The 71,273-nt window shown below is 44.4% G+C and overlaps 2 protein-coding genes across 5 annotated transcripts; one reads left to right on the top strand and one right to left on the bottom strand.

Annotated features, from left to right (window-relative positions):
* Positions 1-45,441: 45,441 nt before the first annotated feature.
* LOC124032403 lies at positions 45,442-51,514 on the bottom strand. Of its 4 annotated transcripts, XM_046344783.1 has the most exons (10): positions 51,269-51,514; positions 50,669-50,855; positions 50,143-50,316; positions 49,345-49,502; positions 49,037-49,235; positions 48,283-48,379; positions 47,776-47,947; positions 47,227-47,373; positions 46,812-46,978; positions 45,442-46,323 (listed from the first exon to the last, which is right to left on the bottom strand). In XM_046344783.1, the coding sequence occupies exons 3-10, from the start codon at positions 50,253-50,255 to the stop codon at positions 46,255-46,257; spliced, it is 1,122 nt and encodes a 373-aa protein (XP_046200739.1). In that variant the 5' UTR covers positions 50,256-50,316; positions 50,669-50,855; positions 51,269-51,514; the 3' UTR covers positions 45,442-46,254. The 4 variants fall into 4 exon arrangements, 3 of the variants coding, with proteins under 3 accessions (XP_046200739.1, XP_046200738.1, XP_046200740.1); XR_006838268.1 differs by lacking the exon at positions 51,269-51,514 and having other exon boundaries at positions 46,812-47,000; positions 50,669-51,109; XM_046344782.1 differs by lacking the exon at positions 51,269-51,514 and having other exon boundaries at positions 50,669-51,104.
* Positions 51,515-51,578: 64 nt separating this feature from the next.
* mecp2 (methyl CpG binding protein 2) lies at positions 51,579-59,245 on the top strand. The gene is made up of 4 exons (XM_046333407.1): positions 51,579-51,722; positions 53,136-53,534; positions 56,167-56,861; positions 57,216-59,245. Exons 1-4 carry the CDS (start codon positions 51,691-51,693, stop codon positions 58,193-58,195), a joined length of 2,106 nt encoding a protein of 701 aa, XP_046189363.1. The 5' UTR covers positions 51,579-51,690; the 3' UTR covers positions 58,196-59,245.
* Positions 59,246-71,273: the final 12,028 nt, after the last annotated feature.

Raw genomic sequence — 71,273 nt, 5'->3', positions numbered from 1 at the left:
GTCAGAAGTTTACAAACACTTAATTAGAATTTGGTAGCTGTCACACCCTGGCCTTAGTATTCTGTGTTTTCGTTAGTATTTTGGTGAGGCCAGGGTGTGACATGGGGATTTATGTGGTTTGTTTTGTCTGGGGTTGTTTGTAGTTATGGGATTGTGGTTAGAGTAGTACTCTAGGTAAGTCTATGGTTGCCTAGAGTGGTTCTCAATCAGAGGCAGGAGTTTATCATTGTCTCTGATTGGGAACCATATTTAGGCAGCCATATTCTTTAGGTCTCTTGTGGGTGTTCCTGTCTTTGTGGCACCAGATAGGACTGTTGCGGTTTTTTCACATTTTGTAGATTGTTGTATTTTTTATCTTTATTAAAGATGTACAAAACTAACCACGCTGCATTTTGGTCCGCCTCTCTTTCACCAGAAGAAAACCGGTACAGTTGCCTTGCCTTTAAATTGTTTAACTTGGGTCAAACGTTTTGGGTAGCCTTCCACAAGCTTCCCACAATAAGTTGGTGAATTTTGGCCCATTCCTCCTGATAGAGCTGGTGTAACTGGGTCAGGTGTGTAGGCCTCCTTGCTCGCACACGCTTTTTCAGTTCTGCCCACATATTTTTTTATAGGGTTGAGGTCGGGGCTTTGTGATGGTCACTCCAATACCTTGACATTGTCCTTAAGCCATTTTGCTACAACTTTGGAAGTATGCTTGCGGTCATTGTCCATTTGGAAGACCCATTGGTGACCAAGCTTTAACTTCCTGACTGTTGTATTGAGATGGTGCTTCAATATATCCACATAATTTTCTTGCCTCATGATGCCATCTATTTTGTGAAGTGCACCAGTCCCTCCTGCAGCGAAGCACCCCCACAACATGATACTGCCACCCTCGTGCTTCACGGTTGGGATGGTGTTCTTTGGCTTGCAAGCCTCTTCCTTTTTCCTCCAAACATAACGATGGTCATTATGGCCAAACAGTTCTATTTTTGTTTCATCAGACCAGAGGACATTTCTCCAAAAAGTATGATCTTTGTCCCCATGTGCAGTTGCAAACCGTAGTCTGGCTTTTTTATGGCGGTTTTGGAGCAGTGGCTTCTTCATTGCTGAGCGGCCTTTCAGGTTATGTCAATATAGGACTTGTTTTACTGTGGATATAGATACTTGTGTACCTTCTTCCTCCAGCATCTTCACAAGGTCCTTTGCTGTTGTTCTGGGATTGATTTGCACTTTTCGCACCAAAATACGTTCATCTCTAGGAGACAGAACACGTCTCCTTCCTGAGGGGTATGACGGCTGCGTGGTCCCATGTTGTTTATACTTGCCTACTATTGTTTGAACAGATGAACGTGGTACCTTCAGGCGTTTGGAAATTGCTCCCAAGGGTGAACTACACATTTTTTCCTGAGGTCTTGTCTGATTTCATTTGATTTTCCCATGATGTCAAGCAAAGAGGAACTGAGTTTGAAGGTCGGCCTTGAAATACAGTCACAGGTACACCTCCAATTGACTCAAATGATATCAGAAGCTTTTAAAGCTCATTTCCAGGAATTTTCCAAGCTGTTTAAAGGCACAGTCAACTTAGTGTACGTAAACTTCTGACCCACTGGAATTGTAATCCAGTGAATTATAAGTGAAATAATGTCTGTTAATAATTGTTGGAAAAATTACTTGTGTCCTGCACAAAGTAGATGTCCTAACCGACTTGCCAAAACTATAGTTTGTCAACAATAAATTGGTGGAGTGGTTAAAAAACGAGTTGTAATGACTCCAACCTAAGTGTACGTAAACTTCCGACTTCAACTGTATAATATCATATAAACTGTATATACATGTCAAATATTACTATCCACTATGTTGGTGTATGGAGAGAAGTAAAGAGGTCCAAGAACCTATCCCTGGGGGACACCAGTAGTGATAGTACTGGTGCAGACATAGATCCTCTCCACGTCACCTGGTAGGAGTGGCCTGTCAGGTACTGTAGGATGCAATACAATAGTGTGCAGAGCCTGAGATAATGGAGAGGAGGATCTGATAGAGCCTGAGACGCCCTGCCCTGACAGGGTGGAGAGGAGGATCTGATAGAGCCTGAGACGCCCAGCCTGAGAGGATGGAGAGGAGGATCTGATAGAGCCTGAGACGCCCAGCCCTGAGAGGGTGGAGAGGAGCATCTGATAGAGCCTGAGACGCCCAGCCCTGAGAGGATGGAGAGGAGGATCTGATAGAGCCTGAGACGCCCAGCCCTGAGATAATGGAGAGGAGGATCTGATAGAGCCTGAGACGCCCAGCCCTGAGAGGGTGGAGAGGAGCATCTGATAGAGCCTGAGACGCCCAGCCCTGAGAGGATGGAGAGGAGGATCTGATAAAGCCTGAGACGCCCAGCCCTGAGAGGGTGGAGAGGAGCATCTGATAGAGCCTGAGACGCCCAGCCCTGAGAGGATGGAGAGGAGGATCTGATAGAGCCTGAGACGCCCAGCCCTGAGAGGGTGGAGAGGAGCATCTGATAGAGCCTGAGACGCCCAGCCCTGAGAGGATGGAGAGGAGGATCTGATAGAGCCTGAGACGCCCAGCCCTGAGATAATGGAGAGGAGGATCTGATAGAGCCTGAGACGCCCAGCCCTGAGATAATGGAGAGGAGGATCTGATAGAGCCTGAGACGCCCAGCCTGAGAGAATGGAGAGGAGCATCTGATAGAGCCTGAGACGCCCTGCCCTGAGAGGATGGAGAGGAGGATCTGATAAAGCCTGAGACGCCCAGCCCTGAGAGGGTAGAGAGGAGGATCTGACAGAGCCTGAGACGCCCAGCCCTGAGAGGATGGAGAGGAGGATCTGATAAAGCCTGAGACGTTCAGCCCTGAGAGGATGGAAAGGAGGATCTGATAGAGCCTGAGACACCCCAGCCCTGAGAGGGTGGAGAGGAGGATCTGATAAAGCCTGAGACGCCCAGCCCTGAGAGGATGGAGAGGAGGATCTGATAGAGCCTGAGACTCCCAGCCCTGAGAGGGTGGAGAGGAGGCAGAGCCTGAGACGCCCAGCCCTGAGAGGGTGGAGAGGAGGATCTGATAAAGCCTGAGACGCCCAGCCCTGAGAGGATGGAGAGGAGGATCTGATAGAGCCTGAGACGCCCAGCCCTGAGAGGGTGGAGAGGAGGCAGAGCCTGAGACGCCCAGCCCTGAGAGGGTGGAGAGGAGGATCTGATAAAGCCTGAGACGCCCAGCCCTGAGAGGATGGAGAGGAGGATCTGATAGAGCCTGAGACACCCAGCCCTAAGAGGGTGGAGAGGAGGATCTGATAGAGGCTGAGACACCCAGCCCTGAGAGGGTGAAGAGGAGGGTCTGATGGTTCACAGTGTCAACAGCAGCAGATAGATCTAGGAGGATGAGAACAAGAGGAGAGAGAGTCAGCTTTGGCAGTGTGGAGATACTCTGTGACATAGAGAGGAGCAGTCTCGGTTGAGTGACCCGTCTTGATGCCTGACTGGTTAGGGTCAAGATGGAAATAGTTCTGAGAGAGGGGAGAGTGAGAGAGAGGGGAGAGAGAGAGGAGAGAGGAGAGAGGAGAGAGAGAGAGAGAGAGAGAGAGAGAGAGAGAGAGAGAGAGAGAGAGAGAGAGAGAGAGAGAGAAGGGGGAGGGAGAGAGAGAGAGAGAGAGAGAGAGAGAGAGAGAGAGAGAGAGAGAGAGAGGGGGAGAGAGAGAGGGAGAGAGAGAGAGAGAGAGAGAGAGAGAGAGAGAGAGAGAGAGAGAGAGAGAGAGGGGGAGAGAGAGAGAGAGAGAGAGAGAGAGAGAGAGAGAGAGAGAGAGAGAGAGAGAGAGAGAGAGGAGAGAGAGAGAGAAAGTTGATCAGAGACAGTTGATCAGAGACAGTTGATCAGAGACAGTTGATCAGAGACAGTTGATCAGAGACAGTTGATCAGAGACAGTTGATCAGAGACAGCACACTCAAGTATTTTGGAAAGAAAAGAAAGAAGGGATACTGATCTGTAGTTTTAGACATCAGAGGAGTCGAGTTTTGGTTTCTTGAGGAGGGGAGCGACTCGGCCATTTAGAAGTCAGAGAGGACGCAGCCAATGGTCAGGGATGAGTTGATGAGGATGGAACACAGCCAGTGGTCAGGGATGAGTTGATGAGGATGGAACACAGCCAGTGGTCAGGGATGAGTTGATGAGGATGGAACACAGCCAGTGGTCAGGGATGAGTTGATGAGGGAATTGAAGAATGGGAGAAGGTCTCCAGAGATGATCTGGAGTACGGAGGAGTGGATGGGGTCGACGAAGTTGACAAGACACTGATAGAGTTTGCAACAGATACTAAAAATAGACATATTTTTGCCTTTAAAATAAAACTTCAATACAAACATTTGTAAAATACAGAAAATTATTCATTTGAAAATCACAAATTAAAACAACCATTCTATCACATCTTTCAGCACTCTGACAGAGTTGACCTTAGAAAAAAAGTATGTTTTTCTACCTCATTCAAGTGGTAAGGTTATACAGATTAGCAATTTAGTTTTTCCTCAGTTGCTTCATGGCTCTAAAACCTAATTAAACATAACATATTTGAACCAATGTTCATATTCTATCTCAATCTATCAGGCAGTTGGAGTTTGCGGTTTGTGATTGCTACCATGGTGATTCCAATATTGATTAAGTAAGGGTGCGTTCGTAAATTCACTCTGGCTATCTACTCCGATTTCAGAGCACTCACGTCTGAGTGTGCCAGAGCGCAGAATAACTGATGAATTTACGAACTTTCAACACCCGTTAAATATGACCGGTGTCCGTAAACGTCGGCAAATAAACGTAATTAAATTGTTGCCAGCAGCACAGATACAGTCAGCAAAGGTAACATGAAAACAGCCTAACAAAGCTCTGCAAGGGCGAGTAAAAATGGTCGGAGTGAGGTGTTCTCTCATTTATGCCAGTCAGCTCTGGTGTTTGACTGCCGTGAGGTCAAAACGCTCAGATCAACCCGCGTCACCCGCCAGGGCGTCCAGTGTGCGCTCTGAATTTACGAACACCCAAAGCGTCTCTGTGCGTACTCTGGCACTTCAGATTGAATTTACGAACACAACCTAAATCTATCAAAACTAGAGAACTTTACAGACCAGAAGTGGTCTTGTTGCACTAAGACGTAATGAATACATGAAAAATGCGTCCTTATGGTATAGCTGACCCGACGAATACCTGATTAATATAGTATTTTAGACAAATCTGACCGAGTTGACGAAATCTCCAGAACACATCTCTTAGGAAATCACAGTTTTGAGGAAAATATTATTTTACGCCACAGAGGGCTATTGCAAGAAAGTACATACGATCGTTTTTTCAGTTAATATCCAATATTGTCAGTTTTAGAATTTCTAACACATTTTTGGACAATTAGAAATTAGGATATTTTACAAGGCCATTTACAGGCATAGAGTCAACATGAAAATGAATCATATTGAAAGTATTATACTATAATGCAATAAAAAATTAAATACTATAAAATAAAAGGTTTCCTTGCCGGACAAGGATTGTCCAGGACTTTCAAGAATCTCTGAGCTAATTTCTTGCTATTCAACACATTTTTCCATGAGGCTGAGAATTGTTTTTGTAGTTTTAAAGCAAATTTCCTGTAATTTACCCCCCTCCCCAAAAAAATAAATATTACATGGCTTATGAAGTGTTCATATGAAGTGTTCATATGCTATCTTGGGGGCTCTGACCTCAGAGGTGGATTTAAAAATATATACTGTATATTTTGGGGGTTGGACTGCGGATAGTGTCCTATGCCAGTGAGCCAATGAAGAGGGAGTATTGAGAGGAGGGCTGACTGTCTGCTCCAGTCTGACCCAGTTAGCTATAGTTACTTCATGTGGCCCAGTGGACAGGGACAGTGGTCTGAGCTCCTTCGCGCTGATGACTGGAGAAGAGAATTCATCTCTAGGATAGTTATTATTCACTAGTTTAAATGACAGTCAAATGAGACTGAATTTTAAAAAACAAATAGAGACCATCTCTTAAACCAGTGAATAAATAAATGTTACTTTGTTTTACAATTGTGTGACTGATGGGTTATAATGCAAGTTGACAATATATCATTTCACGGTGGCTATTAGCCTCCCTCTGCTCTGACTAACACACACATGGGAGTACTACTTAAAGCAGCACATATTCCATCACGACTATACCTCGTCAGGTGAAACTCAATGTCCCTCGTTGACACTTACCCGCCCCCCATCATCCCCATTAGTAATCATCGGTACATTTCAACTGTCATTGTTAGAGAAATACAACTGTATAGTTGTAGTAGCGTTGGGGAGGGAAAGGGATGTGAGAGAACACACAGACCAACAGACAGCGGTACTTGTCCTTTGGTATTTCCTGTAGGCCTAGACGTGTTTATTCTCACTAGGGTTTTACGCCAGTCATTCGCATTTCCAGCTGTAGTCTGGAGGAGTTTTATTTGTCCAGGATGAGGAGGAAGGTTCTGTGACGCATTGGGCTGCGTCCCAAATTTGACACTATTCCCTAAATAGTTCTATACTATTGACCAGGGCCCAACGTGCACTAGATAGGCGTCATTTGGGATGCAGTCCTGGGTTCTGCGATGCATGTTCTTGGTAGTAAATGTCATGGCAACGCAGGTCCAGGGAGTTTATTCTGTGGGTGAAAGATATGTTGTAGATATAATATATATATACACCTGAAAGTATATTCTATATGAAAGATCCATCTGACCAGTCTGAAGTTATCATTGATGTCCTGGATTAGGACAGCTTGTCAGAACATTTTAATATGACATACATTTTGACATTTAGATCCAAATCTAGATCAAACCCCCCCCCCCTCTCCCTGTAAGATTATTCCATTTTGCGTTCACTTTTTAAAGGAAACTGAAAGACGTGACAACAATAACATTTCTACCAGTTGTCATGCGATCCACCATGCCACCCATGCCACCCGTGCCACCCATGCCACCCGTGCCACCCATGCCACCCGTGCCACCCGTGCCACCCGTGCCACCCGTGCCACCCGTGCCACCAGTGCCACCCATGCCACCCATGCCACCCATGCCACCCATGCCACCCATGCCACCCATGCCACCCATGCCACCCGTGCCACCCATGCCGAGGTGGAAGACATCTTCTTGGACTTATTTATAACAGCAACACTAGTTGGTTTTCCATCCAATTGGAGACCGATTTTCATGCAAATATTCTAAAATCAGCATAAAGAAAATATACACATGTTCGCGTGTTCCCACCAGTCGTGTGGGAACACCTTATTTGCACTCACTGTATATAGACTTTTTGTTTTCTTTTTTTCTACTGTTTTATTAACTGTATGTTTTGTTTATTCCATGTGTAACTCTGTGTTGTTGTTTGTGTCGAACTGCTTTGCTTTATCTTGGCCACATCGCAGTTGCAAATGATAACTTGTTCTCAACTAGCCTACCTGGTTAAATAAAGGTGACATTTAAAAATAAAATATGTAACTAGTTGTTGAGCACTTTTGAAATATACAGTGACAGAATTCAGAACATGGGCCGTTCTTACATTGTTCTCCCTGTACACCAAGTCAGAACCGTAGGATAAATAAAGGGGGCATACAAGCAGACAATGAAAACTCTTAAAATATTCTATGATTTATCACAACTCAGGATATGACCCAGATGCAGACACAGGAGTTGGATAGTACAGTTCCCATAATATTTATTATACAAGGGGACAGGCCAGGGCAGATCGAGGGCAGGCAGAGGTCAGTAATCCATGGCAGAGTCAAAGAGGTACAGATTGGCATGCAGGATCAGGGTCAGGGCAGCAGAATGATCAGAACCGGGAAGACTAAAAACAGCAACTAGGAAGACTCGAAAAAACGCTTGTAAGACTTAACGGGACAAGACGAACTGGCAACAGACAAACAGAAAACACTGGTGTAAATGGGAGAGACCTTGTGGGGTTGGAGAGAAGCACAAGACAGATCAGGGTGTGACATGATTACAGGTCTCTAAAAGAGATTATAGGCTACATGTGCACCACCAAGTCAGAACAGTAGGTGAAATTAAGAGGTGAAAATAGACCAAATTATTCGGGTGAGGCACATGGGCTACTGACAGCTTACTACACAACATACACTTGGTATTACTTTCTTATCTACAGTATACACATCTCCCTGGCATATTACATCACTTATACAGCAGCATACAAGACATTTTTGGACTCACCTTGTTGTGTTCACTTGAACAGGAAAGTGGTGCAGTGGTCCTTCGTGGGCACATTGTGTCATCAAAGTCTGTCATTCTCTGGATTTATGGTGCTATTAAAACAACTGGGAACTCTGGGAAAAACCAAGGTTGAATCATGATGACATCATTGATCTTCAGGTCGTGGCTCTAGAAAGAGGCCAGAGTTCAGGTCGTGGCTCTAGAAAGAGGCCAGAGTTCAGGTCGTGGCTCTAGAAAGAGGCCTGAGTTCAGGTCGTGGCTCTAGAAAGAGGCCAGAGTTCAGGTCGTGGCTCTAGAAAGAGGCCAGAGTTCAGGTCGTGGCTCTAGAAAGAGGCCAGAGTTCAGGTCGTGGCTCTAGAAAGAGGCCAGAGTTTCAGGTCGTGGCTCTAGAAAGAGGCCAGAGTTTCAGGTCGTGGCTCTAGAAAGAGGCCACAGTTTCAGGTCGTGGCTCTAGAAAGAGGCCAGAGTTTCAGGTCGTGGCTCTAGAAAGAGGCCAGAGTTTCAGGTCGTGACTCTAGAAAGAGGCCAGAGTTCAGGTCGTGGCTCTAGAAAGAGGCCAGAGTTCAGGTCGTGGCTCTAGAAAGAGGCCAGAGTTCAGGTCGTGGCTCTAGAAAGAGGCCAGAGTTCAGGTCGTGGCTCTAGAAAGAGGCCAGAGTTCAGGTCGTGGCTCTAGAAAGAGGCCAGAGTTCAGGTCGTGGCTCTAGAAAGAGGCCAGAGTTCAGGTCGTGGCTCTAGAAAGAGGCCAGAGTTCAGGTCGTGGCTCTAGAAAGAGACCAGAGTTCAGGTCGTGTCTCTAGAAAGAGGCCAGAGTTCAGGTCGTGTCTCTAGAAAGAGGCCAGAGTTTCAGGCCGTGGCTCTAGAAAGAGGCCAGAGTTTCAGGCCGTGGCTCTAGAAAGAGGCCAGAGTTCAGGCCGTGGCTCTAGAAAGAGGCCAGAGTTCAGGCCGTGGCTCTAGAAAGAGGCCAGAGTTCAGGTCGTGGCTCTAGAAAGAGGCCAGAGTTCAGGTCGTGGCTCTAGAAAGAGGCCAGAGTTCAGGTCGTGGCTCTAGAAAGAGGCCAGAGTTCAGGTCGTGGCTCTAGAAAGAGGCCTGAGTTCAGGTCGTGGCTCTAGAAAGAGGCCAGAGTTCAGGTCGTGGCTCTAGAAAGAGGCCAGAGTTCAGGTCGTGGCTCTAGAAAGAGGCCAGAGTTCAGGTCGTGGCTCTAGAAAGAGGCCTGAGTTCAGGTCGTGGCTCTAGAAAGAGGCCAGAGTTCAGGTCGTGGCTCTAGAAAGAGACCAGAGTTCAGGTCGTGGCTCTAGAAAGAGACCAGAGTTCAGGTCGTGGCTCTAGAAAGAGGCCAGAGTTCAGGTCGTGGCTCTAGAAAGAGGCCAGAGTTCAGGTCGTGGCTCTAGAAAGAGGCCAGAGTTCAGGTCGTGTCTCTAGAAAGAGGCCAGAGTTTCAGGTCGTGGCTCTAGAAAGAGGCCAGAGTTTCAGGTCGTGGCTCTAGAAAGAGGCCAGAGTTCAGGCCGTGGCTCTAGAAAGAGGCCAGAGTTCAGGTCGTGGCTCTAGAAAGAGACCAGAGTTCAGGTCGTGGCTCTAGAAAGAGACCAGAGTTCAGGTCGTGGCTCTAGAAAGAGGCCAGAGTTCAGGTCGTGGCTCTAGAAAGAGGCCAGAGTTTCAGGTCGTGGCTCTAGAAAGAGGCCAGAGTTTCAGGTCGTGGCTCTAGAAAGAGGCCAGAGTTCAGGCCGTGGCTCTAGAAAGAGGCCAGAGTTCAGGCCGTGGCTCTAGAAAGAGGCCAGAGTTCAGGCCGTGGCTCTAGAAAGAGGCCAGAGTTCAGGCCGTGGCTCTAGAAAGAGGCCAGAGTTCAGGTCGTGGCTCTAGAAAGAGGACAGAGTTCAGGTCGTGGCTCTAGAAAGAGGCCAGAGTTCTGGTCGTGGCTCTAGAAAGAGGCCAGAATTCAGGTCGTGGCTCTAGAAAGAGGCCAGAGTTCAGGTCGTGGCTCTAGAAAGAGACCAGATTTACAATTCCCAGTTGGATGACTGTTCAACATGTATTTTCCCAGTCGGAGCTCGTTTATTCTTGACTTCCCAGTTAATTTGACTTCAGTGAATTCAAGACATCGCAGTTCCAAGTTAACTGTTGTTTTGACTGCGGCACAAATCATGCTTCATTGACAGCCTGGCCAATGTTGAATGTTTATCCTTTTAAGCTTGGAAAAAGAGACTCTTAACCCTAGACTAGACTTGGACCACACAGCCACTCCACTGAATAGCAGGCATGTGATTGCTTTGAAATGCTTTGCAGTTAGCCACTGTCACTGATTCTTTCCAAACCACTCATTGTTGAATTTGCGATTTCCAACGTGTTGTGTAATGTTTATGTCCAATGTTCCATGAGCACCGATATGTTTTATCTCTAATTTCCCTTCATTATTTATCTTCATATGACAAGAATTAATAAGGATTTGCCAGTAGATTGTCGACTTGATTCATGATGACTTCTAGCTAAGATTGTGAAAGTATGATGTTGACATGATCACTCCAATCAAAGTTACTGTACATATAACGTGATTTGACGTCATTTTATCTGTGGCCAATGACCTTGAGCCTTCTTGGATGGGCACTTCTCACGTAGCTGTATGGCAGCATCCAAGGGGCTTGAATTTTCTAGCTCTAGATCGTAGTGTCCCCATGAGTGACAGAACACTGAGCCAATCACGGCTCAATGTTCCGTATTTTCTGCTTGCTAGCCCCACCACCACTGAAAGCACTGAGCTAGGCTGAAACACCTGCAGTTTGGAGCTGCCCCACCACCACTGAAAGCACTGAGCTAGGCTGAAACACCTGCAGTTTGGAGCTGCCCCACCACCACTGAAAGCACTGAGCTAGGCTGAAACACCTGCAGTTTGGAGCTGCCCCACCACCACTGAAAGCACTGAGCTAGGCTGAAACACCTGCAGTTTGGAGCTGCCCCACCACCACTGAAAGCACTGAGCTAGGCTGAAACACCTGCAGTTTGGAGCTGCCCCACCACCACTGAAAGCACTGAGCAGGCTGAAAGTTTGGAGCACTGAAAGCACTGAGCTGAAACACCTGCAGTTTGGAGCTGCCCCACCACCACTGAAAGCACTGAGCTAGGCTGAAACACCTGCAGTTTGGAGCTGCCCCACCACCACTGAAAGCACTGAGCTAGGCTGAAACACCTGCAGTTTGGAGCTGCCCCACCACCACTGAAAGCACTGAGCTAGGCTGAAACACCTGCAGTTTGGAGCTGCCCCACCACCACTGAAAGCACTGAGCTAGGCTGAAACACCTGCAGTTTGGAGCTGCCCCACCACCACTGAAAGCACTGAGCTCGGCTGAAACACCTGCATTATGGAGCTGCCCCACCACCACTGAAAGCACTGAGCCAGGCTGAAACACCTGCAGTTTGGAGCTGCCCCACCACCACTGAAAGCACTGAGCTCGGCTGAAACACCTGCATTATGGAGCTGCCCCACCACCACAGAAAGCACTGAGCTAGGCTGAAACACCTGCAGTTTGGAGCTGCCCCACCACCACTGAAAGCACTGAGCTAGGCTGAAACACCTGCAGTTTGGAGCTGCCCCACCACCACTGAAAGCACTGAGCTAGGCTGAAACACCTGCAGTTTGGAGCTGCCCCACCACCACTGAAAGCACTGAGCTAGGCTGAAACACCTGCAGTTTGGAGCTGCCCCACCACCACTGAAAGCACTGAGCTAGGCTGAAACACCTGCAGTTTGGAGCTGCCCCACCACCACTGAAAGCACTGAGCTAGGCTGAAACACCTGCAGTTTGGAGCTGCCCCACCACCACTGAAAGCACTGAGCTAGGCTGAAACACCTGCAGTTTGGAGCTGCCCCACCACCACTGAAAGCACTGAGCTAGGCTGAAACACCTGCAGTTTGGAGCTGCCCCACCACCACTGAAAGCACTGAGCTAGGCTGAAACACCTGCAGTTTGGAGCTGCCCCACCACCACTGAAAGCACTGAGCTAGGCTGAAACACCTGCAGTTTGGAGCTGCCCCACCACCACTGAAAGCACTGAGCTAGGCTGAAACACCTGCAGTTTGGAGCTGCCCCACCACCACTGAAAGCACTGAGCTAGGCTGAAACACCTGCAGTTTGGAGCTGCCCCACCACCACTGAAAGCACTGAGCTAGGCTGAAACACCTGCAGTTTGGAGCTGCCCCACCACCACTGAAAGCACTGAGCTAGGCTGAAACACCTGCAGTTTGGAGCTGCCCCACCACCACTGAAAGCACTGAGCTAGGCTGAAACACCTGCAGTTTGGAGCTGCCCCACCACCACTGAAAGCACTGAGCTAGGCTGAAACACCTGCAGTTTGGAGCTGCCCCACCACCACTGAAAGCACTGAGCTAGGCTGAAACACCTGCAGTTTGGAGCTGCCCCACCACCACTGAAAGCACTGAGCTAGGCTGAAACACCTGCAGTTTGGAGCTGCCCCACCACCACAGAAAGCACTGAGCTGGGCTGAAACACCTGCAGTTTGGAGCTGCCCCACCACCACTGAAAGCACTGAGCTAGGCTGAAACACCTGCAGTTTGGAGCTGCCCCACCACCACTGAAAGCACTGAGCTAGGCTGAAACACCTGCAGTTTGGAGCTGCCCCACCACCACTGAAAGCACTGAGCTAGGCTGAAACACCTGCAGTTTGGAGCTGCCCCACCACCACTGAAAGCACTGAGCTAGGCTGAAACACCTGCAGTTTGGAGCTGCCCCACCACCACTGAAAGCACTGAGCTCGGCTGAAACACCTGCAGTTTGGAGCTGCCCCACCACCACTGAAAGCACTGAGCTAGGCTGAAACACCTGCAGTTTGGAGCTGCCCCACCACCACTGAAAGCACTGAGCTCGGCTGAAACACCTGCAGTTTGGAGCTGCCCCACCACCACTGAAAGCACTGAGCTCGGCTGAAACACCTGCAGTTTGGAGCTGCCCCACCACCACTGAAAGCACTGAGCTAGGCTGAAACACCTGCAGTTTGGAGCTGCCCCACCACCACTGAAAGCACTGAGCTAGGCTGAAACACCTGCAGTTTGGAGCTGCCCCACCACCACTGAAAGCACTGAGCTAGGCTGAAACACCTGCAGTTTGGAGCTGCCCCACCACCACTGAAAGCACTGAGCTGGGCTGAAACACCTGCAGTTTGGAGCTGCCCCGACCACCACTGAAAGCACTGAGCTAGGCTGAAACACCTGCAGTTTGGAGCTGCCCCACCACCACTGAAAGCACTGAGCTAGGCTGAAACACCTGCAGTTTGGAGCTGCTTTACTCAAGAAAACAAAAAAGAGATCAGGTTTGTATGCAGCTTTATTAAATCAATGATTTAAAAAAAAATAAAAAAACATTATTTGCAAACTAATATGTGACATGTATTAATACCAAAATAACATGCAAAACAGGCAAGCCCTATAAATGTGGGGTTCAAAAGTGGTGGGGCTGTCACCTGCCCTGACGGTGGCCACAGACACTGTCCAATGGAAGTCAAAAATGCTTTTGGGTTGATTGACTTCAAATTTCATCTCCCCTTCCCCTCACTTCTCCTTCCGCTGCCTCTTCCTTCTTTCTCTCTTTTTTATTTTTATTTTTTTAAACGTTTATTTAACGAGGCAAGTAAGTTAAGAACAAATTCTTATTTTCAACGACGGCCTAGGAACAGTGGGTTAACTGCCTGTTCAGGGGCAGAATGAAAGATTTGTACCTTGTCAGCTCAGGGATTCGAACTTGCAACCTTTCAGTTACTAGTCCAACACTCTAACCACTAGGCTACCCTGCCACCCCTCTCTCTCGCCCATCAGTCCTCCTTCCCTGCCTCTTCCTTCTTTCTCTCTCTCCCATCACTCCTTCAGCCTCTCCCCATTTTCTCTGTCTATTCGGTAACCGGTATGCCTTTATATAGCCTCGTTATTTAAAAAAATATTTTTTACTTTAGTTTATTTGGTAAATATTTGCTTAACTTTTCTTTATCTGCACTATTGGTTATGGGCTTGTAAGTAAAGCATTTCACGGTAAAGTCTACACTTGTTGTATTCGGCCACGTGACAATTAAAGTTGGCTTTTGATTTGATACTCTCCCCCCTCCTCTCTTCCACAGGCAGGCAGACAGAGACAGACAGGCAGACAGAGACAGGCAGGCAGGCAGACAGGGACAGGCAGGCAGAGACAGACAGGCAGACAGAGACAGGCAGGCAGAGACAGACAGGCAGGCAGACAGGCAGACAGAGACAGGCAGGCAGACAGAGACAGGCAGGCAGACAGAGACAGGCAGGCAGAGACAGACAGGCAGACAGAGACAGGCAGGCAGAGACAGACAGGCAGACAGAGAGACAGGCAGGCAGAGACAGGCAGGCAGACAGAGACAGGCAGGCAGACAGAGACAGGCAGGCAGAGACAGACAGGCAGACAGAGACAGGCAGGCAGAGACAGACAGGCAGACAGAGAGACAGGCAGGCAGAGACAGGCAGGCAGACAGGCAGGCAGACAGAGACAGACAGGCAGACAGAGTTGTGGGGACCTGCGTGGTTCTGGTACTGGTTCCGACCGACATTGTCGCTTACACATCGATCTGTGGACACCGTAGATCAAAAAAGCTTGCATTGAACGATAGCCCTGGTTCCCACGGACACCGTCGTATTTGTTCTACGCCTGTGTGACGTAGGATGTGAAGTCTGAAACCACTTAAAATGGGACGTCCCTCCTAACATTTCATTCGCTCTTTCGACTGTCCATCAACTCCTGCTAAACCGTACATCGTAGCTAGTGAGGATCACGCCTTCAATCTTACATCTTTTTTTATTTTTTAAATTTCACATGCCAAAGATGTTTTTAATTTAAAAAATAATAATAATTTAGAATAATCTGTATACATACAATAAGTATACAAATAGACAATGATAACATATGACAGATTATACAAAGACCTTAAAAGAAACACATTTATTGATTGTTTTAACAGCTTTCTTATTCGAAGAATGTAGAATGGTCTTAATGTACTGCTAGAATTCCTTATAGAAAACACAGAAGAGTGTTTTTATATTAGTGAATTTACATTTATGAATATGACATTTTGCCATTAGCACAATTAGATTTATGAGGTAAAATAGTTTTTCCTTATCTTTGTTATGGTTAAGGAAACCGAGAAGCACATTCTCTTATAAAAAATGTTTTAAAAGTCATCAAGAATGATAAAACTATGAATATCTTTCCATAATTGTTTTACATGTAGACAATGCCAAAATAAATGTGAAACTTTTTCTGGATGCTCTACACAAAAAGTACAGTTAATGTATTTTTTGAGTTTCTTCAGGTAATGATTCTCAGGGTAATACTCATGGATCATTCAGAAACAGACCTCTTTGACCTTGTTAACAAGCAAGTATTTGTGTCTTAATAACCATATTTTTTTCCCAACAGATATTAGTGACCAATGTATTCCAGTAAATTGTGACATTAGGAATGGATACAATCTCCCTTTGAAATAAAGCACGTTGTCACGACTTCGGCCGAAGTTGGTGCCTCTCCTTGTTCGGGCGGCGCTCGGCGCTCGTCGTCACCGGCTTTCCAGCTGCCATCGATCCATGTTTCTGTTTTCCATTTGTTATGTCTTGAGTGTACACACCTGGTTCCCATTACGTTATTATTATTATTTCCCTATTTAACGCTCTGGTTCCGAGTATGTTTTGTGCGTGATTGTTCCTGTTATGTGCTAGTTTTGCGTGCTACGGTTTGTTACGTATATCTTTCTCTAGTAAAGTACGTTATTTTGACTCAGTTCTGTTTCCTGCGCTTGACGCCGTCCTCACCAATACACCACTGACGCACGTATAGATCTGTTGTTTTGAGGGAGCGAGGAGAAACACAGTTTCCCTACTGGAGAGTCAACTGGATTAAGCGAGGGTAGATCAAGATGGTGATGTCTGGTTCCACCTCTAAATAACACGAGTTCCAGACGGAATAGCATCAAAGACTATGGCGAACTCTCTAGGTGTTACAGGGATGTAGCAACGAGATACAAATGCCTCATTATTGAGTAACAATCCTTCTGCATTAAACAGTTGACTCACCAGTAGGATATGATTATTGAACCAGTTCTTTAAAAAATAAAGACTTGTTTCTATACAAAATTCCCTTATTGTTCCAAATGAAATGCCTATGTGGAGAAAAATTGTTAATATATTTAACGACCAGGCTAAGAATACTTGTCTATGAAAAGCAGATCATTTAATTGGAATCTGATCAATGTTATAGTTACAAGGTAACAAAATTGAGGCCACCAAAACGGGAGAAGATATGAGGAAATTCCAAATTGAAGTTGGATTCTTTAAGAAATGTTTAGCTCAATTTATCTTAAGTATTATTCAAAGTAGGAAAATCCCCCAAAAATTGGGACCACCATATGTGTTCATAACGACATAAGTAAGTCTGGAAATACCTTCAACTTTAGAAAGCAATACTTGACCTTTCAAGGATAAATCCATCTGCAACCAATGGTTCATCTTCTTTTTGGATTTTTCAATCATAGCTATAAAGTTTAATGAGCATCTTTCCTGTTGATCCTTAGATATGGTAATCCCCAAGGTATGTTACATTTTCCTTGACTGGAACATTAAATATAGAGGATATCACACTGTATTTAACAGCAAACAATTCACACTTATTAAGATTTAGGCAAAGACCAGATGCTTTGGAAAATACATTTATCACATCGACTGCTCTAGGAATCTGGTCAGCATCTTTCAAAAAGAGGGTGGAGTCATCTGCAAGCTGACTGATGATAATATCTCTGTCAGCAATAGAGATCCCTTTTAATATCTCTGTCAGCAATAGAGACCCCTTTTAATATCTCTGTCAGCAATAGAGACCCCTTTTAATATCTCTGTCAGCAATAGAGATCCCTTTTAATATCTCTGTCAGCAATAGAGACCCTTTTAATATCTCTGTCAGCAATAGAGATCCCTTTTAATATCTCTGTCAGCAATAGAGATCCCTTTTAATATCTCTGTCAGCAATAGAGATCCCTTTTAATATCTCTGTCAGCAATAGACACCCCTTTTAATATCTCTGTCAGCAATAGAGACCCCTTTTAATATCTCTGTCAGCAATATAGATCCCTTCAGCAATAGAGATCCCTTTTAATATCTCTGTCAGCAATATAGATCCCTTCAGCAATAGAGATCCCTTTTAATATCTCTGTCAGCAATAGAGATCCCTTTTAATATCTCTGTCAGCAATAGAGATCCCTTTTAATATCTCTGTCAGCAATATAGATCCCTTTTAATATCTCTGTCAGCAATAGAGATCCCTTTTAATATCTCTGTCAGCAATAGAGATCCCTTTTAATATCTCTGTCAGCAATAGAGACCCCTTTTAACATCTCTGTCAGCAATAGAGATCCCTTTTAACATCTCTGTCAGCAATAGAGATCCCTTTTAATATCTCTGTCAGCAATAGAGATCCCTTTTAATATCTCTGTCAGCAATAGAGATCCCTTTTAATATCTCTGTCAGCAATAGAGATCCCTTTTAATATCTCTGGATTTAACAGAACTTGTAAGAAGTTGGGTTTCAACCTTGCCTAATTCCTCTTTTCAAATCAAATGTAGAAGTGCCATGCTTTAATTTAATTGATCTGTTCCCATTCATATAAAGAGTTTTAATAGTACTACAAAATATTTCCCCAAAACCAAATTTGTCTAAGAAGACAAAAACGATCTTTGAAGATTAAATCAGAATAGTCAGTAAGGTCTAAGACCAGTTGGATATTATTAGATATTTGTTTGTTCCTCATGAAGCCAGATTGGGTCTCTTCTATAATTGAGTTCAATACTGCCTTCATTCTTTTTGCAAATATACAGGCTAATATTTTGTAGTCACTATTGAGCAGACAGATTGGACGCCAATTATCGAGTAGAAAGCAAGTTTTTCATGGGATCAAGTATTAACCTCTTGCTCCTACCTGGCACGCAGGCGTCCCATCTAGAGCTCTGGAAATGCAAATGCGCTACGCTAAATGCTAATAGTATTAGTTAAAACTCAAACGTTCATTAAAATACACATGCAGGGTATTGAATTAAAGCTACACTCGTTGTGAATCCAGGCAGCAAGTCAGATTTTTAAAATGCTTTTCGGGGCGAAAGCATGAGAAGCTATTATCTGATAGCATGTAACACCCCAAAAGACCCGCAGGGGACGTAAACAAAATAATTAGCATAGTCGGCGCTACACAAACCACACAAATAAAATATAAAACATTCATTACCTTTGACCATCTTCTTTGTTGGCACTCCTAGATGTCCCATAATCACTTTTGGGTCTTTTTTTGATTAAATCGGTCCATATATAGCCTAGATATCGATCTATGAAGACTGTGATAAACGGAAAAAATAGCGTTTCATAACGTAACGTCATTTTTTTAAATTCAAAAAGTCGACGATAAACTTTCACAAAACACTTCGAAATACTTTTGTAATGCAACTTTAGGTATTAGTAAACGTTAATAAGCGATCAAATTAATCACGAGACGAGGTGTTTTCTATAGGGGTCCGTCTTGAAATACTGTCCGTGTATTTCTCAACCAAAATATCCGGTCGGAGACCTGAAGAAAAAGCCTGTCTCTTGTTCGTTTGACCAATAAACAAACAATTCGCAAATGACAAGACTGTTGACATCGTGTGGAAGCTGTAGGTACTGCAACCTCAGCCCTATTTAATGTCTTTCGCCCATAACAATGGGTTGAAGCGGCGGATGGATATATTTTTCCACTTTCAGTGATCAGATTTTCCTGCACTTTTCAATGAAACGCACGTTCTGTTAAAGTCACAGCCGTGATTTAACCAGTTTTATAAACGTCTGAGTGTTTTCTATCCACACATACTAATCATATGCATATACTATATTCCTGGCATGAGTAGCAGGGCGCTGAAATGTTGCGCGATTTTTAACAGTATGTTCGAAAAAGTAGAGGGTCGACTGAAGAGGTTAATGTAATCAGACCTGTAGTCAACCTGGGAGGGAGAGCATTATTTACAATGTAATCAGACCTGGAGTCAGACTGGGAGGGAAAGCATTATTTACAATGTAATCAGACCTGGAGTCAGACTGGGAGGGAGAGCATTATTTACAATGTAATCAGACCTGGAGTCAGACTGGGAGGGAGAGCATTATTTACAATGTAATCAGACCTGGAGTCAGACTGGGAGGGAGAGCATTATTTACAATGTAATCAGACCTGTAGTCAACCTGGGAGGGAGAGCATTATTTACAATGTAATCAGACCTGGAGTCAGACTGGGAGGGAGAGCATTATTTACAATGTAATCAGACCTGGAGTCAGACTGGGAGGGAGAGCATTATTTACAATGTAATCAGACCTGTAGTCAACCTGGGAGGGAGAGCATTATTTACAATGTAATCAGACCTGGAGTCAACCTGGGAGGGAGAGCATTATTTACAATGTAATCAGACCTGGAGTCAGACTGGGAGGGAGAGCATTATTTACAATGTAATCAGACCTGGAGTCAAACTAGGAGGGAGAGCATTATTTACAATGTAATCAGACCTGGAGTCAACCTGGGAGGGAGAGCATTATTTACAATGTAATCAGACCTGGAGTCAGACTGGGAGGGAGAGCATTATTTACAATGTAATCAGACCTGGAGTCAGACTGGGAGGGAGAGCATTATTTACAATGTAATCAGACCTGTAGTCAACCTGGGAGGGAGAGCATTATTTACAATGTAATCAGACCTGGAGTCAACCTGGGAGGGAGAGCATTATTTACAATGTAATCAGACCTGGAGTCAGACTGGGAGGGAGAGCATTATTTACAATGTAATCAGACCTGGAGTCAAACTAGGAGGGAGAGCATTATTTACAATGTAATCAGACCTGGAGTCAACCTGGGAGGGAGAGCATTATTTACAATGTAATCAGACCTGGAGTCAGACTGGGAGGGAGAGCATTATTTACAATGTAATCAGACCTGGAGTCAGACTGGGAGGGAAAGCATTATTTACAATGTAATCAGACCTGGAGTCAGACTGGGAGGGAAAGCATTATTTACAATGTAATCAGACCTGGAGTCAGACTGGGAGGGAGAGCATTATTTACAATGTAATCAGACCTGGAGTCAGACTGGGAGGGAGTGCATTATTTACAATGTAATCAGACCTGGAGTCAGACTGGGAGGGAGAGCATTATTTACAATGTAATCAGACCTGGAGTCAGACTGGGATGGAGTGCATTATTTACAATGTAATCAGACCTGGAGTCAGACTGGGAGGGAGAACATTATTTACAATGTAATCAGACCTGGAGTCAGACTGGGAGGGAGAGCATTATTTACAATGTAATCAGACCTGGAGTCAGACTGGGAGGGAGAGCATTATTTACAATGTAATCAGACCTGGAGTCAACCTGGGAGGGAGAGCATTATTTACAATGTAATCAGACCTGGAGTCAGACTGGGAGGGAGAGCATTATTTACAATGTAATCAGACCTGGAGTCAGACTGGGAGGGAGAGCATTATTTACAATGTAATCAGACCTGGAGTCAGACTGGGAGGGAGAGCATTATTTACAATGTAATCAGACCTGGAGTCAGACTGGGAGGGAGTGCATCATATAATTACATGGATATATCTTATGTAACAATTTAAAGTACACTTCCTTAACTTAGTTTGGTATACGGTATTTGTAAGGTCTTAACCAGGCATTTTTCCAGACAATGTCAGGAATAATCATGTTCAAGAAAAATGTTCCTCTCAGCGTAAGTTGGTTTTGTGAATGAAGAATTTTATTACATCAAGATCTCTCAAGTAAGCCCACGCCTTCCAACCTGAGTTCTGGATAAACTTTGTGATCATTACCAAAGCTAAGATGAGTTTTCATTAGGGTAGTTAGACCACAGAAATAAACTCTCTGAAAGGTGTTGGGAACTCTCTGAATGTTATAAATTGTTCATATGTGAGAATATTACCCTTGTCAAAAAACATCAAGAACAAAGGCAATATTCCTCTCATGCCAGCTGAGGTAGAACAATGACTGATTCCTTTCAGTTATGTCTGAATTATTCCACAAAATAGCTTTGTGTGGGGAAAAAAAATTGTGCAGGAAACATATTTTCCAGGCCATTAAAGCTTGATGATGAAACCTAGCCAATTTAAGCGGGTAATCTTTCAGGAATATAATTACATTTCAGTAAAAATTGAAGACCTCCCAATTTATGAAACACATTATTTGGAATGAAATACCATATTGATTGAATCAGTATTGATCAAACATATTTTCAACCAGTTGATCTTGAAAGGGTTATTTATGTCAACAGCATCCAACACTTCCAGACCACCTTCAGCTCTTTTATTAGAAAGGACTGAATTCTTTAGTTTGAGACTTATTTTTCCAGATGAAGTCAAGAAAGGTCTTGTTGATCTCTTTACAAGTAGCAGGATTTACACATAACGATAATGAGGAGTACACAAAACGAGACAGTCCCTCTGCCTTGGACAGAAGTACTCTCCCAAGTATAGAAAGATCTCTGTAGCCGATATTTAAATATATTTTTGGTTTTCTTAATTTTTAGGAGAGAAATTCAAATGTTTAACACAGCCCTTTACAGGAATATTTTCTATTTCTTTATCATCAGAGTCAAATTAACATAAAATTTCACATTTAGAAATATTCAGCATTAATCCTGATGCAATATAAAATGCAGTTTTAGCATTAAGGACATGGGAGACCTGGTCTTTGTCTCTTAAGAAAAGAGAAGTATCATCAGCCAGCTGGGAGATGTTGATTTCTTTGTTAAATATGGTAAAGTGACTAGGCAACAGGATAGACAGTAGCAGCAGTGTGTGTGTGTAAAGAGTTAATGCAACAATGGATAATTGCAGGTAGTCCGAGTAGCCATTTTGATTGTGGTCAAATCTGCATCATTCAGAATATCTAGAGATAGAAGTTCCACAACCAAAATGAATAGAAATTGTGAATTGGGCATCCCTGTCGTACACTTCGGTTGATACTGAATCTTTTGGAAGTATTAAGGTTTAGTAATACAGAACTATTTATATATATTTGTAAAAACATGCTAATTAATTTGATAAAATTATCAACGAATCCCAAAAGTTTAACAGACCTGAAGAGAAATTCATGTTCAATTGTGTCAAAGGCTTTACAGAAGTCCAAAAATAAGAATCGCATCTGAGTCAATTACATCTGAATAATCGATAAGGTCCAAGACTAAACGAATGTTAGAGCTGATGTGACGGCCCTTCATAAATCCTGTTTGAGTCTAATTTATAATGGTATCTAATTCCTTTCTTTAATCGTTTGACATAAACCAGAGCAATCGATTTGTTATCAATATTTAATAAAGTAATTGGTCTTCAATTGTCAATGAGACAAGGGTCTTTATCAGGCTTCGGAATCAATGAAACAAGGCCCTGTTTCATAGTGGAGACCATTCCCCCTTTTTTAATGCAATCTTGAAACATATTGAAAATCGGGTCTTCTAGTAATTCCCAGAACTGTCTATAGAATACAACTGCCAGGCCATCAGGGCCAGGTGATTTCCCTGGTCTTCCAGTAACTCCCAGAACTGTCTATAGAATACAACTATAAAATATAAATATATAAATAAATAAATATATGCCATTTAGCAGACGCTTTTATCCAAAGCGACTTACAGTCATGTGTGCATACATTCTACGTATGGGTGGTCCCGGGGATCGAACCCACTACCCTGGCGTTACAAGCGCCATGCTCTACTAACTGAGCTACAGAAGGACCATGCCAGGCCACAACTGCCAGGCCATCAGGGCCAGGTGATTCCCTGGTCTTCTAGTAACTCCCAGAACTGTCTATAGAATACAACTGCCAGGCCATCAGGGTGATTTCCAGTAACTCCCAGAACTGTCTATAGAATACAACTGCCAGGCCATCAGGTCTTCTTCAGTAACTCCCAGAACTGTCTATAGAATACAACTGCCAGGCCATCAGGGCCAGGAACTGATTTCCAGGCCATCAGGTCTTCCAGTAACTCCCAGAACTGTCTATAGAATACAACTGCCAGGCCATCAGGGCCAGGTGATTTCCAGGCCATGGTCTTCCAGTAACTCCCAGAACTGTCTATAGAATACAACTGCCAGGCCATCAGGGCCAGGAACTGATTTCCAGGCCATCAGGTCTTCCAGTAACTCCCAGAACTGTCTATAGAATACAACTGCCAGGCCATCAGGGCCAGGTGATTTCCCTGGTCTTCCAGTAACTCCCAGAACTGTCTATAGAATACAGAACTGTCTATAGAATACAACTGCCAGGCCATCAGGGCCAGTAACTCCCAGAACTGATTACAACTGCCAGGCCATCAGTCCCTTCTTCAGTAACTCCCAGAACTGTCTATAGAATACAACTGCCAGGCCATCAGGGCCAGGTGATTTCCCTGGTCTTCCAGTAACTCCCAGAACTGTCTATAGAATACAACCATCAGGGCCAGGTGATTTCCAGGTCTTCATCTCCCAGAACTGTCTATAGGGGCCATCAGGTGATTTCCCTGGTCTTCCAGTAACTCCCTGTCTAGAACTCAGTCTATAGAATACAACTGCCAGGCCATCAGGGTGATTTCCCTGGTCTTCCAGTAACTCCCAGAACTGTCTATAGAATACAACTGCCAGGCCATCAGGGCCAGGTGATTTCCCTGGTCTTCCAGTAACTCCCAGAACTGTCTATAGAATACAACTGCCAGGCCATCAGGGCCAGGTGATTTCCCTGGAACTCTTCCAGGCCATAACTCCCAGAACTGTCTATAGAATACAACTGCCAGGCCATCAGGGCCAGGTGATTTCCCTGGTCTTCCAGTAACTCCCAGAACTGTCTATAGAATACAACTGCCAGGCCAGGCCAGGGCCAGGTGATTTCCCTGGTCTTCCAGTAACTCCCAGAACTGTCTATAGAATACAGAGGCCATCTGATTTCTAATTTCTTCAATTGAAACAGGTGAATCGCAAACTAAGTGGAAATCATCCTCAATTACAAGGACACAATTCTGAATGTGGCAAATGTAGCTTTGACAACCGTCTTCCTGAAATTGAGAGCTGTAAAGGTTTTCATAAAAGGAATTGACAAATGATGATGGGATCTTTGCATAAAACATTGTTCATTTTGAGTGCAGTTATAGATTTTATTTTTGTAGTTTCTCTTTTCAAGTGCAAAAAAAAAAGTAACTAGTGTTTCTTTATTTCCCCCTCTTCAATACATTTAGCTCTTGATCTTACAAAGGCGCCCTTTCCAAGATCTGTAAAGCTGTTCTAATACTAGTTGTAAAGACTTGAACACAGACTCCTCTTCTTCAGACCGATGATCTTTCTTTAGAAAACGGTCAAGCTTGCCTCATCATGTCCTTTTCTCGATTGTTCTTTAAGTTCATCAGCTCTTTGGCACGTTTAATGGCTACCACTCTACCACTCTGACTTTACATATGAAACATTCCCATGACCCACGTCTTTTCTTGCAAAAATATCTTTAGCTAATGATGATGTTTTCTTTGAGAGTAAAATCTTTAAGAAGTGTGTCTTTCATCTTTTCCAATTATCCTCGAGTACCTTTTGATTTTTTTAGTAGCTTGTAAACTCAGGGAAATCAAGTGATGATCTACATCTATAACACATTGTAACAAAAAGGGGGAAATTAGGAATAAATATATTTTAGATTTACGTGCCATCGTTTTATTGGTCCATCCGGATTGAAATAACACCAGGCATCCTCAAAACAGAGATCCTTGCATGATGTAGTGATAATATTACTATTACTACTTTAAGAGCTTTGACCCATTCTAGGAGGAAAACGATCAGCAGATGCTTCAGGTGTTTCATTAAAATCCCCTGAAATAATTAGAAAAGCCTCAGAGTATTTGTTGCGTGAATCCTGTACTTTCCTGGTAAATTGGGTGAAATCTGGAGCCTGTGAGTTATGTCCATATACATTACACATGATGAAAATAACATTGTCAAGTTTAACAGTTACTATGACCCAATCTGCCGTCTTGTGAAGATGTGGATTCTAGAACGTCACCTTTAAACTGTAAAGATGTGGATTCTAGAACGTCACCTTTAAACTGTGAAGCTGTGGATTCTAGAACGTCACCTTTAAACTGTGACGATGTGGATTCTAGAATGTCACCTTTAAACTGTGACGATGTGGATTCTAGAACGTCACCTTTAAACTGTGACAATGTGGATTCTAGAACGTCACCTTTAAACTGTGACGGTGTGGATTCTAGAACGTCACCTTTAAACTGTGAAGATGTGTCAAAACACCAGCAGAATGATTTGTCCCATGACTGAAACAGGCAACATCTCCCCATCATGCTTTCCAAAAATGTCAAATTACTTTCACCCGAATGAGTTAACTGAAAAAGGACAAAATATGCATTACTGCGTTTACAAAATAAAAATAAAGCTTTCCTTTTTGTAAGATTTCTCAAACCACTAGCATTCAGACTAGGGATATTGAGTGAATTGAAAAACAAAGAACACAAATGAGATAATACAAGTAGTAATGTGAACAATAAACGAACAGTGAACCTTGAGAGGATTACTCCGACGGAAAACTACGCTCAGCTTAGGTAGCGGTGTTTAAAACTACGCTCAGCTTAGGTAGCGGTGTTTAAAACTACGCTCAGCTTAGGTAGCGGTGTTGAAAACTACACTCAGCTTAGGTAGCGGTGTTGAAAACTACGCTCAGCTTAGGTAGCGGTGTTGAAAACTACGCTCAGCTTAGGTAGCGGTGTTGAAAACTACGCTCAGCTTAGGTAGCGGTGTTGAAAACTACGCTCAGCTTAGGTAAAAACTACGTAAAAAAACAAGTTTAGGTCTAAAACTTCAGCTAGGTAGCGGTGTTGAAAACTACGCTCAGCTTAGGTTTTTGAAAACTACGCTCAGCTTAGGTAGCGGTGTTGAAAACTACGCTCAGCTTAGGTAGCGGTGTTGAAAACTACGCTCAGCTTAGGTAGCGGTGTTGAAAACTACGCTCAGCTTAGGTAGCCGTGTTTAACAGTAAAACAAATCTATTTACTTCCTTTTTTTTAGTTGGCAAGTGTTCATCAGTTGTAGTTCGAACGGTACAGGTATAATTGGCAGTACATTAACTGTACTCATGGTAGTACTCACAGTTCCAGTTTGGTTCATGTCACCAAAGTTACCCAGTAATCATTCTTCGATAAACGCATGTTGGCCCTTGAACCCAGCTTTCTTTCCCTCTTGTCGTGCCTTCTGTATAAGCGGCCACAGTGTCTCCCTGGCAGTCTGATCCTGCGGTATCAGAACTTCTTTGATGCGGAGCTTCTTCTCGTCCAGAAACTTGTTCCCCTTGGCCATTATCTCCAGACGATGTCCCTGTAATGGCGCATATAAGTGCAAGATGACATTGCGAGGGGCTCCATCAGATCTTCGTTTCCCAAGTCGATGTACCACATCAATCACGTCTCTTAGCCTGTCTTTGATGCACGGTGCCACATTTCCCAGGATATTAATGACTACTTCTCTAATATCCTCTCCCTCTGCCTCTTGTACACCTTGGATTGTCAGATTCCACCTTTGAAGTTCAGCTACATTCTCACACGGCTCATTATTTTGGGATTGCATTTTCTTCAACTCATTCTCTAGGAATGTTATATTTTCCTTGTTCTCGCTGTCACGTTCGTTGTAAAGATGAGACCAAGGCGCAGCGTGAGTAGAGTTCCACATGTTTTTAATAAAACCCGAATCTCAGCTAAACAAAAACAAACCAGCACCGTGACACTATACAAATAGTGCTGACAGGCAACTAAACATAGAACAAGATCCCACCAACACCAAAGGAAAATGGCTACCTAAATATGATCCCCAATCAGAGATAACGATAAACAGCTGTCTCTGATTGGGAACCAATTCAGGCTAACATAGAATGACAAAAACCTCTAGACATACAAAAACCCTAGACATACAAAAACCCTAGACATAAAAAACCTAGACATACAAAACCCCTAGACATACAAAACCCCTAGACATACAAAAACCCTAGACATACAAAAACCCTAGACATACAAAAACCCTAGACAATACAAAACTAGCATACCCACCCTAGTCACACCTTGACCTAAACAAAACAGAGATATTTCAGGTCAGGGCGTGACACTCGCTCACAATTTTGTGTAGCAAAAACTGACAGTTTCTGACAAATGATCGATCTTCTTTGATGTTTCGTCGGTAGCCTATGATGGACACTTTGTAGAGCGTCTTGTTTAGTCGACAGGGACTGGATTGCAGAGAAAAGATCATTGAAATGTCGTCTTTTACTTCTTTCACCGGTGGATTTTTACTTGGGGTCAAAGGTAAAGAGGATTTCATCCTGGTCAGGTTTGTCTTCTTCTTCTTCGTTGCTTCTTCTTCTTCTTCTTCTTTGAGTTTGCGGCTTCTTGTGTACCCATGCTGCTCTGGTTCGCGTTGTGGCTAGCAAGCATGTCTGCCGTCTTCTGTGAGACTTGGATATTTCATCTACTATTGTCTTTCTGTCGTGTTCTTCCCATTCAACTTGTCAAAAACTCAAACAAATCAAATTTTATTTATATAGCCCTTCGTACATCAGCTGATATCTCAAAGTGCTGTACAGAAACCCAGCCTAAAACCCCAAACAGCAAGCAATGCAGGTGTAGAAGCACGGTGGCTGGGAAAAACTCCCTAGAAAGGCCAAAACCTAGGAAGAAACCTAGAGAGGAACCAGGCTATAAGGGGTGGCCAGTCCTCTTCTGGCTGTGCCGGGTGGAGATTATAACAGAACATGGCCAAGATGTTCAAATGTTCATAAATGACCAGCATGGTCAAATAATAATAATCACAGTAGTTGTCGAGGGTGCAACAGGTCAGCACTTCAGGAGTAAATGTCAGTTGGCTTTTCATAGCTGATCATTAGGAGTATCTCTACCACTCCTGCTGTCTCTAGAGAGTTGAAAACAGCAGGTCTGGGACAGGTAGCACGTCCGGTGAACAGGTCAGGGTTCCATAGCCGCAGGCAGAACAGTTGAAACTGGATGAGCAGCACGGCCAGGTGGACTGGGGACAGCAAGGAGTCATCATGCCAGGTAGTCCTGAGGCATGGTCCTAGGGCTCAGGTCCTCAGAGAGAGAGAAAGAAAGAGAGAATTAGAGAGAGCATACTTAAATTCACACAGGACACTGGATAAGACAGGAGAAATACTCCAGATATAACAAACTGACCATAGCCCCGACACAGCCCCGACACATAAACTACTGCAGCATAAATACTGGAGGCAGAGACAGGAGGGGTCAGGAGACACTGTGGCCCCACCCGATGACACCCCCGGACAGGGCCAAACAGGAAGGATATAACCCCACCCACTTTGCCAAAGCACAGCCCCCGCACCACTAGAGGGATATCTTCAACCAACAACTTACCATCCTGAGACAAGACCGAGTATAGCCCACAAGGCCTCCGCCACGGCACGACCAAAGGGGGGGGGGGGGTGCCAACCCAGACAAGAAGATCACGTCAGTGACTCAACCCACTCAAGTGACGCACCCCTCCTAGGGACGGCATGAAAGAGCACCAGTAAGCCAGTGACTCAGCCCCTGTAATAGGGGTTAGAGGCAGAGAATCCAGGTGGAGAGAGGGGAACCGGCCAGGAAGAGACAGCAAGGGCGGTTCGTTGATCCAGAGCCTTTCCGTTCACCTTCACACTCCTGGGCCAGACTACACTCAATCATATGACCTACTGAAGAGATGAGTCTTCAGTAAAGACTTAAAAGTTGAGACCGAGTTTGCGTCTCTGACATGGGTAGGCAGACCATTCCATAAAATGGAGCTCTATAGGAGAAAGCCCTGCCTCCAGCTGTTTGCTTAGAAATTCTAGGGACAATTAGGAGGCCTGCGTCTTGTGACCGTAGCGTACGTGTAGGTATGTACGGCAGGACCAAATCAGAGAGGTAGGTAGGAGCAAGCCCATGTAATGCTTTGTAGGTTATCAGTAAAACCTTGACATCAGCCCTTGCCTTGACAGGAAGCCAGTGTAGGGAGGCTAGAACTGGAGTAATATGATCACATTGTTTGGTTCTAGTCAGGATTCTAGCAGCCGTATTTAGCACCAACTGAAGTTTATTTAGTGCTTTATCCAGGTAGCCGGAAAGTAGAGCATTGCAGCAGTCTAACCTACATGTAACAGAAGCATAGATTAATTTTTCTGCATAATTTTGGGACAGAAAGTGTCTGATTTTTGCAATGTTACATAGATGGAAAAAAGCTGTCCTTGAAACAGTCTTGATATGTTCTTCAAAAGAGAGATCAGGGTCCAGAGTAACGCCGAGGTCCTTCACAGTTTTATTTGGGACGACTGTACAACCATCAAGATTGTCAGACTAACTCTAAACGTATCCTATGTCCCTAAAACAAGTTATAGTTAGTTTCTTTCAACATTAATAGCCAATATTAGACTGTTAACAACCTAACCCTCAATGTTGCTTTGAAGAGCGAGAAGACACTCCCTCTCACAGCGACGCCATCTTGGCTTCCACAAGCCATACAGCATTACCCCACTGAGATCTCCAGAAGTTGACGTCGGTAGCAACTGAATGAGACTCTTGGGGGTGAATCTGTTTTAAACTGAACTCTTGGGAAAAAGAAAAAAAATCTGTTTTAAGCGGTTTTGGCAAATGAAAATAATGCTTTGCGTTTCAAACGATTTCTTAACCCCCGAGCATTGAGTGAAACTACAGACAATGACAAAGTGTAATATAGAACAGAGTACTATAAGCTAAACAACAATCGCAAATGAAAGGAAACCAGCTTTTCATACCATATAATATAGTATATAAATATATATATAAATATAATATATAATATAATATAGATATAAATGATTGAGTGAGAATAGTTTAGCAGAACAAAGCTAACTGCCAGAACAAGAAACAACAAAGAGCTTGCTCACTTCCTACAGGAAGTAGGTAAAAAATATCAGAAGTGAGAGAACAAATCAAATAGGAAATAACCATTACTCCAGTAGTCCTGTGCAGTTAGAACAAAGGTCAAATCACCTTAGAGCCGGGAGTGAGATCTGCTCACATCACTGGTGAGCTATTAAGGTAGCCTATGTTGACCACCAGGCACAGTCTATGACAGTCCTCAAGGGGGAAGGTTCGTTCAGGATCCGTTGATAAAAGTGCGTCCTCTGATGAAGTAGGTCGCTTTCCCTTCTTTTCGTGCTTTTTCCACAGCTGACCAGTTTCTCTCTCCTTTCTCTGTCTGCTTTTGAGAGGTCTTCAGCAAACCGCAGATTGTTATTGAGTAGGAAAGTAGATTTCTCTGACTGCTTCCGAGAGGTCTTCAGCAAACCGGAGGTTGTTATCGAGTAGGAAAGTGGATTTCTCTGTCTGCTTCCGAGAGGTCTTCAGCAAACCGGAGGTTGTTATCGAGTAGGAAAGTAGATTTCTCTGACTGCTTCCGAGAGGTCTTCAGCAAACCGGAGGTTGTTATCGAGTAGGAAAGTATATTTCTCTGACTGCTTCCGAGAGGTCTTCAGCAAACCGGAGGTTGTTATCGAGTAGGAAAGTAGATTTCTCTGACTGCTTCCGAGAGGTCTTCAGCAAACCGGAGGTTGTTATCGAGTAGGAAAGTAGATTTCTCTGACTGCTTCAGAGAGGAGATTTCTCTGACTGCTTCCGAGAGGTCTTCAGCAAACCGGAGGTTGTTATAGAGTAGGAAAGTAGATTTCTCTGACTGCTTCTGAGAGGTCTTCAGCAAACCGCAGGTTGTTATCGAGTAGGAAAGTAGATTTCTCTGACTGCTTCAGAGAGGTCTTCAGCAAACCGGAGGTTGTTATCGAGTAGGAAAGTAGATTTCTCTGACTGCTTCCGAGAGGTCTTCAGCAAACCGGAGGTTGTTATCGAGTAGGAAAGTAGATTTCTCTGTCTGCTTCCGAGAGGTCTTCAGCAAACCGCAGATTGTTATCGAGTAGGAAAGTAGATTTCTCTGACTGCTTCCGAGAGGTCTTCAGCAAACCGGAGGTTGTTATCGAGTAGGAAAGTAGATTTCTCTGTCTGCTTTCCAAGTGGCATCCCTGTAGATCAGTGATGTGAACTGGAGAAGGATACCTCTGGGTTTGGAGTCACCCTGCCTTGTCGTGCTGAGGCGAAGTACAGTGTGGACAACATCTGCCTTCTCCACAGGTAGGATAGCCCGGCAGACTTTGACATTCTCTTTGTCCCACGTTCTCCCGTTCTCCCCATCTGCTTCAGGAACTCCGTACAGTCTCAGATTCCATCGTCAGGAGTAGCTTTCGAGTTCCTCGATTCTTCTTTGGCACAAGTCCATCTTTCCCCTTTTTTTTTTTAAAGCCCTCGATTTTCATTGCGTTGTTGCCAAACATTTTCTCTATGGCATCAGACCGGTGCATTGATGAACCTGGAAAGAGTGGCCATAACATAATTATTGGCAGCGGCATCTGGGCCCAGTTGAAACATGCCTTTCTTGAAAGCTGGACGTTTGCTTAGGCAAGGAAGGAAAATCCTCGTCTGACACGGCCAGACCAGTATAGTTGTGACAGTTGTCAATCAAAGCATTTGCATCCTGTGTAACTGTCATCTTTTTTCTATGTTGTGTTTGTGTTTGGCCTGGTATGGTTCTCAATCAGAGGCAGGTGTCGTTCGTTGTCTCTGATTGAGAATCATACTTAGGTAGCCTGGTTGTCTCTGATTGAGAATCATACTTACGTAGCCTGGTTGTCTCTGATTGAGAATCATACTTAGGTAGCCTGGTTGTCTCTGATTGAGAATCATACTTAGGTAGCCTGGTTGTCTCTGATTGAGAATCATACTTAGGTAGCCTGGTTGTCTCTGATTGAGAATCATACTTAGGCAGCCTTTTCCCACCTGTGTTTGTGGTGGGTGATTATTTTCTGTTTAGTGTTTTTCGTCACCTTTACAGAACTGTTTCGGTTTCGTTTCTTTCACTTTGTTGTTTTGTTTAGTTTTCTGAGTTTAATAAATACATCATGAACACATTCCACGCTGTGCTTTGGTCCTCACCTTCTTCCACCACAGACGATTGTTACAGTAACGACATTGGATGATGCCTGAGCATTACTAGCTGAGTAGTTAGCAGTAAGATTTCTCTTTCTGTCAGCGCGCTGTGACATTTTAGAAAATATCATCTTTAATCGTCAATAACCTGGTGTTTTTAGCAAGCAAATTATTCGTTTGGGTAGTTCAAAAGAATACACTTTTCACTATCTTTCAAAAGTTGGTACGCAGAGCTTGGTAGGAAACGTGCGTTCAAGCTGCCATCTTGGAGCCTCCTCTTAAATCCCTGTAATCTTGCATCGTGGCGCAGCAGGGGATGGTGATGTCATCACTGTATCACATTCAGAAATCTATTTATATTGATGAATCTAAAATAATTTATAGATTTTTAAAAAATTAAACACTTTGTTATCGATGGATAAGATGAAAGGCCCCTAACGAATTTAGCTTTGTGAGATGTTCACAGCAATCACGGTATCACATTCAAAAATCGATTTATATGGACGAATCTCAAACATTTTTGATCAAGAGAGAGACTAACACTGACATGTTGTCCACATCAACTCCAAGAGCTGAGTCAAGATGGAAAGTTAGGGTTGAGCTGAGTCAAGATGGAAAGTTAGGGTTGAGCTGAGTCAAGATGGAAAGTTAGGGTTGAGCTGAGTCAAGATGGAAAGTTAGGGTTGAGCTGAGTCAAGATGGAAAGTTAGGGTTGAGCTGAGTCAAGATGGAAAGTTAGGGTTGAGCTGAGTCAAGATGGAAAGTTAGGGTTGAGCTGAGTCAAGATGGAAAGTTAGGGTTGAGCTGAGTCAAGATGGAAAGATGGAAAGTAGGGTTGAGCTGAGTCAAGATGGAAAGTTAGGGTTGAGCAAGATGGAAAGTTAGGGTTGAGCTGAGTCAAGATGGAAAGTTAGGGTTGAGCTGAGTCAAGATGGAAAGTTAGGGTTGAGCTGAGTCAAGATGGAAAGTTAGGGTTGAGCTGAGTCAAGATGGAAAGTTAGGGTTGAGCTGAGTCAAGATGGAAAGTTAGGGTTGAGCTGAGTCAAGATGGAAAGTTAGGGTTGAGCTGAGTCAAGATGGAAAGTTAGGGTTGAGCTGAGTCAAGATGGAAAGTTAGGGTTGAGCTGAGTCAAGATGGAAAGTTAGGGTTGAGCTGAGTCAAGATGGAAAGTTAGGGTTGAGCTGAGTCAAGATGGAAAGTTAGGGTTGAGCTGAGTCAAGATGGAAAGTTAGGGTTGAGCTGAGTCAAGATGGAAAGTTAGGGTTGAGCTGAGTCAAGATGGAAAGTTAGGGTTGAGCTGAGTCAAGATGGAAAGTTAGGGTTGAGCTGAGTCAAGATGGAAAGTTAGGGTTGAGCTGAGTCAAGATGGAAAGTTAGGGTTGAGCTGAGTCAAGATGGAAAGTTAGGGTTGAGCTGAGTCAAGATGGAAAGTTAGGGTTGAGCTGAGTCAAGATGGAAAGTTAGGGTTGAGCTGAGTCAAGATGGAAAGTTAGGGTTGAGCTGAGTCAAGATGGAAAGTTAGGGTTGATGGAAAGTTAGGGTTGAGCTGAGTCAAGATGGAAAGTTAGGGTTGAGCTGAGTCAAGATGGAAAGGAGCTGAAAGATGGAAAGTTAGGGTTGAGCTGAGTCAAGATGGAAAGTTAGGGTTGAGCTGAGTCAAGATGGAAAGTTAGGGTTGAGCTGAGTCAAGATGGAAAGTTAGGGTTGAGCTGAGTCAAGATGGAAAGTTAGGGTTGAGCTGAGTCAAGATGGAAAGTTAGGGTTGAGCTGAGTCAAGATGGAAAGTTAGGGTTGAGCTGAGTCAAGATGGAAAGTTAGGGTTGAGCTGAGTCAAGATGGAAAGTTAGGGTTGAGCTGAGTCAAGATGGAAAGTTAGGGTTGAGCTGAGTCAAGATGGAAAGTTAGGGTTGAGCTGAGTCAAGATGGAAAGTTAGGGTTGAGCTGAGTCAAGATGGAAAGTTAGGGTTGAGCTGAGTCAAGATGGAAAGTTAGGGTTGAGCTGAGTCAAGATGGAAAGTTAGGGTTGAGCTGAGTCAAGATGGAAAGTTAGGGTTGAGCTGAGTCAAGATGGAAAGTTAGGGTTGAGCTGAGTCAAGATGGAAAGTTAGGGTTGAGCTGAGTCAAGATGGAAAGTTAGGGGAAAGTTGAGCTGAGTCAAGATGGAAAGTTAGGGTTGAGCTGAGTCAAGATGGAAAGTTAGGGTTGAGCTGAGTCAAGATGGAAAGTTAGGGTTGAGCTGAGTCAAGATGGAAAGTTAGGGTTGAGCTGAGTCAAGATGGAAAGTTAGGGTTGAGCTGAGTCAAGATGGAAAGTTAGGGTTGAGCTGAGTCAAGATGGAAAGTTAGGGTTGAGCTGAGTCAAGATGGAAAGTTAGGGTTGAGCTGAGTCAAGATGGAAAGTTAGGGTTGAGCTGAAGATGGAAAGTTAGGGTTGAGATGGAAAGTTAGGGTTGAGCTGAGTCAAGATGGAAAGTTAGGGTTGAGCTGAGTCAAGATGGAAAGTTAGGGTTGAGCTGAGTCAAGATGGAAAGTTAGGGTTGAGCTGAGTCAAGATGGAAAGTTAGGGTTGAGCTGAGTCAAGATGGAAAGTTAGGGTTGAGCTGAGTCAAGATGGAAAGTTAGGGTTGAGCTGAGTCAAGATGGAAAGTTAGGGTTGAGCTGAGTCAAGATGGAAAGTTAGGGTTGAGCTGAGTCAAGATGGAAAGTTAGGGTTGAGCTGAGTCAAGATGGAAAGTTAGGGTTGAGCTGAGTCAAGATGGAAAGTTAGGGTTGAGCTGAGTCAAGATGGAAAGTTAGGGTTGAGCTGAGTCAAGATGGAAAGTTAGGGTTGAGCTGAGTCAAGATGGAAAGTTAGGGTTGAGCTGAGTCAAGATGGAAAGTTAGGGTTGAGCTGAGTCAAGATGGAAAGTTAGGGTTGAGCTGAGTCAAGATGGAAAGTTAGGGTTGAGCTGAGTCAAGATGGAAAGTTAGGGTTGAGCTGGGTCAAGATGGAAAGTTAGGGTTGAGCTGAGTCAAGATGGAAAGTTAGGGTTGAGCTGAGTCAAGATGGAAAGTTAGGGTTGAGCTGAGTCAAGATGGAAAGTTAGGGTTGAGCTGAGTCAAGATGGAAAGTTAGGGTTGAGCTGAGTCAAGATGGAAAGTTAGGGTTGAGCTGAGTCAAGATGGAAAGTTAGGGTTGAGCTGAGTCAAGATGGAAAGTTAGGGTTGAGCTGAGTCAAGATGGAAAGTTAGGGTTGAGCTGGGTCAAGATGGAAAGTTAGGGTTGAGCTGAGTCAAGATGGAAAGTTAGGGTTGAGCTGAGTCAGGGAAAGTTGAGCTGGGTCAAGATGGAAAGTTAGGGTTGAGCTGAGTCAAGATGGAAAGTTAGGGTTGAGCTGAGTCAAGATGGAAAGTTAGGGTTGAGCTGAGTCAAGATGGAAAGTTAGGGTTGAGCTGAGTCAAGATGGAAAGTTAGGGTTGAGCTGAGTCAAGATGGAAAGTTAGGGTTGAGCTGAGTCAAGATGGAAAGTTAGGGTTGAGCTGAGTCAAGATGGAAAGTTAGGGTTGAGCTGAGTCAAGATGGAAAGTTAGGGTTGAGCTGAGTCAAGATGGAAAGTTAGGGTTGAGCTGAGTCAAGATGGAAAGTTAGGGTTGAGCTGAGTCAAGATGGAAAGTTAGGGTTGAGCTGAGTCAAGATGGAAAGTTAGGGTTGAGCTGGTCAAGATGGAAAGTTAGGGTTGAGCTGAGTCAAGATGGAAAGTTAGGGTTGAGCTGAGTCAAGATGGAAAGTTAGGGTTGAGCTGAGTCAAGATGGAAAGTTAGGGTTGAGCTGAGTCAAGATGGAAAGTTAGGGTTGAGCTGGGTCAAGATGGAAAGTTAGGGTTGAGCTGAGTCAAGATGGAAAGTTAGGGTTGAGCTGAGTCAAGATGGAAAGTTAGGGTTGAGCTGAGTCAAGATGGAAAGTTAGGGTTGAGCTGAGTCAAGATGGAAAGTTAGGGTTGAGCTGAGTCAAGATGGAAAGTTAGGGTTGAGCTGAGTCAAGATGGAAAGTTAGGGTTGAGCTGGGTCAAGATGGAAAGTTAGGGTTGAGCTGAGTCAAGATGGAAAGTTAGGGTTGAGCTGAGTCAAGATGGAAAGTTAGGGTTGAGCTGAGTCAAGATGGAAAGTTAGGGTTGAGCTGAGTCAAGATGGAAAGTTAGGGTTGAGCTGAGTCAAGATGGAAAGTTAGGGTTGAGCTGAGTCAAGATGGAAAGTTAGGGTTGAGCTGAGTCAAGATGGAAAGTTAGGGTTGAGCTGAGTCAAGATGGAAAGTTAGGGTTGAGCTGGAAAGTTAGTCAAGATGGAAAGTTAGGGTTGAGCTGAGTCAAGATGGAAAGTTAGGGTTGAGCTGAGTCAAGATGGAAAGTTAGGGTTGAGCTGAGTCAAGATGGAAAGTTAGGGTTGAGCTGAGTCAAGATGGAAAGTTAGGGTTGAGCTGAGTCAAGATGGAAAGTTAGGGTTGAGCTGAGTCAAGATGGAAAGTTAGGGTTGAGCTGAGTCAAGATGGAAAGTTAGGGTTGAGCTGAGTCAAGATGGAAAGTTAGGGTTGAGCTGAGTCAAGATGGAAAGTTAGGGTTGAGCTGGGTCAAGATGGAAAGTTAGGGTTGAGCTGAGTCAAGATGGAAAGTTAGGGTTGAGCTGGGTCAAGATGGAAAGTTAGGGTTGAGCTGAGTCAAGATGGAAAGTTAGGTCAAGATTGAGCTGAGTCAAGATGGAAAGTTAGGGTTGAGCTGAGTCAAGATGGAAAGTTAGGGTTGAGCTGAGTCAAGATGGAAAGTTAGGGTTGAGCTGAGTCAAGATGGAAAGTTAGGGTTGAGCTGAGTCAAGATGGAAAGTTAGGGTTGAGCTGAGTCAAGATGGAAAGTTAGGGTTGAGCTGAGTCAAGATGGAAAGTTAGGGTTGAGCTGGGTCAAGATGGAAAGTTAGGGTTGAGCTGAGTCAAGATGGAAAGTTAGGGTTGGAGCTGGGTCAAGATGGAAAGTTAGGGTTGAGCTGGTCAAGATGGAAAGTTAGGGTTGAGCTGGTCAAGATGGAAAGTTAGGGTTGAGCTGAGTCAAGATGGAAAGTTAGGGTTGAGCTGGGTCAAGATGGAAAGTTAGGGTTGAGCTGGGTCAAGATGGAAAGTTAGGGTTGAGCTGAGTCAAGATGGAAAGTTAGGGTTGAGCTGAGTCAAGATGGAAAGTTAGGGTTGAGCTGAGTCAAGATGGAAAGTTAGGGTTGAGCTGAGTCAAGATGGAAAGTTAGGGTTGAGCTGAGTCAAGATGGAAAGTTAGGGTTGAGCTGAGTCAAGATGGAAAGTTAGGGTTGAGCTGAGTCAAGATGGAAAGTTAGGGTTGAGCTGAGTCAAGATGGAAAGTTAGGGTTGAGCTGAGTCAAGATGGAAAGTTAGGGTTGAGCTGAGTCAAGATGGAAAGTTAGGGTTGAGCTGAGTCAAGATGGAAAGTTAGGGTTGAGCTGAGTCAAGATGGAAAGTTAGGGTTGAGCTGAGTCAAGATGGAAAGTTAGGGTTGAGCTGAGTCAAGATGGAAAGTTAGGGTTGAGCTGAGTCAAGATGGAAAGTTAGGGTTGAGCTGAGTCAAGATGGAAAGTTAGGGTTGAGCTGAGTCAAGATGGAAAGTTAGGGTTGAGCTGAGTCAAGATGGAAAGTTAGGGTTGAGCTGAGTCAAGATGGAAAGTTAGGGTTGAGCTGGGTCAAGATGGAAAGTTAGGGTTGAGCTGAGTCAAGATGGAAAGTTAGGGTTGAGCTGAGTCAAGATGGAAAGTTAGGGTTGAGCTGAGTCAAGATGGAAAGTTAGGGTTGAGCTGAGTCAAGATGGAAAGTTAGGGTTGAGCTGAGTCAAGATGGAAAGTTAGGGTTGAGCTGGGTCAAGATGGAAAGTTAGGGTTGAGCTGAGTCAAGATGGAAAGTTAGGGTTGAGCTGAGTCAAGATGGAAAGTTAGGGTTGAGCTGAGTCAAGATGGAAAGTTAGGGTTGAGCTGGGTCAAGATGGAAAGTTAGGGTTGAGCTGAGTCAAGATGGAAAGTTAGGGTTGAGCTGGGTCAAGATGGAAAGTTAGGGTTGAGCTGAGTCAAGATGGAAAGTTAGGGTTGAGCTGAGTCAAGATGGAAAGTTAGGGTTGAGCTGAGTCAAGATGGAAAGTTAGGGTTGAGCTGAGTCAAGATGGAAAGTTAGGGTTGAGCTGAGTCAAGATGGAAAGGGTTGAGCTGAGTCAAGATGGAAAGTTAGGGTTGAGCTGAGTCAAGATGGAAAGTTAGGGTTGAGCTGGGTCAAGATGGAAAGTTAGGGTTGAGCTGAGTCAAGATGGAAAGTTAGGGTTGAGCTGAGTCAAGATGGAAAGTTAGGGTTGAGCTGAGTCAAGATGGAAAGTTAGGGTTGAGCTGGGTCAAGATGGAAAGTTAGGGTTGAGCTGAGTCAAGATGGAAAGTTAGGGTTGAGCTGGGTCAAGATGGAAAGTTAGGGTTGAGCTGGGTCAAGATGGAAAGTCTGAGTCAAGATGGAAAGTTAGGGTTGAGCTGAGTCAAGATGGAAAGTTAGGGTTGAGCTGAGTCAAGATGGAAAGTTAGGGTTGAGCTGAGTCAAGATGGAAAGTTAGGGTTGAGCTGGGTCAAGATGGAAAGTTAGGGTTGAGCTGAGTCAAGATGGAAAGTTAGGGTTGAGCTGAGTCAAGATGGAAAGTTAGGGTTGAGCTGAGTCAAGATGGAAAGTTAGGGTTGAGCTGAGTCAAGATGGAAAGTTAGGGTTGAGCTGAGTCAAGATGGAAAGTTAGGGTTGAGCTGGGTCAAGATGGAAAGTTAGGGTTGAGCTGAGTCAAGATGGAAAGTTAGGGTTGAGCTGGGTCAAGATGGAAAGTTAGGGTTGAGCTGAGTCAAGATGGAATGTTAGGGTTGAGCTGAGTCAAGATGGAAAGTTAGGGTTGAGCTGGGTCAAGATGGAAAGTTAGGGTTGAGCTGAGTCAAGATGGAAAGTTAGGGTTGAGCTGGGTCAAGATGGAAAGTTAGGGTTGAGCTGGGTCAAGATGGAAAGTTAGGGTTGAGCTGAGTCAAGATGGAAAGTTAGGGTTGAGCTGAGTCAAGATGGAAAGTTAGGGTTGAGCTGAGTCAAGATGGAAAGTTAGGGTTGAGCTGGGTCAAGATGGAAAGTTAGGGTTGAGCTGGGTCAAGATGGAAAGTTAGGGTTGAGCTGAGTCAAGATGGAAAGTTGGGGTTGAGCTGAGTCAAGATGGAAAGTTAGGGTTGAGCTGAGTCAAGATGGAAAGTTAGGGTTGAGCTGGGTCAAGATGGAAAGTTAGGGTTGAGCTGGGTCAAGATGGAAAGTTAGGGTTGAGCTGAGTCAAGATGGAAAGTTGGGGTTGAGCTGAGTCAAGATGGAAAGTTAGGGTTGAGCTGAGTCAAGATGGAAAGTTAGGGTTGAGCTGGGATGTGGACATAAAGCTAGGGTTAGGTCTCAGAGCAAGTGACGTCACCGATTGAAACGCCACTGGCGCGCACCACCGCTAACTAGCTAGCCATTTCACATCAGCTACACTAGGGTTAGGTTTAGGGTTGAGTTTAGAGTTTGCCTGTCTGCCTGTATGTGAGTTCATATATCTGTCTGTCTGCCTGTATGTGAGTTCATATATATGTCTGTCCGCCTGTATGTGAGTTCATATATCTGTCTGTCTGCCTGTATGTGAGTTCATATATGTGTCTGTCTGCCTGTATGTGAGTTCATATATCTGTCTGTCTGCCTGTATGTGAGTTCATATATCTGTCTGTCTGCCTGTATGTGAGTTCATATATATGTCTGTCTGCCTGTGAGTGGATGTCTGTCTGTCTGCCTGTATGTGAGTTCATATATGTGTCTGTCTGCCTGTATGTGAGTTCATATATCTGTCTGTCTGCCTGTATGTGAGTTCATATATCTGTCTGCCTGTGAGTGGATGTCTGTCCGGTTTCCATCCAATTGGTGACACATTTTCATAGGAATATTCAAAAAGCGCATTTTTCCCCACCAGAGATGTGTTTTCGTCAAATTGACTTGTTGCAGATTAAAGGCTGTGCGTGATGACGTAGTACACATACCATTCATTTTGAGGCTCAATTCTCATGTGCCAAATAAAACAACACAAGTGAAGTGGGTTTTCATTCCATTTTCAACTATACTGATAGTTTTATAAGTGAAAAATGTTGCGTTATATTAAATAGCAAGGCTGCCCACACTTTACGTCCGTCCCCTCGCGCGAACCAGCCGCGGCCCTTGCAGAGCAAGGGGAACTACTACTTCAAGGTCTCAGAGCAAGTGACGTCACCGATTGAAACGCTATTTGGGCAGACACCGTCCGTATCTACGCGCTGCTGGCTAGAGCGCACGTATAGGCAGCATGAGATTATTATGAACAAAATGAGCAAGATTGTTTTTTATTTGTCAAACGGCAGCCAAGCATCGATTATCAATTCAATTCAATTCAAGGGCTTTATTGTCATGGGAAACATGTGTTAACATTGCCAAAGCAAGTGAGGTAGATAATATATAAAGTGAATATATAAAGTGAAATAAACAATAAAAATTAACAGTAAACATTACACATACAGAAGTTTCAAAACAATAAAGACATTACAAATGTCATATTATATATATACAGTGTTTTAACAATGTAATATGGGTTGTATTTACAATGGTGTGTAATTCTTCACTGGTTGCCCTTTTCTCGTGGCAACAGGTCACAAATATTGCTGCTGCATCGATTATCATATCACCACAATATAAGACCTTTGATATTTATTGTAAAGGAGCATCAAGCTCATCACGTTACACTTTCGCCACCCTGTGAAGTTCATCATGATTTATGTCGTGTGTAGCCTAATAAACTGCATGGATTCCCGACAAACCGCAGTGAGAGGACCGCACGTCATCATCACGTGACTCGAAGTTTACTTCGATATGTTTGGGTATTATATTATAATATTTGTGCATAAAAGGTCTGTCATAGATTATTTATTTTTACCGACAAGTAATTTATTAGCATAAAAAGGGTTGGGTGGTAACCCGGTTTGTCTTTCGCCAGTTTACCCATTGCAGCTCTATCGCCAACTTTTTTGCCTTGAATGAAATGTATGGATTTATGCGCCAATACCCTTGATGCATACAGTATCTATTCTGCAATATCCTGTGTGTGGAGGTAGGAAAGTGGAGAGAGGTGGAGGTTGGAGAGAGAGGAGGGAGAAAAATAGATTAGAGGGAAGGGAAAGGAAAGGAGACAGAATGGAGGGGGAGGGATAGAGAGAGAGAAACAAAGAAATAAAGAGAGAGAGAAAGGGGGAGAGAAGGCGAAAGAGCGAGAGAAAGGGAGAGAGAAAGAGAGAGGTCATGAACCCATGGTCTCCTGAGAGAAATAAAGAGAAAGAGAGACATTAGAGGTAGATAAACATGGATTTATACAGGATACAACCCTCTATATCAAAACCTTCAATCCAAATAAAAACGTTACCAAAATTGTGCAATGTTATTTTTAACATCCAATTGGTACTGAACTGTAATGCTCCTAAAGGACCATCCAGGGACACTATTTGCTAACTGCTACAAAGAGGGGAACGTAAGCAACTTAATTTACCACACAGGCCATCCCCTGGCACGGCACAGTGCTATAAGAGTACACTACCCCCAAATCAGGGCGCACACTCCGACAAGGTTAATTGAACCCAAAATCACACACAGTGACATGATATATGTATATACAGATTTTTTTTTTTACTTTATTTAACCAGGTCGGCCAGTTGAGAACACGTTCTCATTTACAACTGCCAAGATAAAGCAAAGCAGTGCAACAAACAACAACACAGAGTTACAAAAACACATACATGATCAAATACAAATCTTAGAATCAGCTATTAAAGACTACCAGAACCCACTGGATTCCAGAACCCACTGGATTCCAGAACCCACTGGATTCTCAAATTACATTGAATGAACTACAGGACAAAATAAAAACCCTCCAACCCATAAAGGCCTGTGGGGTTGATGGTATCCTCAATGAAATGATCAAATACACAGACCACAAATTCCAATTGGCTATACTTAAACTCATTAACATCATCCTTAGCTCTGGCATCTTCCCCAGTATGTGGAACCAAGGACTGATAACCCCAAACCACAAAAGGGGAGACAAATTTGACCCCAATAACTACCGTGAGATAAGCGTCAACAACCTTTGGCGAATCATCTGCATGATCATTACCAACAGACTCGTACATTTCCTCAGTGAAAACAAAGTACTGAGCAAATATCAAATGGGCTTTTTACCAAATTATTGTATGACAAACTCCATATTCACCCTGCACACCATAATTGACAACCAAACAAATGAAAACAAAGGCTAAGTCTTCTGATGCTTTGTTGATTTCAAAAAAGATTGACTCAATTTGGCATGAGTGTCTGCTTTACAAATTGATGGAAAGTGGTGTTGGGGGAAAAACATAGGACATTATAAAGTCCATGTACACAAACAACAAGTGCGCGGTTAAAATTGACAAAAAACGCACAGCTTAAGCCCCACCCTCTTCAACGTAAATATCAACAAATTGGCACAGGCACTAGAACAGTCTGCAGCACCCGGCCTCACCCTACTAGAATCTGACGTCAAATGTCTACTGATGTTATGGTGCTTCTGTCACCAACCAAGGAGGGCCTAAAGCACCGAGATCTTCTGCACAGATTCTGTCAGACCTGGGCCCTGACAGACCTGGGCCCTGACAGACCTGGGCCCTGACAGTAAATCTCAGTAAGACAAAAATAATGGTGTTCCAAAAAAGGTCCAGTTGCCAGGACCACAAATACAAATTCCATCTAGATACCATTGCCCTAAAGCACACAAAAAACTATACATACCTTGGCCTAAACATCAGTGCCACAGGTAACTTCCACAAAGCTGTGAACGATCTGAGAGACAAGGCAAGAAGGTCCTTCTATGCCATCAAAAGGAACATGCAATTCGACATACCAATTAGGATCTGGCTAAAAATACTTGAATCAGTTATAGAACCCATTGCCCTTTACGCTGTGAGGTCTGGGGTCCGCTCACCAACCAAGAATTCACAAAATGGGACAAACACCAAATTGCTGAATTTTGGCAGAATACCTGACCACTGTGACTGACCCAAAATGAAGGAAAGCTTTGACTATATACTCAGCCTGGCTATAGAGAAAGACCACCTTAGGCTTTGTGCACAAAATTAGGTGGAAACTGAGCTACACAAAATGGTCATATATATAATATAATATATATACAGTGGGGCAAAAAAGTATTTAGTCAGCCACCAATTGTGCAAGTTCTCCCACTTAAAAAGATGAGAGAGGCCTGTAATTTTCATCATAGGTACACTTAAACTATGACAGACAAAATGAGAAAAAAAAATCCAGAAAATCACATTATAGGATTTTTTAATGAATTTATTTACAAATTATGTTGGAAAATAAGTATATAAGTAACAGTAAGCTATGAGCATCATCTTTCAGATGGAGAAAAAGTGTGTTTCCGCTCGCTTGCCTTTAAGGGATCTGAACTCCAATTTGTAAGTCGCTCTGGATAAGAGCGTCTGCTAAATGACTTAAATGTAAATGTAAATGAACTAAATTATTAACGCAGCATATAAAGTGTTGGTCCCATGTTTCGTGAACGGAAATAAAAGATCCGGAAATATTCTACACGCACAAAAAGCTTATTTCTCTCAAATTTGTTTACATCCCTGTTACATGCTGACCCCTCAAGTTACAAAATAATTGTACACATACATGTTACTCAATAATTTCATCCAAACTGCTTGAGATCTTTGTTAATGTGCGCATGCATAGCCAGTCGCTAAAATAAAATGTGGTTCTATTTTTTGACCCACTGCAAGTCCCGCCTCTCCCGTCTCCTCATTGGTTATTAGGAGCATATACCCCACGTGGGTGATTGAAAGATGAACGGAGGTCCACACTCCAGCCCAGTTGGTGGTGGTCATGCACCTTAAAGTTGGTTGCCAACCGCCCAAAAAAAGTCCACAGAAGACTGAAGGAGCGAAACTAAGTTTCCCCTTTTATTTGTTGATTAATTGTCGTCGTAGAGAACAAGATTTTGTGCATCTCAAAATGGGTCAACATTCTAGAAAGATCCAGAACAAAAAGGACCTTGTACATTTCAGGTAGAATAAAGTCCCGATGTTTATATCCCAGGACAAGTTAGCCAACAGCAGCAAGCGATCTAGTTAAATGTTTGTTTCAACCTATATTAATGTAGTTGGTTTAGAGATCGTTCTGATATTCCAGCTGCGTTTCCTGATCGGGTCTGGTGTGGATGGACAAAATCAACATGCACACTTACATATAGTCAGCATGTTAGTGAGCGTTTCTCCTTTGCTAAGATATTCCATCCACCTGACAGTTGTGGCATATCAAGAAGCTGATTAAACAGCATACTCATTACACAGGTGCACCTTATGCTGGGGACAATAAAAGGCCACTAAAAAGTGCAGTTGTGTCACACAACACAATGCCACAGATGTCTCAAGTTGAGGGAGTGTGCAATTGCCATGCTGACTGCATGAATGCCCACCAGGGCTGTTGCCAGAGAATTGAATGTGCTCTATACTCTATTGCCTATGTCAATTTAGAGTATTTGGCAGTACATCCAACCCGCCTCACAAGCACATGTAACCACACCAAGCCCAGGACCCCCCACATCCAGCTTCTTCACCTACGGGCTCATCTGAGACCGGCCGATGAAAACAGGATTATTTTTCGGTCTATAATAAAGCCCCTTTATGGGGGAAAAAAACTAATTCTGATTGGATGGGCCTGGCTTGCCAGTGGGTGGGCCTATGCCCTCGCAATGCTGCGCCTCTGCCCAGTCATGTGAAATCCATACATTAGAGCCTAATTTATTTCAATTGACTGATATGTATTTTTAAACTAACTGTGAAATCATTGAAATGTTGCATTTATATTTTTTGTTCAGTATAGCATGTGTACAAAGTTTGATACTTTTATCATAAAATGCACGATTATTCCACCTATAGTGGAACACCCCTTTCACACAAGCCTGAGTAGAGGGTTTACTGGAAAACGGTCAAATCCTCCATCACACAAGACGGGTTCGTTTAATTGGAGCTCGACAGTCAGGTGAATATATACACAGAAAAATATTTTAAAAGCTTTATTTACTTAAAATACACAAGATTGAGACAGTTTTGATTACTACATTCCTGAAAATCAGTGATATTCATGAAAATGGCCAATATTTAACACATGTATCGTGGGATCAGCTGCTTCACTGCTATGAACCAGAGGTTGAAGCAAGAATCATCTGAGTCCATAAAAGTATTAAATCAGTCGGTCTGTCTGTCTGTCTGTCCCCAGGCCCATGTCAGTCCCCAGGCCCATGTCAGTCCATAAAAGCATTCCTTTAGCCAAGGCTGAAGAGCGTTTGGGTATACTTTGATCTAAATCAGTCTCTCTGTCCCCAGGCCCATGTCCCCAGGCCCATGTCAGTCCCTCTCGGTCTGTCCCCAGGCCCATGTCAGTCCCTCTCTCTCTGTCCCCAGGCCCATGTCAGTCCCTCTCTCTCTATCCCCAGGCCCATGTCAGTCCCTCTCTCTCTGTCCCCAGGCCCAAGTCAGTCCCTCTGTCTCTGTCCCCAGGCCCATGTCAGTCCCCAGGCCCATGTCAGTCCCTCTCTCTGTCCCCAGGCCCAAGTCAGTCCCTCTGTCTGTCCCCAGGCCCATGTCAGTCCCCAGGCCCATGTCAGTCCCTCTCTCTGTCTGTCTGTCCCCAGGCCCATGTCAGTCCCTCTCTCTGTCTGTCCCCAGGCCCATGTCTGTCCCCAGGCCCATGTCAGTCCCTCTCTCTGTCTGTCCCCAGGCCCATGTCAGTCCCTCTCTCTGTCTGTCCCCAGGCCCATGTCAGTCCCTCTCTCTGTCTGTCCCCAGGCCCATGTCAGTCCCCAGGCCCATGTCAGTCCCTCTCTCTGTCTGTCCCCAGGCCTGACACAGAAGATCTCCGGTTCCTCAGATTGTAGCGTGTCTGCAGGGACATCCATGAGCATGGAGAGGGGGAAAAAAAAAAAGTTTAAACCTACAGGAGGGTCTCTCTCCAGGAACAGGGTTAGAGTTTAAACCTACAGGAGGGTCTCTCTCTGGGAACAGGGTTAGAGTTTAAACCTACAGGAGAGTCTCTCTCCAGGAACAGGGTTAGAGGTTAAACCTACAGGAGGGTCTCTCTAGGAACAGGGTTAGAGGTTAAACCTACAGGATGGTCTCTCTAGAAACAGGGTGGGAGGTTAAACCTACAGGAGGGTCTCTCTCTAGAAACAGGGTTAGAAGTTAAACCTACAGGAGGGTCTCTCTAGAAACAGGGTGGGATAGATCTGGAATCGAGAATATCACAAGTAGGGTGGCAAAATGCAAGTAACTTTCCCCAAAATTGCCAGGTTTTCCAGAAATCTTCTGGGAAATTTTCTGGGAAATTTTTAGAAAGTTACAGAAAGCTTGCAACCCTAATCACAAGTCTACCTGCTTATCCTCCACCAGTATACTGTAGACCAAAGGGGAGGACGGGGCACGTCTAGAGACAGAGGAGCGACGCTGAGGTCTTGCAGGGTTGGGCAGGGTACGTTGGGTCTGGGTCTCCTCTCCTCCAAGGGTGCTGTGACTGCTGTGACTGCTGTCGTACTGCCAGCCTGATGCAACACAAACAACTGGCTGTTGCACAACACACAGAACCTTGTCATACCACATTCAGAACAGATCAGACTTTCACAAACATCATTCATGAGATGATAACGGAAAATGTGTTTTAATACTTAAGCGTTATACGAGCAGATCTCATGTTAGGAGTCGGGTCTCAGACAAATGCAGGAAGGTAAAAATAGCCTTCTTTTTTAAACTTTTTTTTTAATTTTTTTACATAGAGTATAATATTCCTCACCATCATAGGTTTGAGTCATGTAGGGTTTCTCTGATGTGAAATCTGAAGTGTCGTCGTCTTCTTCCTTATTCTCCTTCCTACTACTGGGTCGTTGTTCTGACCTTCGACCTCTTGCTCCGCTGCTCCTCCTGTCCTCAGAGAGACACTCTGGACAGCAGTGTTGTATTTGATTTGTTCACACCGTTAAAATGTACAAAAAAAGAAACGGGAAACAAAAATAAGTGGTGTTTATGAGACAAATTTAGGTAGGTCCCTCCCGGTTTCATCCCGTTTGGTTCCTCGTGAATCCTCAGAAAACAATTTGACTGAATTAATTACAATTTTTTTTTAAAACACTTTACGAATGGACTAAAGTCACTTGAACATCAAATTGATCTTCTCTGTCTTGATAGTGGAGCTTTAAACCTCTCAATCAGCTGTCTGTGCACCATGAATATCAGAGCCGTTTGTGCTGTGTAATAGCCAAGTGCCTGTGTCAACCACAAGTTGGCGAGACAATACAAACAGATCTGGGACCAGGCTAAAACTAAGCCGTATACCCAAACCTACCGGCTTTCTGCAGGGCCAGCTGAAGACTTGTACGAGTCTCTTTGAGTTGGGTGAGGATCTCCAGGCTCTCTTTGGTGACGTTACGATACCGTACAGCAACGTAGACCAGAGCCAATAGACCCACTAGAACCATGGCCCTTCTGAGGAGGCCCACCAACAGGCTGATTTGCTCCTGGGCAGAAACACAGGGGAATAGAGTTGAGACTGGTATTAGACCATGATATTAAGACTCCATTGCTGGTTAGAACACAGCACCAGGAGACATTTACAGATGTGTCAACAGACAGCACTCTGAAACGTTGAGTGAACACAGTCAAAATGTAGAAGACAAGTTATCCACCATTACTTTGTTTTTGTCCAATGTGTTGCCATGGTTTCTCTATTTATGTGTTAGAGAAGGTCCAACCCGGATCTAGTTCCGGGTGGAATTTCCACGTTGTCACAAGTGCTTTTAAGATTCCTCGTAGGTTCTCTTGAAGCATCTTAGTTAACACATGCTCTACTCACCATCTGCTGGTAGCCTGGTTCAGAGGAGTCCAGCACCGCTCTACAGAGCATCCTCTCCAGGTACACATTCAGCACTACCAGACCAAACAGAACAAACCTGGATAGGTGACATAAAAAAAAAGAGGACAGTCATCAGAAGGGATCACCAACGATTCCAGGGGTCGGGCAGGTAGCTTAAATGTTAGAGGCAGGCAATGGGAGGGTTTCATACCGATTCAAAGTCAGATGGTGAAAATTTAAAAATTGAAAAAAATAAATAAAAACAGGTCAGATTTTAGGTATCCTGCCATGGTGCCCTTGAGCATGGCACTAGCCCAGGCAATTGTAGTCCTCGGGGGCCTGATTGGTGTCTCAAAACACCCCCCCCCCTCCCTCCATCCCTAGCAAACACAGCTGATTAATCAAATTGCATTCTAAACTGAAGATCATGATCAGTTGATTATTGGAGTCAGGTGTGTTAGCTGGGGCAAAAGTGTGAGACCAAATTGGGACCCCCCCCCGTACTTAGACACACTCTTTACTTAAAGATTGAATTTTTTTTTTATAAAGGGGCCTAGACAGTTGCCCTGGAGAATTCCTGATTCTACCTGGCTTTTGTTGGAGAGGCTCCCAATTAAAAGAACACCCTCTGTGTTCTGTTAGACAGTTAAACTCTTTATCCACAATATAGCAGGGGTGTGTAAAGCTATAACACATCGATTTTTTCACGTGTAACTGGATGGATGAAATAAACATTTGGGAAAAAAAGGGCCACCTGGCTGGAGCAGTCCGCTGTGTCGAGGTGAGGAAGAAGGAGACGAGGAACCCCAGTGAGTTGTAGAGTAGACTGGTGAGGGTGTGAGACTCTGACATGATGAAACTCTGGAGGAAAGTGACACGGTTGAAGATCTCTGCGAATGCTACTTGTTGCTCCTGGGTTGACAGTCTCATCTCATCAAATACTGCTCTGATGCCTGAGCAGAGGTATGATAGGAGACGTGGAACTTCCTTGGATGAGGATTTTCTAACAAGTTAGCCATAAGCATTACTTTTAACAGAATAGGGCCCGAGGTCGGCGGCTACCTTGGGTAGAATGGTGGAGAGTGTGTTTGAGTTCCTCTCCGTTGCGTAGGATCGTCTCCTGTGACTTGAGGGCGACGCTCTGGGCCTCCACTAGGCTCTCAGCCATACGTTGGGTTGAGGACAATCGCTCCACCACCCCCGCTGAGCTCTCTGTTAGCCTAGACACCAGCACCACATTCAGCAGAGCACCAGACAGAAGAAAAGTGGTTAAAACAGGGAAGTACTACTTTTTTTTAAAAACGTGTCCAATAACAAAACATCTACGATACGGATCGTCAACCCTCCTGGAGAGCTATTGAGACAGTTTGTTTTGCATAGCCCGGTGCCCCGAGTGAGTGGAGATGACATTTTACAACCAATGGAATTAGCTCAAATGTGCAAACCCCACCCAACCGGGACACCTGGCGAAGCAAAACCCAACGCACCCACTGAATGAATTGAGGTGAATTCTGAACACTGACTAAACTGCACATAGCACTGCACCTGTAGTCAGGTGTACTGCACCTGTAGTCAGGTGTACTGCACATAGCACTGCACCTATAGTCAGGTGTACTGCACATACCACTGCACCTATAGTCAGGTGTACTGCACATACCACTGCACCTGTAGTCAGGTGTACTGCACCTGTAGTCAGGTGTACTGCACCTGTAGTCAGGTGTACTGCACCTGTAGTCAGGTGTACTGCACATAGCACTGCACCTATAGTCAGGTGTACTGCACATACCACTGCACCTGTAGTCAGGTGTACTGCACATACCACTGCACCTGTAGTTAGGTGTACCGCACATACCACTGCACCTGTGAATGGTGTTCTCAGCCTGGTGTTGCCAGCTCTCACTCTGCAGGTGTCGACAGATGCTGTGGGCGTGGGTGAAGAATTCCGTGTAGGCGTTGAAGGCCACAGGGTCCATGGTTCTAGTACAGCTGCTGACCTCGCTGCCCTCTGGACATGCTGGGAATGAACGGCCAGATCTGACAGACAACAATGTATCCTACTGTTATTCAGTCACAATGCCATAATGAAACTGTTTCTGAATCAGTCCCTAACACAATGCCATAACGAAAGTTACTTAGACTGGTTGTAGTTCATTTAGGCATTGTGCCAGTGACTATCTTAATTTCTGGGAGGATAAAAAAAATATATATATTATTTCAATATTATATTGCAGTAGCCTAATATTTATATAGGCCTACTAAACATTTCAATAAGTCTACCTATATTAACTGGAGATCCCAAGGGGGCTTTTTCTACCACGCTACACTTAGAGCTGTCAGCAAACAGTTGTTGAATATTTATAATAATTTTTAAAAAGTGTTTAATTACTTGCGCAGGTGACAGTGAGTAAAACGTAGGGCAATCCTACTCTGTATATCAACTGTGAAGTCTCTGCAACGCGCGTCGATATTCTCCAGCGCATTAGACCAGCATTCACCATAGCGCGGTTGGGCCGCAAGGTTCCGAACCCTCTGCAGCGCCGCCCTGCCTTCCGCCGCAACGTTAGCAGCTGTTTCTGCGTCACCGCACGACGACCATGGTAAACAGACGCAGAGAAGACAAAAAGTCCACATTTCCGACCCCAAAAAATAAACAAATATTATAATATATATGTATATATATATTTAAAGGTCACCTACAAAGTCAGCAATAAAGTGTTACGTTAGGAAATGAGACAGTGGGAAAATAAATCAAATGGGGCAGGCAACCCTATTCCTTGAGGGCCACCTCCAAATGAGGTTGATGAGGTTGATGATGTCACCTGTAGTAGAGGTTGCAAAAAGGGCAAGCAATTAACCAGTCCAATTAAAGCTACACCATAATCAATGGGTATCTGGTGAGCTGAATCTGATCATTTGTCAATCATCGGGGTTTGGGACTACAAGCAGTGCAGAGAAGAGGAAAAACGTTTAAATTAAACTATTTTACCTGTAATTCATCACTTGCATGAGTTTAGAGCTGAACAAATGCAACTGTGAATGGGAGACAGATTGTCAAGGAACGCTATAGTGGGGATTTTCTGGTCAGTTTCACTTCCCCGACATTTAACACCAGTGCATAGCCTGCCTGTACATTCAGCCTTGTTCTGCGATTATGTGTGTCATGTGTATTTTCTGCAGATGGAGATAGTAGCCTCAGCTCAGAGTTCACGATCATTTACATATTTACAGCGTAAGACGACTTCTCTCGTGAGATCCAAGCGCTCATGCGATGGGTCCTATAAAAGTGTTCCACGGATCTCGCGTGATTACGCCACCGACGGCAATGGAATTGAGGCAGGGGGCGGGGTTCAGAGCGGTACCCATGAGATGTTTGGAGACATTTTTATCAAATTATTTATTTAAATAAAAATGGCCGCCGTAGAGAGCGGAGAGGAGAAACTGTAAGTGTGAATTACATGTACTCACCATTTAAATGTCGAGTTACATGACTGCAGGTCTTTTAAAATGTATTGCTGTATTTAACTAAAGTAATGTGATGTATTTTAGTCCTGAACTGGTCAGCAGGGTAGCTTACTGAAAGAAGCGTTCTGAATACGTCACCAAGTTATAGCTAAGTATTTCCCTTACTTTACAAGATCATGGCTGAGCGAAGAAATTCTCACTTAGCTAACGTATGTGGTTGGGGTGGGGGTGTGTCATTTTCTGACCTCACTGAAAACAGAGCAGTAGATGTGTTAAGATATTAACTGTCAAAATAGATTTGTCCGCATCCTCCACCCTCGTAACCAATTTGGCATGCTGCTAACGGGCTGGCTAAATGGCTGTAGCTGGATACATTGTAGCGTCAGCCGGTTACATACCTTGCCGTTTGACATGGTAATGTGGCAACAAAGTAGCCACAACATTGCTGCGTTTGTTATGATAATTGCATTTATTTATTTATTTTATTTTTCTATAGAGGAAATATCCTAGCTAGGTTTCTGGTTGTGACGACTGGTATATCATCTAGCTAAACGCTGGAACTAGCTGACATGAGTTGGCCCATTTTCTAGAATAACTAATACTCGTGTAATGAATCAATCAAAGTGTTGGTTTTATTGCACGAAGGACTGAGTGCCGTGGTAGAAAAGTACAGTGATATACCGTCCAAGAAAATACCTCCCTGTATTTTTATTTTTCTACACTGACGTCTGGTAATGAAATATTCCAGATGGGACAATTTGAATAACAAAAAAATAATGTATGGGAACTATTGTTGATATGCATTTCAATAAGAGTTGCTCTGTAAATCATGATAAGGGGTGTGTGTGTGTGTGTGTGTGTGTGTGTGTGTGTGTGTGTGTGTGTGTGTGTGTGTGTGTGTGTGTGTGTGTGTGTGTGTGTGTGTGTGTGTGTGTGTGTGTGTGTGTGGACCATGTGCAGTTCATAACATTTCAACCATACGTATCTCTGGCCCCCAGTTTCGTCCTCGGCTGGCTGCTTCCTTCTATGTGCCTGATATTGGGCTTGGTTTAGACTAGTTCCTCAGCCAGGAGGTTTATCAGTCCAGTCCAGGTGCATTTTTCCAAACTTCTAGTCATGTAATATATGTTTCACTATGGGAAGAAACACAACAACAGCAACAACAACAATCCCCGAAGTGATGTGTTTTTACTACACATTTGTGATTTAATGTAGGTTGGGGGGGGGGGGGCAAGCTGAGGTTCGAAAACTTATCTAGGACTTTGAACTCTTGTTTCAAATTTCTTATCAGCCAAAGATAGGCTATCAGATCAGAATATGGAGAATGGCTAAGATGAGATCATGCCTCTGCTCTGCCTCTTCCCACTCATGACTAATGTTGTCTTCCACAGCAGTGAGGAGAAGAGTGAAGAAGCCAATCAGAATCAGAGATCCAACGACAAGGACCCTAAGACACACAGTAAGCCCAAGAAGGTGAGGAGGGATGTGGAGAAGGAGATGCTGGATTCTTCATCCTCCCCTCCTCCTCCTCCAGCCCAGCAGCCCTGTTCAGACCAGGAACAGCTCCAGCTAGCCGATGCTGAGGCGGGGCCCTCGGAGTCCATGGTCGCTGCAGCTGGCGAGGCCTCGGGTCTCTCTGAGTCCTCCCCTTCGCCCAAACAGAGGAGGTCCATCATCAGGGACCGAGGTCCGCTCTACGACGACCCCTCTCTACCACAGGGCTGGACACGTAAACTCAAACAACGCAAGTCTGGGCGGTCCGCCGGGAAGTTTGATGTATACTTGATGAAGTGAGTAGGCTATGAGAGAGAGCCTTATCAAATAGTGTCTCTTAAAAGCATGTTATTATTCTACCTTTTTATATCAACGAGGAACACAGACTGAGACCAGGGTCTCTTTTTTTTAACAGCTGGGCCCTGCGTTGTGTGAGTAGGCTATGAGAGAGAGCCTTATCAAATAGTGTCTCTTAAAAGCATGTTATTATTCTACCTTTTTATATCAACGAGGAACACAGACTGAGACCAGGGTCTCTTTTTTTTAACAGCTGGGCCCTGCGTTGTGTGAGTAGGCTATGAGAGAGAGCCTTATCAAATAGTGTCTCTTAAAAGCATGTTATTATTCTACCTTTTTATATCAACGAGGAACACAGACTGAGACCAGGGTCTCTTTTTTTTAACAGCTGGGCCCTGCGTTGAGTGAGTAGGCTATGATTAAGAGAGCCTTATCAAATAGTGTCTCTTAAAAGCATGTTATTATTCTACCTTTTTATATCAACGAGGAACACAGACTGAGACCAGGGTCTCTTTTTTTTAACAGCTGGGCCCTGCGTTGTGTGAGTAGGCTATGAGAGAGAGCCTTATCAAATAGTGTCTCTTAAAAGCATGTTATTATTCTACCTTTTTATATCAACGAGGAACACAGACTGAGACCAGGGTCTCTTTTTTTTTTTAACAGCTGGGCCCTGCGTTGAGTGAGTAGGCTATGATTAAGAGAGCCTTATCAAATAGTGTCTCTTAAAAGCATGTTATTATTCTACCTTTTTATATCAACGAGGAACACAGACTGAGACCAGGGTCTCTTTTTTTTAACAGCTGGGCCCTGCGTTGAGTGAGTAGGCTATGATTAAGAGAGCCTTATCAAATAGTGTCTCTTAAAAGCATGTTATTATTCTACCTTTTTATATCAACGAGGAACACAGACTGAGACCAGGGTCTCTTTTTTTAACAGCTGGGCCCTGCGTTGAGTGAGTAGGCTATGATTAAGAGAGCCTTATCAAATAGTGTCTCTTAAAAGCATGTTATTATTCTACCTTTTTTATATCAACGAGGAACACAGACTGAGACCAGGGTCTCTTTTTTTTAACAGCTGGGCCCTGCGTTGAGTGAGTAGGCTATGATTAAGAGAGCCTTATCAAATAGTGTCTCTTAAAAGCATGTTATTATTCTACCTTTTTATATCAACGAGGAACACAGACTGAGACCAGGGTCTCTTTTTTTTAACAGCTGGGCCCTGCGTTGAGTGAGTAGGCTATGATTAAGAGAGCCTTATCAAATAGTGTCTCTTAAAAGCATGTTATTATTCTACCTTTTTATATCAACGTGGAACACAGACTGAGACCAGGGTCTCTTTTTTTTAACAGCTGGGCCCTGCGTTGAGTGAGTAGGCTATGATTAAGAGAGCCTTATCAAATAGTGTCTCTTAAAAGCATGTTATTATTCTACCTTTTTATATCAACGAGGAACACAGACTGAGACCAGGGTCTCTTTTTTTAACAGCTGGGCCCTGCGTTGTGTGAGTAGGCTATGATTAAGAGAGCCTTATCAAATAGTGTCTCTTAAAAGCATGTTATTATTCTACCTTTTTATATCAACGAGGAACACAGACTGAGACCAGGGTCTCTTTTTTTTAACAGCTGGGCCCTGTGTATACATGTTTACACATACAGTTTAGGTACAACGATTAAGAAACTACAACGAGATTCACAAAAAAACGATCAGAGATATCACACAAAACAAATACAGCAACAGATTACATTTACACACAGGTTATTCCCCTAACATAAATGATTTCATATGATGATACGACATGTGTTACAGTCTGATCTCCTTTAGGGGCGACATGAAATCCTTCCCGGAAAGTAGCAGTTTCATCCCCCTTTTGATATAGTTAATGTGACTGAACTGTACAAAGACTGTTTCACGGGACTGTTTTCAGTTTTAGGGAAATACTTCAATTTATACATACATACATACATGCATACATGCATGGTCCTTCTGTAGCTCAGTTGGTAGAGCATGGCGCTTGTAACGCCAGGGTAGTGGGTTCGATTCCCGGGACCACCCATACGTAGAATGTATGCACACATGACTGTAAGTCGCTTTGGATAAAAGCGTCCGCTAAATGGCATATATTTATTATATTATTATATTATTATATATATATATATATATATATATATATATATATATACATACAGCACCAGTCAAAAGTTGACACACCTACTCATTCAAGGTTTTTAAAAAAACAAAACAAAAAAAACTATTTTCTACAAAGCTGTCATCAAGGCAAACAGTGGCTACTTTGAAGAATCTCAAAAATGTTGGTTACTACATAATTCCATACATGTTACCTCATAGTTTTGATGTCTTCACTATTATTCTACAATGTAGAAAATAGAGGGAAAAACCATTGAATGAGTAGCTGTGTCCAAACGTTTGACTGGTACTGTATATATAATATTGGTTCCTACTCGCCCAGACGCCCACCCACCCTTTTATTCCAAGGACACTCACTTTAGTCGATCTCCAGAGGGAGATAACATCTGTCATATACACACTAAATATTCCAGACTTGTGTTTACAGAAAACACGTTAACAGATTCATTTACAGTTACAGAATGTTTTGGTTTGATCTGTATTTCAGCCCCGAGGGGAAAGCTTTCCGATCCAAGGTGGAGCTGATCGCCTACTTCCAGAAGGTTGGGGACATCACCACCGACCCCAACGACTTCGACTTCACCGTAACTGGGCGTGGCAGCCCCTCCCGCCGCGAGAAGAGACCCCAGAAGAAACCCAAGGTGGTGAAACCATCGGGGAGGGGCAGGGGCCGGCCGAAGGGGAGTGGAAAGCTACGCCCGGCTACGGAGGGTGTGGCGATGAAGCGTGTGGTGGAGAAGAGTCCTGGGAAGCTCCTGGTTGAGATGCCGTTTGGAGCATCCAAGGCATCCGAGACAGCTGGGCAGACCTCGGAGCTGGTCGTAGTCACCAAGAAACGCCCGGGACGGAAAAGGAAAGCGGAGATACCACCGCAGACTGCTCTGAAAAAGCGGGGGTGTAAGCCAGGGTCGGGGGTGACTGGGTCGATGCTGTCAGCAGCTTCTGGTGCGGTGAGTTCCAGTACTTCCTCATACGCAGCGGCTGCTATCCTCGCCGCAGAAGCCAAGAGGAAAGCTCAGAAGGAGTCTTCCGCTAAGCCGGTGCAGCAGACCGCTCTGCCCATTAAGAAACGCAAAACCAGAGAAACTGTTGAGGAGACTAAGGAGACTCCAGCCATCACCACGGCACTGTTCGGGGCAGGGGGTGGTGGTGGGGCAGGAACTGTGATGGGGACAGGGAATGGTGATGGGCCAGGAACTGTGATAGGGACGGGGGCAGGGAGTGTTGGTGGGGCAGGAACTGTGATAGGGACGGGGGCAGGGAGTGGTGGTGGGGCAGGAACTCTGATAGGGACGGGGGCAGGGAGTGGTGGTGGGGCAGGAACTCTGATAGGGACGGGGGCAGGGAGTGGTGGTGGGGCAGGAACTCTGATAGGGACGGGGGCAGGGAGTGGTGGTGGGGCAGGAACTCTGATAGGGACGGGGGCAGGGAGTGGTGGTGGGGCAGGAACTCTGATAGGGATGGGGGCAGGGAGTGGTGGTGGGGCAGGAACTGTGATAGGGGCAGGGAGTGGTGGTGGGGCAGGAACTGTGATAGGGACTGGGACTGGGAGTGGTGGTGGGGCAGGAACTGGGAGTGGTGGTGGGGCAGGAACTGGGATGGGGACAGGGAGTGGTCTGGCTGTGGTGGCAACAGAATGGACAGAGCAGGGACACAAGCTGCCAAAGAGTCCAGGGAGGAAGCACAAGGACAGTCCCCTGGCAGCAACGGTTACCACGGAGACCAGTGGTGTGTCTGAAAGGTGGCCCAGCGGAGGCAGCAGTAGTATCACTACTCCAAAGAGCCACAGCCACAAGAGAAAGGAGCGTACGCCGCACAAACACCATCACCATCACCACCGTCACCATCACACACACTCCTCTGTAGTGGAGGATCATCCTCAACCCTCCCAGCGGCCCCCTCACCACCACTTCCCCGGCCTGACTATGGGGCTGGTCTCCCATACAGCCAGGTCCTCGGTGGGGCCAGGGGCCCTCCAACAGAACAAGCCCCAGGACCTGAGCACCTCTAGGGGACCCTGCCGGGCCAGCAGCAGGCCAGAGGGCCAAACTACGACCAGAGGAGAGAGGGGAGAGGTCAGCTCGGCTGCGGTGGTAGTAGTGGGAACGAGTGACACCAGAGGCAACAGAAATCGAGCAGACGAGGCAGCGGGGACAGTGGTAGGGAGGGATTTGAGAGACATTGTACCCTCATCAGCAGTACCGAGGCCCAGCCAGGAGGAGATGGTCTCTGCTGTGCCCAGGCCCAGCCGGGAGGAGACTGTCTCCGTTGTGCCCAGACCTAGCCGGGAGGAGACGGTCTCTGCTGTGCCCAGACCTAGCCGGGAGGAGACTGTCTCTGCTGTGCCCAGACCTAGCCGGGAGGAGACTGTCTCTGCTGTGCCCAGACCTAGCCGGGAGGAGACGGTCTCTGCTGTGCCCAGACCTAGCCGGGAGGAGATGGTCTCTGCTGTGCCCAGGCCCAGCCGGGAGGAGACGGTCGAGTCTCGGACACCGGTCACTGAAAGGGTTAGTTGACTGTATGGTAGGACCCCTGTCTGTAAGGAGAAAAGGAGCCGTGTAGAGGAGCAGTGGGTTTTATAAGACAACAGAAAAGGACGTGTACATGGAAACACAAGGCAGCTGTTGGTTGATTGTTCTTTGTGTGGGTTGGGCCTGTTTATTGACAGGTAGCGCAGCTTAATGGTCAACCCACAACAGATTGCTTCCTGATAAATGAACTTATTATTATTATTATTATTATTATTATTATTATTTAGTATTTTTCTTTCTTTGTTTGGTCATTGTCTTGTTCTCTGTTTTGCTCTTTTAAAACCTGTTGTCATTCAACCCATCCAACCCGACCCAGAAGCCTTTGCTTATAATCTCACAGGAAGTGAAGGACCTACACTTCCGGTGCCATCATCAGACGGAAACCATGGTAACCACGATGATGACTCATGAACCTCAATCATTCAGTTCTTCACTGTGGTTTTAAGATGGCGTATATAAAATGTACGACCAAAAAAAAAGGCATGTGTCCTGTCTGTAGTTCGCTCACAGGTGGCCTTTTCCAACGTTGTGGCTCGAAGCGGCACAACACACACAGGTCATACAAAGCTTCCACTGCTTCTTCTTCTTCTGTTGTAGCATCCTCTGTTTACTGCAGTACGCTCAGCGTCCAGTCCATCGACGCTTTGCGCTACGTCCCATAGGGTGCCCTATTCCCTAATAATACAATGCTTTTGACCAGAACCTTATGGGCCCTGGTCTAAAGTAGTGCACTGAATAGGGAATCATTTGGGACACAGTTGGGTTTCCAGTCCTTGCTCTACAGTCAGCATATTAATTTAGGTGACATATGTTTTCCTCGTTGGCCTATATTATGTAGATGCCAAGTCTTCTGTGTGTGTGATGTCGATCATCTCCTTCTATATACAGTAGTCTCAGTCTGAAACAGCAGCCTATTCCCTACACAGGGAGAGACAAGTAATTCTCCCCAAGCAGACTGGAGGTTTTTTTCTCTTCCCCTTCACACAGAGACAAGAGGTACTTGATGATCAGAGAGATTATGATTAAGTTAGAATGTTAATGGGGCCCAGGCAGCAATAGGGCTGAGTATAGAGGATGTGGCCCAGGCAGCAATAGGGCTAAGTATAGAGGATGTGGCCCAGGCAGCAATAGGGCTGAGTATAGAGGATGTGGCCCAGGCAGCAATAGGGCTGAGTATAGAGGATGTGGCCCAGGCAGCAATAGGGCTGAGTATAGAGGATGTGGCCCAGGCAGCAATAGGGCTGAGTATAGAGGATGTGGCCCAGGCAGCAATAGGGCTGAGTATAGAGGATGTGGCCCAGGCAGCAATAGGGCTGAGTATAGAGGATGTGGCCCAGGCAGCAATAGGGCTGAGTATAGAGGATGTGGCCCAGGCAGCAATAGGGCTGAGTATAGAGGATGTGGCCCAGGCAGCAATAGGGCTGAGTATAGAGGATGTGGCCCAGGCAGCAATAGGGCTGAGTATAGAGGATGGGGCCCAGGCAGCAATAGGGCTGAGTATAGAGGATGGGGCCCAGGCAGCAATAGGGCTGAGTATAGAGGATGGGGCCCAGGCAGCAATAGGGCTGAGTATAGAGGATGTGGCCCAGGCAGCAATAGGGCTGAGTATAGAGGATGTGGCCCAGGCAGCAATAGGGCTGAGTATAGAGGATGGGGCCCAGGCAGCAATGGGGCTGAGTATAGACCTTCTCCAATTATTCCTGAGGATTGTATCCCAAATGGCACCCTGTTCCCTGTATAGTGCAGTAATCTTTACCAGAGCCCTGTGGGCCATCTAAAGTAGTGTACTACAAAGGGAAGGGGGTGTCATTTGGGACGGAAGACTGAAGCTTTGAAATGGAAACCTCTTGATGCAGACAACACTTCCTATCTGAATGGTTGAGGTGATGAAACCCCAGGGTTTTAGAGGCCTAGATACACCCATGATGTGTGCTGGCTCACATTGTTCACCAAGTGACTAGGTGTTGCCAGCCGCTTGATGACCTCTACTGAAAAACAAGTTGAATTTTCTTTCAAGGCTCTAAGAATTCAAATTCTACTGACGTTTTGGAAGCTGTGTCGTCCTACAGAAAATAATAGGATTCATTTAAACCTATACGTTTTCCCCAGTAACATGAATTAGCCAGTAAATGGAACTGTTTCCCACAGTCTGATAGGAAGCTAAAAAGCACAACAGGACCCAAGACATGATTATGGACGCGTCGTAGATTTCTGGACCCCAGTCCTGTATGTTGTCAATACCTATCAGAAGTTTTCTGATATTTAAATTATTTCCAAAATAACATAAAAAGCCCAACCCCACTGAAGGAATTTGTTTTTCTGTGTTTGAAAAAAAAAAAAAAATGTCATGAATTTATATATATATATATATATATATATATATATATATATATAATTCTGTTTTAAGAATTATTTTAAATGAGAAGATGTATTGTTTTGACCAGGAACGTGTCTGTCTCCACGTAGGACTTACATCATCATCCAGACTCCTTTCTGCATGCAACAGGACTAGCCTATTTATCTGTGACTTCATGAAACTCGTGTGTTAGGCTTGTGGGTTTTCTTTAGTTTAAACTCACAGGTGGGTAGTCAAAAGATATTGGGGGGGGGGGGGGAGACTACTCTTGGGAGTACCAGTGACATAGTTGTCAGATTTCAAATGTATGTTTTGGAATTCAATCAAATCTGCAGTGATCAGAAACCAGAATCACTGCGCAAACATAGCTAGCGTGTTTTGATTACAACAAGAATGAAATCTGTTTCGTCAACCCCCCCCTACTGAACAACGTCTTGCTAATTACATTAGATTAAAACCATGCACTTTTCTTCTGGCTCAAGAACAAATGTTTGAATGAATTCTAGCCTACGCTCAATCCCTCTTCCATCAATGTAACGCCCCTGTCTAGAAAAACCTTTACAAAAACGTGTCCTTGCACGAGAGATCTATTTGTTAGTGACTTTTTACAAATGTAACATAATAAGATAGTAGCTATATTCTCATTTACTTTAATGCACCAATCTGTTAAACCTGTAATACTCTTGTCATGTTGTTGGCAGTATGTGGCTGTTACAGTAGAGCAGGCCTGTTTTAAAGTAGTTTGCTTAAACGGTAGTAATCAGTTTTGGCACAACACCAGAAATAACAGACAACATTTTTTTATTTTTTTATCTGCACTAGAATTTTCTCCTTCGAGATCAGGTGACTCCGGTCTCCCACCTTGCATTGAGAACATGTCCTATATCCACCAGAGATTCAGACCAATGTATACACCCTGTGGCTTGTCCTCCTCAATAAAATGTCAAGTGTAGACAATAGTTTTGGATGTGGCCCATTTTCTGTCCTCCATATATTTCCCCCTCTTCCCTTCCTCAAGTGACTAGGGAGGTGTATAACTGATGATGAACTCTCACAAAGGGCTATGGAATGTCTTCAGATTCACAACAGCTAGGCCAGTTGATCTGAACCCTGATGTGATCACACCATCTGCATTTTATTTATTTTACAGCTGGATGTTCTGGTCCAAGTTGTGACATTTCTCCCCCTGAGTGACCCCAAATACCACTGTCGCTCTCTCTAGATTATCAGTCGTAGCTCCTATTCTATTCAAATGCCCTTTACATATAACTAAGCTGTACTGTGCTGGCTCTGATAGGGTTCTTTTCAGCACAGTTCCAGCAACAATGACATGGTGGATGTGTAACTAGGCCAGGCCAGTGCAGTTTGTGTCAGCTCAGCTGGGCTCAGTAGTGTGAAAGGGGTTTAACAATACCAGGGTCTGACTCGGGTCTTCAGTAATATGTCTCCACTGGTCCAGAAACCTGGAGGTGGAGGCTAGAGGAGGATACGGGTCAGTCAGTTACCAGTTTGAAGGCAAAATATACATATTGCGTTTGCCATTTTCACATTTGCTTCTTTAATGAAGCAGAAATTAGTGGAAGTAAATATCAAAAGTAAGATGGAAAAATGTACCCATTGGTTACCTACAGTACCAGTCAAAATTTGACACCTACTCAAGAGTTTTATTTTTTAAAACTATTTTCTACATTTTAGAATTCTAGTGAAGACATCAAAACTATGAAATAACACATGGAATCATGTAGTAACCAAAAACGTGTTAAACAAATCAAAATTATATTTTATATTTGAGGATCTTCAAAGTAGCCACCCTTTGCCTTGATGACAGCTTTGCACACTCTTGGAATTCTCTCAACCAGCTTCACCTGGAATGCATTTCACTGTCTTGAAGGAGTTCCCATATTATGATGAGCACTTGCTGGCTGCTTTTCCTTCACTCTGCGGTCTAACTCATCTCAAACCTGATGCAGCACTCCATCACTCTCCTTCTTTGTCAAATAGCCCTCACACAGCCTGGAGGTGTGTTGGGTCATTGTGCTGTTGAAAAACAAATGATAGTCCCACTAAGAGCCAACCAGATGGGATGGCATATCGCTACAGAATGCTGTGGTAGCCATGCTGGTTGTGTGCCTTGAATTCTAAATAAATCACAGACATTGTCACCAGCAAAGCACCATCACACCTCCTCCTCCATGCTTCACGGTGGGAAATACACACGTGGGGATCATCTGTTCACTTACTCTGCGTTTCACAAAGACATGGCGGTTGGAACCAAAAATCTCACATTTGGACTCCAGACCAAAGGACAGTTTTCCACCGGTCTAATGTCCATCGCTTGTGTTTCTTGTGTGAATCAGACCTTCATGGTCGAATTGCTGCAGTCTCTTCTGAACAGTTGATGTTGATGTGCCTGTTACTTGAACTCTGTGAAGCATTTATTTGGGCTGCAATTTCAGAGTCTAGTAACTCTAATGAATTTATTCTCTGCGGTAGCGGTAACTCTGGGTCTTCCTTTCCTGTGGTGGTCCTCATGAGAGCAAGTTTAATCATAGCGCTTGATGGTTTTTGCGACTGCATTTGAAGAAACTTTCAAAGTTCTTGAAATGTTCCAGATTGACTGACCTTCATGTCATAAAGTAATGATGGACTGTTTGTTTCTCTTTGCTTATTTGAGCTGTTCTTGTCATAATATGGACTTGGTCTTTTACCAAATAGGGATATCTTCTGTAAACCACCCCTACCTTGTCACAACACAACTGATTGGCTCAAATGCATTAAGAAGGAAAGGAATTCCACAAGTTTACTTTTGACAAGGCACACCTGTTAATTGAAATGGATTCCAGGTGACTACCTCCATGAAGCTGGTTGAGAGAATGCCACAATTGTGCAAAGCTGTCACTGCAAAGGAGGGCTACTTTGAAGAATCTCAAATATAAAATAGATTTTGATTTGCTTAACCTTTTGGGGGGGGTTACGACATGATTCCATATGTGTTATTTCATAGTTTGGATATCTTCACTCTTATTATACAATGTCAAAACTGTTTTTTTTTTAATAAAGAAAAACCTTTGAATGAGTAGGGGTGTCCAAACTGTTGACTGGTACTGTATGTCCTAAAATCCTCTCATTTGTGATAAGTGTGGGCTTGAGGAAAGTGAATGAATCTCTGTCTCCGTAGGAACAACATTGATGGCCTGGGATAGTGCCTTGCTTTGGTGGTGAATTTACATGACATGCATGTACAGTATATTTTGTGGCCTTTTGATTAACATAACGATATTTTATCCCAATAAAACTAAACTAAAGGTCAAAGGAAAGCAGTGTTTGACTTGGACAATTCACTAGCCTGGTCCCAGATCTGTTTGTGCTATCAACTTAACCACCATTGGCCTTGGCAACATGACCCAACCGGATCTGGGACCCGGCTACAATTTCACAACGAGGATCTAGCATTTCCTTAAATCAGTTGAAGTTAATACCAGGTCATAGCATGTGAATAGCAGGTCATAACAAGGTAACAGGTCATAACATGTGAATAACATGTTAATAACAGATGGTTATTAATATAACCATTAATAACATGGTTATTAATATAACCATTAATAACATGGTTATTACACTTCAATCAGATTGTCTGTTTTGACTCATCCCTCATTCAGTATGTAACCTGTAGTTGATTGTGATGTATGCTTGTGTCTTGTTCAATCAACACTTACATTCAAATAATAAATCCCTTCATTTTTTTTTCTATTTGATTTAATTAAAGAAATATCCATCGATGTAGAATGTAATTTCATGGACACAGCTAGACAGGTGTTTGATGTGTTAGCATGTGGTTAAGAAGAACTTAATAACTATTTCAGTTTTTATATTGATGAAGAGGGGGGGGTTGTACCAGCTCACAGGGGATTTTGTGTTTCTTTCGGTGATGGGAGATGTGTATTACGTACCTCTGCTCCAGATGTTCCATTGAACTATTTCAGACATGGTAGCTTTGACAAATGCTGTTTAAAACTCTCTTGTCTCTTCCACCAAATCATTGCTTTTTAAAAAGCAATAGCCTAGCGCATTAAGAAAACAGTGAATTTACATTTGACTTCATTATTCAACTTATTAACTGCTTAACATTTCTCCCCACACTTTGAAGGTGTACTAGGTAACATTTGTAAGACTGCATGATGTATAGCATTAAGCTCAACTACACCCGAGTTATTTATTGAATGGCAATTCAGGTCAAAATAAAAACAGACTTTGATACAAATTCAAAAATCCACTGTTGGAGAAGTTAACTGTCTATTTAACATAGTCTTGTGCCTTGAAGTTGAAGTACTAGAATTTATACTGTGGTCAATGTGTTTTCTATTCCAAGTCCTGTATTTGCCTCTTGTTACTGTTCTGCGCTCTGAGTGTATAGATAGATATATCAAATATTTTATTAGTTTGATAATTTGCCTGCTTTTTATTTTTCATTTAAACAAATTGTGTTTAGAGGAACTGAGGACTATAACAGGCAATAACGAATATGTCATAAGACCTTGTGACAATTTAAGAGGTTTTGTTTTTTCATAAGTTGTTTTAGCACTTTTTTTTGTTGGGGGGGGTGGGTGTTTTAACATTTATCATTATTATTATTATTATTATTATTATTATTATTATTATTATTATTATTATTAATATTATTCTTATTATTCACAAGTAATTGGTCATCATTAGCCTGCCTTATTCCTTCCAACCATGTCTTTTTATGAAATAATATTTAAATCATGGCCAGTGTATGAAATACATCAAATTGAATATCTGCACTTTATGAAGTATGTTGCCTGGAAGGACACTCATCACTCTTTTCTATGGATTTTTTTTTTAACCCTTTGTCTGAATTAGTAATTTTATTTTTGATATTTGTCCATTTAGTTTAAACTAGTAAGGGGATGGGGGTAGTCCTAAACGCTAACAAAACTGTTTTAATGAAGCAATCCCACGTTCATGGTGTCAAGGGTTATAATGCATTATTGTTATGCCATTTCCAGACCATGTCTCTGCCTTCCTGAAACTGAAAAAGCATAGTTTGTGTCAACTTTTGTAGTAATGTATTTGTTTGTTTGATTTTGCTCCTATGTAACAAACATACTAGTAAACAACATATATCTACGGCGTCTTGTGTGTAAACATAGTTTGTTTTTTCATTCATTTGGGAGACGTTAATTTGAGAACCTCAAAGATTCGAGGCAGAGGTTTGTATCCAAATACCCATACACTGCATCCTAAACAGCAGGTCGTTTGAGCATGTGAAAAAAAAGACCATTTAATATTATGTGTCATTTCGGAAATGGTGTATACTTTAAATGACCGGATGTCATACTCATTTGGGGTTTGACACTTTAAATGACCGGATGTCATACTCATTTGGGGTTTGACACTTTAAATGACCGGATGTCATACTCATTTGGGTTTTGACACTTTAAATGACCGGATGTCATACTCATTTGGGGTTTGACACTTTAAATGACCGGATGTCATACTCATTTGGGTTTTGACAGCAGCTGATCATTAGATAAGGGGAGGACCTACTGAAATCAACGAATACCGGGAAACAGCGCAATCGCGAATGATGCATTCTCGTATGCCAACATTGAATGTTTTATAGTATGTGCATTTTTTGTTGTTGATCGAGTATGATTTAAATGTCAGGATGTTATAGACCTACTCTTGTCGGCATTTCATCTCGTAGAATTCGCTGCAAACTTCGGGGATTTCATAGCCAACATGCATCATTAGAAGAGAGAGGGCTGCTAGTTTTGATAGCTAACGTTAGATATCTTCACGTAAAACAACAAAAAACAACTTGGAAGATGGCGAGAATAGCGAAGCTTCTGCGGTGGTGATCAAATATAAGTCGTTTTTTTTGTTCTACTTAAAACGATCACTACTATTTCATGGTAACGTTACATCTTTGAAAACATATGTGTTCAAAGTGTTACGCCTCGGTCACACCGACAGTGTTGTTGCGTTTTGGACACACCAGAAGTACATTCATTTCCAATGGAATGCTGCGTTTGCGTTGCAGTACGTTCTGTGTGGTGCACACGTTGGATTTGACAACCTGTATGTGCAGACGGCTTGACAGAAATGGTAGCAGAAGGGGAAATGTTGAACTTTTGTTGCACACGTATCCAGACGATGCCGCGTACTATTACGCGCAACGACAATGTAGGGGTGATCGAGGCGTTATAGGGTCTGATGACCAGGGCCGTGCACAGACCTTAAAATGTTTTATTTTCATAATTCACAGCTCGAAATTCATAACATACAAAATGCCTCTATTGAACACTTTGAGCATAAACACTGGATGGGCAAAGGGGCCATGTGCTCTGTACGGGAAGAGCCCTATTTGTGCAGATGACAGTACCAGGCATTTATGTCAGTGGCGAACAAGGCAGGAGATAGTCAAACCCTTTGCTTGTGGCATGCATAACGTTCATTCAACTGGCCATAGTTGGCCCTCTTGCCACTGCACTGCCACTAGCTGTAGCTAACGTTAGTAACACCGTAGCCTACATTCCTATTTTCCACAGCGCATTTCTCTCCTCCTAGTTCTTCTGATTTGTCACGTCTTGTTTGTTTTATCTGTGTTAAACTGATTTGAATATTCATGCTATGCAACACGAGTTTCTACCTGAATGTTTACAGCCTGAATGGATCTAGCTAGTTTCATGACACACAGCCTGTTTATGGTGAAAGGAATGGTAAACTGAACTTGTTACTGTTTAACCTTGGCACGCCAATTTGAATAAGTATGTGGCAGTCCAGCTAGCTACAGAATGTTCACACAACTCCTACTTTGCTCATGTCTTGGTAAATGTTGTACTTTTTATTTAGGATTTTTCAGGATTTATGAGTGTGAACTGGATGGGTCAGCATGGGTGAACTGGGTGGGTCAGCATGGGTGAACTGGGTGGGTCAGCATGGGTGAACTGGGTGGGTCAGCATGGGTGAACTGCATGGGTCTGGATGGGTGAACTGGGTGGGTCAGCATGGGTGAACTGGGTGGGTCAGGATGGGTGAACTGGGTGGGTCAGCATGGGTGAACTGGATGGGTCAGGATGGGTGAACTGGATGGGTCAGCATGGGTGAACTGGGTGGGTCAGGATGGGTGAACTGGGTGGGTCAGGATGGGTGAACTGGGTGGGTCAGGATGGGTGAACTGGGTGGGTCAGCATGGGTGAACTGGGTGGGTCAGCATGGGTGAACTGGGTGGGTCAGCATGGGTGAACTGCATGGGTCTGGATGGGTGAACTGGGTGGGTCAGCATGGGTGAACTGGGTGGGTCAGGATGGGTGAACTGGGTGGGTCAGCATGGGTGAACTGGATGGGTCAGGATGGGTCAGGATGGGTGAACTGGATGGGTCAGCATGGGTGAACTGGGTGGGTCAGCATGGGTGAACTGGGTGGGTCAGCATGGGTGAACTCGGTGGGTCAGGATGGGTGAACTGGATGGGTCAGGATGGGTCAGCATGGATGAACTGGGTGGGTCAGCATGGGTGAACTGGGTGGGTCAGCATGGGTGAACTCGGTGGGTCAGGATGGGTGAACTGGATGGGTCAGCATGGGTGAACTGGGTGGGTCAGGATGGGTGAACTGGGTGGGTCAGAATGGGTGAACTGGGTGGGTCAGGATGGGTGAACTGGGTGGGTCAGGATGGGTGAACTGAGTGGGTCAGCATGGGTAAACTGAGTGGGTCAGCATGGGTAAACTGGGTGGGTCAGCATGGGTAAGCTGGGTGGGTCAGCATGGGTGAACTGGGTGGGTCAGCATGGGTAAACTGGGTGGGTCAGCATGGGTAAGCTGGGTGGGTCAGCATGGGTGAACTGGGTGGGTCAGCATGGGTGAACTGGGTGGGTCAGCATGGGTAAACTGGGTGGGTGAACTGGATGGGTCAGGATGGGTGAAATGGATGGGTCAGGATGGGTGAAATGGATGGGTCAGCATAGGTGAACTGGGTGGGTGAACTGGATGGGTCAGGATGGGAGAACTGGATGGGCCAGGATGGGTCAGCATGGGTGAACTGGGTGTGTCAGGATGGGTGAACTGCATGGGTCAGGATGGGTGAACTGGATGGGTCAGGATGGGTGAACTGGGTGGGTCAGCATGGGTGAACTGGGTGGGTCAGCATGGGTGAACTGGATGGGTCAGGATGGGTGAACTGGATGGGTCAGCATGGGTGAACTGGATGGGTCAGGATGGGTGAACTGGATGGGTCAGCATGGGTGAACTGGATGGGTCAGGATGGGTGAACTGGGTGGGTCAGCATGGGTGAACTGGGAGGGTCAGCATGGGTGAACTGGGAGGGTCAGCATGGGTGAACTGGGTGGGTCAGGATGGGTGAACTGGATGGGTCAGCATGGGTGAACTGGATGGGTGAACTGGGTGGGTCTGGATGGGTGAACTGGGTGGGTCAGCATGGGTGAACTGGGTGGGTCAGCATGGGTGAACTGGGTGGGTCAGCATGGGTGAACTGGATGGGTCAGGATGGGTGAACTGGATGGGTCAGCATGGGTGAACTGGGTGGGTCAGCATGGGTGAACTGGGTGGGTCAGCATGGGTGAACTGGGTGGGTCAGGATGGGTGAACTGGAGGGGTCAGGATGGGTGAACTGGAGGGGTCAGCATGGGTGAACTGGATGGGTCAGGATGGGTGAACTGGATGGGTCAGCATGGGTGAACTGGATGGGTGAACCGGGTGGGTCAGCATGGGTGAACCGGGTGGGTCAGCATGGGTGAACTGGGTGGGTCAGGATGGGTGAACTGGATGGGTCAGCATGGGTGAACTGGGTGGGTCAGGATGGGTGAACTGGGTGGGTCAGCATGGGTGAACTGGGTGGGTCAGCATGGGTGAACTGGATGGGTGAACTGGATGGGTCAGCATGGGTGAACTGGATGGGTCAGCATGGGTGAACTGGGTGGGTCATGATGGGTGAACTGGTTGGGTCAGCATGGGTGAACTGGATGGGTCAGCATGGGTGAACTGGATGGGTCAGGATGGGTGAACTGGATGGGTCAGGATGGGTGAACTGGATGGATCAGCATGGGTGAACTGGATGGGTCAGCATGGGTGAACTGGGTGGGTCAGCATGGGTGAACTGGATGGGTCAGCATGGGTGAACTGGGTGGGACATGATGGGTGAACTGGATGGGTGAACTGGTTGGGTCAGCATGGGTGAACTGGGTGGGACATGATGGGTGAACTGGATGGGTGAACTGGTTGGGTCAGCATGGGTGAACTGGATGGGTCAGGATGGGTGAACTGGATGCATCAGGATGGGTGAACTGGGTGGGTCAGGATGGGTGAACTGGATGGGTGAACTGGATGGGTCAGGATGGGTGAACTGGATGGGTCAGGATGGGTGAACTGGTTGGGTCAGCATGGGTGAACTGGATGGGTGAACTGGATGGGTCAGCATGGGTGAACTGGATGGGTCAGCATGGGTGAACTGGATGGGTCAGGATGGGTGAACTGGATGCATCAGGATGGGTGAACTGGGTGGGTCAGGATGGGTGAACTGGGTGGGTCAGGATGGGTGAACTGTCCTTTTCATTTTATATATATATATATTTTTGAAACCCAACGTGGATTTCTGTTTTCTCTTTGGGAAGTGTTTTCTAGTTTTGTAATAAACATTTTAATTTGATACCGGTACATCTACTGTTGGGGTGGTGTTACAGGTACATGGTAACAATTAGACGGAGCTATCTGGTTACAGGTACATGGTAACAATTAGACGGAGCTATCTGGTTACAGGTACATGGTAACAATTAGACGGAGCTATCTGGTTACAGGTACATGGTAACAATTAGACGGAGCTATCTGGTTACAGGTACATGGTAACAATTAGACGGAGCTATCTGGTTACAGGTACATGGTAACAATTAGACGGAGCTATCTGGTTATCTGGTTACAGGTACATGGTAACAATTAGACGGAGCTATCTGGTTACAGGTACATGGTACAGGTACATGGTACAATTAGACGGAGCTATCTGGTTACAGGTACATGGTAACAATTAGACGGAGCTATCTGGTTACAGGTACATGGTAACAATTAGACAGGTACATGGAGCTATCTGGTTACAGGTACATTAACAATTACATCTGGGTACATGGTAACAATTAGACGGAGCTATCTGGTTACAGGTACATGGTAACAATTAGTATCTGGTTACAGGTACATGGTAACAATTAGACGGAGCTATCTGGTTACAGGTACATGGTAACAATTAGACGGAGCTATCTGGTTACAGGTACATGGTAACAATTAGACGGAGCTATCTGGTTACAGGTACATGGTAACAATTAGACGGAGCTATCTGGTTACAGGTACATGGTAACAATTAGACGGAGCTATCTGGTTACAGGTACATGGTAACAATACAGGGTTACAGGTACATGGTAACAATTAGGTACATGGTAACAATTAGCTATCTGGTTACAGGTACATGGTAACAATTAGACGGAGCTATCTGGTTACAGGTACATGGTAACAATTAGGAGCTAGACGGAGCTATCTGGTTACAGGTACATGGTAACAATTAGACGGAGCTATCTGGTTACAGGTACATGGTAACAATTAGACGGAGCTATCTGGTTACAGGTACATGGTAACAATTAGACGGAGCTATCTGGTTACAGGTACATGGTAACAATTAGACGGAGC

Source organism: Oncorhynchus gorbuscha, linkage group LG03 (assembly GCF_021184085.1).
Source record: "Oncorhynchus gorbuscha isolate QuinsamMale2020 ecotype Even-year linkage group LG03, OgorEven_v1.0, whole genome shotgun sequence".
Lineage (NCBI taxonomy): Eukaryota > Metazoa > Chordata > Actinopteri > Salmoniformes > Salmonidae > Oncorhynchus > Oncorhynchus gorbuscha.
The sequence above is the reverse complement of the archived record's forward strand: the minus strand, read 5'-3'. Positions and strand labels throughout refer to the sequence as shown.

Excerpts from the sequence above, each read along its gene's own strand:
- LOC124032403 (XM_046344782.1), bottom strand. The coding sequence starts at position 50,913 with ATGTGGACTTTTTGTCTTCTCTGCGTCTGTTTACCATGGTCGTCGTGC. Across the intron at positions 47,948-48,282 it reads AACCAGGCTACCAGCAGATG|GAGCAAATCAGCCTGTTGGT; the intron begins GTGAGTAGAGCA and ends GTTTCTGCCCAG. Across the intron at positions 47,374-47,775 it reads GCTGGCCCTGCAGAAAGCCG|AGTGTCTCTCTGAGGACAGG; the intron begins GTAGGTTTGGGT and ends ACTGCTGTCCAG.
- mecp2 (XM_046333407.1), top strand. The coding sequence starts at position 51,691 with ATGGCCGCCGTAGAGAGCGGAGAGGAGAAACT. Across the intron at positions 51,723-53,135 it reads GAGAGCGGAGAGGAGAAACT|CAGTGAGGAGAAGAGTGAAG; the intron begins GTAAGTGTGAAT and ends TGTCTTCCACAG. Across the intron at positions 53,535-56,166 it reads TTTGATGTATACTTGATGAA|CCCCGAGGGGAAAGCTTTCC; the intron begins GTGAGTAGGCTA and ends TCTGTATTTCAG.